Source organism: Agelaius tricolor, unplaced genomic scaffold, assembly GCF_023055355.1.
Source record: "Agelaius tricolor isolate 1412-34295 unplaced genomic scaffold, bAgeTri1.0.p SCAF_3, whole genome shotgun sequence".
In the NCBI taxonomy this organism is placed as follows: domain Eukaryota; kingdom Metazoa; phylum Chordata; class Aves; order Passeriformes; family Icteridae; genus Agelaius; species Agelaius tricolor.
Window position 1 is genome coordinate 25,215,823 of NW_027269263.1, and position 58,615 is coordinate 25,274,437.

Sequence of the window (58,615 nt, forward strand, 5' to 3'; positions counted from 1 at the left end):
GGGAAGCATAGACTGTGAGTTGTTACCATTTTGCCTTTAAAACCAGAAGTATTTTCAAATTCTGTGTGTTCATGGTTATTGCTAAACTTTTTTTTGACACCATCTCAACAGCTATCTCCATATCTTTTTCTCTCTGCATCTACCTGCAAAGGAAGCATGACACAGCAGCACCAGGCTTAGTGTGCAGCTGTGGCCTGGTGTTTGTTGATAACTGTTCTTATAACGTCTTCCACAGCATAAGGGAAGAGGTTGTAGAAATTAATACATCTTTTTCTTACCTACAATAAAAAAATATGTCTTCAACTTGAGCATGGGGCTGATTAAAGCAGGCTTGCTCCCTCTACCTGCTTTTATCCTGCTCTGGATAGAGCTGTAAAAGTATAATAGAATCTTCTTTCAGTCCTAGCAGTCATGAGCAACCCGTATTCCTAAGGTGCCTCTCTTGCAGCTCTGCCCCTTAGTTTTTGTTTGTGTGATTTGCTCCTGGGCAATAGCTGTTAACTCTTATTAAACCCGTACATTTTTAGAACAGTTGCACTGCATCTTAGTCCAATTTATCCATTCCTGGTACATAAGCTTCAGCTCCTGGTTTTTCATTTCTGTATTCCTGATGTGATCTTTGGAAAAAAATTCCTGTGGCAATAGCTAGGGAGGTGTGCCATTTCTGTGAAATGGGTGTGTTCCCTGGGTTTGGTTTGATTGGACAAAGTCAGCCAAACACATTGATCTCGTTTATTTACAAAGATGAGGATGTTGAGGGTGGTTTTTGCCTCTATCTGATTGCAACACTGGGCTCTAGATAGGCACAGCTCTTCAGGCCATCATCACATGGTAAATGTGAGGCTGCTGCACACTGCAGCCCTTCTTGGTCAAGGAGCAATTTCAGGAGAGAAAGCATGCCGAGGTACACGGTGCACGTCCGAGGAGAGTGGCTGGCAGTGCCATGCCTGAGCTCCACAAACACCATTGAGTGGCTGGGAAAGGAAGCTGTGAGACGGTACATGAAAAACAAACCCGACAACGGGGGATTTGCCTCAGTGGAAGAAGTCAAGTTTTACATTCGAAGGTGCAAGGGACTTGGCTTGCTGGATCTTGATGATACTGTGGGGGATGCTCTAGAAGACAATGAATTTGTTGAAGTTGGTAAGCAAAGCTTAAGCATTGCATTGTAGAATGTCTGTGTTGTCACCTGAGTCAGCAAACTGTGGCTTTATCTAGATTCATCTAAAATTGCACCTGAGAGATTGTCTACCTTTGTAAATTTTGTAAATAAATGAGCTTTTATGGAATAATGCCCAATAATTTAAGAATATTTAACTTTTAAGAACAGAACTACGTAAAAGTTAGAAAGTACAGGATTCTATATACATCTTCTCTATCTGCTGTCATATATAGTGTAAGCTGTTCTGCCTTAGCCTTTGGAATATCTTAAATAAATACATAGTTCCTTTTACTTTTCCAGAAACATGCAAGTATGCTCAGGCTGATAACTGGAAATCAGAATTCTTATTGCTGTGAATTGTAATAAATCACAAATTAACTTATGTCAATAATGCAATTTAATCCTGTATGTGTTTATTCTGCATATTTCTTCTAGTTATAGAAGGAGATATAATGTCTCCAGATTTCATACCATCTCAGCCAGAAGGAGTTCATTTGTATCCTTTTTGAGTGCTTTGTGAAGTTTTTACAATTCCAGATTTATAATTTTCTAGATTGCCTGCATTTTTTAGATTTCCTTCATTCTTAAAACACATTGCAAGCTGTAATTGAGTGGTCACTGCCTGTGAAATCCTGTCTGCCCTTTTTCCTTTACAAAACTTTCAGATACAGCAAATATCGAGAACCAGAACAGGTAAGAATCACCAGTGATTTTACAACTCAGTAACAAATCCTGCTACTCACCAGAAAATGCTGGGAGTTCAGCCAGCATTTCACAAAAGCAGGGGCTATTAGATTGACTGGGTCTAGGAAACTAAACTACAATGTGCTTATTATGTGTTTGTTATCTGGGTTCCTGTCTTATGAATAAGCATGAAGAAGCTTCCTGTCATTGCTGAGTTGTGACTGTATTTTTTATTTATAGTGATTATTAAGTAACTTTGTATCTATATCCCAAACTAAAAGGTGGTTCTTTGGTGTAGTATATTTCTTTAGATGGCAACAGCTTAACAACGGAGGACTTGGTCAATTTAGGAAAGGGACTCTACAAGATAAAGGTAAAAATTCTGGACAAATACAGCTAAAAATTACATGCTTATTTTTCTACAGCTGAATAATGATCAATAAGCTAATATTTAAACTACTCTTTTTTTAGCTCACACCTGAAGCTGAAACTAAAGTCAAAAAATCACGAGAAGTGATTGAAAGGATCGTAAAGGAACAGACAGGTAAATATTTTTGCTTTTAACTGCTAATTGTTTAGAAGACTTCATCAGGTTTCCTCCTTAACCAGCACTGTACATTTCTTGCAGTTGTTTATGGAATCACCACGGGATTTGGGAAGTTTGCCAGGACTGTCATCCCAAACAGCAATCTGAGGTATGTTGTGTGTGCAGCCTTCTCTGTCCCTTCTTTTCAGGAAAGGAAGAAGAGGGAGCAGTTTGACCCTGTAGTTGGGGTTAAATGAGAGAGCTGCTTCACAAATTCCTTCTGTTTTGTGCAAAATCAAACCTGATGAGACTTTTTTGAGGTTTAACGTATTTTCTTTTTTTCTGTAGGGAGCTTCAAGTGAACTTGGTTCGTTCACATTCTGCAGGTAATGAGAGATTGCTTGGTGTTTCCCTTTTCTCTGCTTGTTGGTAGCGGGTGAGTAACCGAGAGGGTTCTGTTACTGTTTCAGGTGTGGGGAAACCTTTGACCCCAGAGAGAACTCGCATGCTGTTGGCACTGAGAATCAATGTCCTAGCCAAAGGATACAGTGGAATATCCCTAGAAACCCTCGAGCAAGTTATTGAAGTGTTTAATGGTAAAAAGATGTTTAAAGAAAATCTTCCTTTCCTTTTTTTTTCTTTTAACTGTCTTGTTAAAGAGTGTGGGTCAAGATGCAGATGCTGGTCTTTCACCTTGGTAGTTGTGAGAGATCAGGACTAGAGCTGCAACAAGAGTAGTCCTGCTGGTACCATTGTCCATGATTGTAGGCTGTTACTGTGGCCACACTTGTGAGCTGGCTTCTCTGTTTTCCAGGGAGTTTATCAAGGGAAGGCTCTAAAATGAGTGATTTTTGTTTTCTTTCTAGCATCCTGCCTTCCTTATATCCCAGAAAAAGGGACAGTTGGAGCCAGCGGAGACTTGGCCCCTCTCTCTCATCTTGCTCTGGGATTAATTGGAGAGGGAAAGATGTGGTCCCCGAAGAGTGGCTGGGCTGATGCTAAATATGTAAGATTTGTGCAGCTGATAGGTTTTTTTTTTAGCTTGCTGAATCATTTTTCAAATTGCATGCAGCTTTGAGAGAAAGAGAGCTTTTGCTCAGATTAGTAACATGTACAAGTCTTTGGATTTTATCTCCCAGTTTGAATTGGGACTAGGTTGCCTTTAGCTACTCATCCTCTAATTTGAGAAAGGTGGATCCATGGAGAATACAAGAACTGACTCACATGTCACTGGAGCAGACATAAATAAGCAGCATGTTATTGACCCCTAAAGAAATATCATGCCACAGTACTGCTATACAAGATACTACAGTGACATCATTTATGAACTGGAGAAATGGAGAGGATAGTTGGATGTTACCAACTATGAAAGAACTATTGTTCTATCTTCAGTTCCATGAGCATCAATACTTTTCTAAAAAATCCAACATCACCTCTCAAATGCTGAGTGTACCTGGAGATTTACTGGAGACAAGATCTTTGCAGTAAAATTTCTACTGATTTTATAGTGGCTTTAAGCAAATACACAGGTATGGATATTTCATTTTTGATAAATTAGCTAGGGTTACCTTTATATCATTCTCCTTCACAAGATGGAGATGTTACAATGAAATTAGTTTTTAATCCATCGTTGTTCTGCCACCAACACACCAGCAGATTGATCTTGTGTTAAGTATCTCCAAGTCCAGCCCCTCTAAAGTCTTTCATGGTAGTTTGTTCTGCCTCACCTATAACTCCTACCCATGAATATTTGAATACCAGACTCATTGATGGATTGATAGGTGTACATCTCTATAGACTGGAGAAAGATTGAGGACTACACAGGGAGAGGAGTAAGGAGGAAGCAGACCAGTGTGTCCTGGACCTTCTAGACCAGAAGCTATAACTGTACACTTCTGAAGTGCATTACCTCTTCCATTGGACAGGGTGAGAGGATTAAATGATAAATAGGTTATGGTGTTTCTCCATTTCCTGCAAGAGCAATTGCCCTATAGAATAGACATGTGCAGAATAAACTGGATAGGACTCCTTCTGTCACTAGAGATTTTCTATAGAAAGGATTAGGGATCATTTAAAAAGGAATAATTTATGCCAAGCCAGAATGCTATGAGGCAGGGTGTAGGCAGAACTGCCTTTCCAAGAGGTTTCTAGCCTTCTTTCCTACTGCCCTCTCCCATCATCTAGAACATGGTAGATGTTAATGGGCTGTGACAGTGACATATATCTTGCTTCAGTGCTCCTGCTACCTTCTTGTATTGGCATTAGGAAGTGAGGTGCTAGTTTGGAAGCCCTTTATTTAGCCCAGCAGAAAAAAAATATGTGTGATGTAAAGCTCTTTTTCTCCCATCACTTAAGAAATTTGTTAATATTTCTGTTCATGGAAACATTTAAGTTTTAGTGACTTAATTTTGTGACTTTAGTGACTGAAAAGTATTTTTCATTAACTGCCTTGGCATTTAACTCCTTCACAGGTCCTGGAAGCTCATGGACTGAAACCAATTACCTTGAAACCAAAAGAGGTAATAAAGTATAATGATGCCAGCTGATGAAAAAGAGCACAGTCAATCACTATTTGCTTTATAGGTACAATAAAAGCATTACATTAATTAATAATAATTTTAAATCAAACTTCAGAAGGATAATGATGAAGTGTTATCAGGAGTGGGAGTCACTACTCCTAGTGTCACCTTACTTGACTTGAAATGTCAGACCCAAGCTTGGTGTTCAGATTGGCTCTGTGGTCAGTGGAGACAGAGAGGTCTCTTTCAAAAGCACTTTAAACCATCCTGAAACAGCTGTCTAAGAGGCACCTTCAAGGTACCTCTCTGCCCTTTGGCCATAACAGGAGGTCAGATGCCTGACTTGAAGCAGGTATCTGACTTACTTGGAACTACCGGTGCTCCAAGGGTGTCTGCAGAGACTTAATGGGGTCATGAGCATTAACACTTTATTGTAGCAAAGATGCTCAGTCAAGCTGTGCATTTTATGATTTCAGGATGGTCCAAAAAGCTAGGCAAAGATCCTTAACTCCTTCATGTGAGAAGGAGAATTGTCACAGACATGGGGAATTGTCACAGCATGTGGAATAGCTGCAATGAATTTGCTTAACATCTGCTCTCCCTTGGAAGGGTCTGGCCCTCATCAACGGGACACAAATGATCACCTCGCTGGGGTGTGAGGCGGTGGAAAGAGCCGGAGCTATAGCGAGGCAAGCTGACATCATTGCTGCCCTTACACTGGAAGTCCTGAAGGGTACAACAAGGGCCTTTGACACTGGTGAGTACTGGGCCCTTCCTGTCTGTTTGCTAAACAGTTCCTGACAAGGGAGGCACAGCCTGACAGTCTAACTTCTCTTACTAGATATCCATGCGGTGCGCCCGCACCGAGGGCAGGCTGAAGTGGCCTTTCGATTCAGGTCCCTTCTAGATTCTGACCATCATCCATCAGAAATAGCAGGTGAACAATCTGAACCTTCACCCTCTCAGGTTACCAGGACAGGCTGGGTCCTTCAACAGGACACAATGCTTTTATGTAAGCAATATTTGGGTTTTGCCCTCCTTCTGTCTTCTAGAGAGCCACAGATTCTGTGACCGAGTTCAGGACGCGTACACAATGCGCTGCTGCCCTCAGGTACAGACTGACTTTTAGATCCTTCTGTAACAATAGATAAATGATGGTGAAATTTCCACCTCAGAAATACAGTCAGTAGGGTGCTGTCTGACACTGACACTGTTAGAGGAAGTGGCTTTATTTTGCCTCAGTAGTGTTAATGGAGACATGCAATTTGTTGCTCTCGTGTGTGTACAGATCAGGCAGCATCTAACAAAGCCGTGTCCAGATCTGGAAGAGGCCAGAGGTCAGAAGCAGAGGGAAAGTGTTGATTTCCATGCTTGCAGATTTTGCAGGGATTTTCTTCTGCATTGGTGTTAGTAACATGAACTGGGTGTTTCCAGAAGCCAACAGAATGTAGTATCTCAGATATATTGGAATTCTTCGATCCTATGCATTTTAACAGGAGCAAAGCTATTAAATCAGTGTAATTAATGAAAGTTAATTAATTAATAAGAGGTTTTGTTTTCTGTGAGTGTTTGTAAGGCTACTTCTTCCCTCATAACTCTTCTGCCACTGAATAAATACCTTCCATTTAGGTAAACCAACCCAAATAAGTAAAGAATGTCATATTCAGATTACTCTTTTGGCAAAACTGCCATAATAATAGTAAATACCATGTTTGAAGTGTCTAAAGGATTGGCAGTGATGCTCCTGATGTTAAAAGCACATCCAAGACCGTCTTCCATGTGTGAAAGTCGAGTGGAATAGTGGGAAAGAGGGTCCCTGCAGCTCAGCCAGCATCCTGAAAGTGAACTGAGTACAGATACTAAGCTCAGGCACTAATGTCTTTTGTTCTAGGTCCATGGAATTGTAAATGATACAATTGCTTTTGTGAAGGACATAATAACGACGGAAATCAACAGCGCCACAGACAACCCTGTATCTTTTTGATTACGTTATTAGTATATAAAATTCTGCTTGGCCTTTTTTATTCTTTTGTTCTGTACAGTTACACTGGAGGCAAAAAAGTCATAACTGGCTTTGGTCAATAACTGCCATTGTTTGCAACAGCAACCTCTCTTCCTTTCCCCATGACTGCACTGAAGGATTTCTGTCAGCTCTGTAATGTAGGGCTGCTTTTCTGTCAGCACTATAATGATGCTGTACATAGCATCATATCAATTGCTGATAAGCATTACTGCTTCTAATCTTATAAACATCTTTTTACCTTTAATTAGAATCTAATCCAATTCTTCTAATTGGAAGTAGTCCAATTCTAATTTGGACTAATTAAGTGCCAAAATTGTAACTGTCATGGAGAGAATCTATCAAGGAACTGAAAATCTATGCTAGGATCTGAACAGCTCGGGTTTTTTGCACCCTCAATCAAAGACCTTCGTTTATGTAGCTTATTTGAAAAAATACATGTCAAAATTGTACCTACAGATTTGAAGAACTGAGATTGTGTCTTCATTTCCTGAAAAGTGGAAGTGTGGATGGAATATAATGTGCTTGCAAAAAAAAGCCTATTGGCACAAACACTCCTTCAGTTAAGATATTCTGATAACTGGCATATATCACTCATGTAAACTGTATTTCACCCACCTGGGCCTTAACTTCTCCTTAAAGATGGTGTTTGCTGAAAGAGAAGAGACCATTTCTGGAGGAAATTTTCATGGTGAATATCCTGCAAAGGTAATTCAGCATTTGAAGAAAGGAAAAAAACCTTTTTCTGGTTTGTTTTTTTCATCTGGTTTAATGAGATCTTCTTTTGTAGGCTCTGGACTATTTAGCAATTGGTGTGCATGAACTCGCTGCAATTAGTGAAAGAAGAATTGAGAGGCTCTGCAACCCCTCACTCAGTGAACTGCCTGCATTTTTAGTCACTGAAGGAGGCCTGAACTCAGGCTTCATGATTGCACACTGCACAGCAGCTGCCCTGGGTGAGTGCTTGAGCAATGCCATAGAGAGAGCAAGCTGGAAAGACTGATTTTTTTCAAGACAGATGCAATCTAACAGTAGATACAAAGGTATCTGGCTCCTGTTTTCTGTGTCCTCTCCATGTGCTCTGTGCTGTCTTGTAAAGTATGAGCATTGGTTGTAGCTGCAATTATTTCACTTCAGGCTTCCTTATTCTGCAGCAACCCTTGAGCAAACTCTGAGTGGACTTTGGTGGGAAGGCTTGTCCCAAAGGTGGCCTGATGCCCTCAGTTCTGGCTGTCTCCATTTGGCACATCAGTATTGGACCCCACAGTCCTCAGAAGACTGGAGTTTGCAGGGCTGGCTATTGGGGGAGCACACTTAAATTAAACATCACTTCAGTTTTTCCTCTAGTACTCATGGCTAAGGCAACAAGAAGCCTGCAGTTCAGAGGTTCAGGAAAACATGAGCCAACATTAAGATAAACATGCTGTGAGAATAGAGTAAATTTTAAAAGTTACAACAAACACAGGAACAGAGGATATCAGTTAAATGTGTACATAAACATTCTGGAGAAAAACAAATAAATTAACTAAATCAGTGGGCTAAAGGAACCCTGCCTAGAGGCTGGTTTGGGAAGTGGGTCTGGAAGAGGAGCCTGAATGCTCATCCCCTTGTTTAAGGGCTGAAAGCTTTACCTTTGGCTGGGAAGAATTTAGGCTTCAGTTGGTTGCATGGCTTCAGGTTTCACTGCACACTTCTGCAATCTGGGGTGACATATTCTGGGGTGTTTGTGATTTCTGCGGTGGGAAATGAAATTACAGCCCAGCCTCTGCTGACACTAGAAGTCCATGGATCAAAATTGCTCATCCTGATCAAAACAGCCAGCATTTTATCTGAATTTTTATCTGAAGTTTGAGTTAGTTTTATTTTTCTTAACTTCTTTTTTAATCACCAATATTTTTCAAATCACTCTGCCAGTTTCTGGGTTGTTTGTGTACCAGCTAATGTTTTTCACTCCCAGGGTTAATAGATAAATCCGAAAAAAAATTGCAGATATTTTGCAACACCACTGGATGTGTCTGTCTGTCCCTGCTCCAGCAGCTCTGTGCCTGCCAGACTGAGCTGTTTGCAGTGATCACATGCAGCCTCTCTGGGACCTGCCATCACCTGAATGTGCCAGCTGGGCTCTGGTCCTAGACTGTCACTCCAGCCTATTTTCAATTGATGTCACCACCTCTCTGTTGCTCCTGTGGCTTTTCTGAAGCTGCTAATTTGGCAAGAGCGTTACACAGCATCCCGCTGGGCTTCAGAAAGAAAAGGCCAAGTGCAGCCAGAGTGCTGTGAATGCAGACTTCATTTCTTCTCATTTAAAGAGCAGTTCTCAACCTCAAATTGTCATTGAGTGGTGCCTAAGGCCTCTTCTGCAACCATTTGCCTGTTGCTTTTGGATGCAGCATGAGAATTTATTCCAGATCTTGCACCTGGCTTTCAAAGCTGGAATGTGTCACCCTCAGGGATGTGGGCAGCCTTGTAGTGAGTGAGGGAGGGAGAAGGTTTATATTGCATTCCCCATCTTTCTAGAGGAAGTTCTGAAAGTGCCTCAGCTGCAATGAGCAGACCAGATGCTGATCTCTCGCTGTATTCTTGAAAGCAGGGGAGGGGTGATCTTTGTGACCAAACCAGAGGGAGCCAATGCTCTTTACAGACATTTGCCCTAGAGCAGCAGGCAGAACCAGGCTTGTGTTTCAGTTATGCTCTCTGCTCTTCTGCTTTAGTTTCCTCCAGGCCTTTAAGCCACAGCAACTCAAACTGGACATAAGGGAGTGAAGAGTGAGCTGTCATTCTGTATCTGGTTAATATTTGCATCTAAAGACTGCTTTTGGTTAGTGTTTTCAGAGGCAATGGTAGTTTTCAAGGTGGTTATTACAAATTACTCAGTCCAGGTAAAATACTGACGCATCCTCGAAAGAGGAGCAGTAGTTGGATCCAAGGTGGTGGACATGTCCCCCACGTTGTCCATTGCTTCTGCTGTCTCCTGCCTATTCTGTCCTTCATTCATTGTGCTGGGTTTTTGCAGTGTCTGAGAACAAAGCCTTGTGCCACCCCTCTTCTGTGGATTCTCTCTCAACCAGTGCTGCTACAGAGGATCACGTGTCCATGGGAGGATGGGCTGCAAGAAAAGCCTTGAGAGTTATTGAGCATGTGGAACAAGGTAAAATTAAAATTCTGATTTCCAGACAGACCTTGAATCATGAAAATGAGGGGCTAATACCAATAATGATCAGGTGTAAGGTAGGCAGATACAATGCAAACGTCTCCAGACAGAAGACTCTCTTCCAAAGTGTTGTCATTTTCCTGGTGTTTTCATGTGAGCTCTGGCAAGCTTTAGAGGGAGAGCTTTTTTTTTTTTAGCTCAGGCTTCTCTTTTCTCAGTGCAAAATAAGCTTTCTGATTTATTATGAACATTAATTTGAGTATTCCAGTTACCCTGGAAGAGATTCCTAGGGATTTAAGACTCTGGTGACCAGGAGTTCCTGGACACTTGAAAAGTCTGTACAACAGCACCCAAAATCTGCTTGCTGTGGCTGGCACTGCCCCCAGCATCATCTATGGAATGATCCAGGCTCTGGGGGTGTGTACCCACTGGTTTTTCACCTTGCCTGAACCATATGATATGAGTGAGCACAAAGGGGTAGCTTTAGACAGGAAACCTCACCTTGAGCTGTACCTGCCAAACATCCCTTTGGCTGCTCTGCCTTCCCAGTCCTGGCCATCGAGCTGCTCGCCGCCTGCCAGGGCATTGAATTCCTCCGCCCTCTGAGAACCACCACCCCATTGGAGAAGGTCTACGACCTTGTGCGCTCTGTGGTGAGGTAAGAGCAGGCAAACACGTTCCCCAGAGGCTGCCTGCATGGAGAGCAGCTGCTGGCAGTGGGGTTAATGTTTGCCCAATGTCTCCTCACAGGCCCTGGATGAAGGATCGCTTCATGGCCCCAGACATCGAAGCAGCTCACAGGCTGCTCGTGGAGCAGAAGGTGAGTGCTGGCTTTTGGCTTCTGTGCAGGATTGTCTAGAACCCTTTTTCTTTGTCCATGCCATCTGCTGTTTTTGCTGCCCAATCCTCTTCATGGTCAAGTAGTTTTGTAGCAAGTGACAGTGACTCTCTCCCAACTATTGCACACAGAGCATTAGCCTGGTAACATGGAAGGACAAAGTATTTTTGCCTTGAATCCTTTCACCTTGTCCCCTTGGAGCTGTATCCTTTCCTATCCCTTGTCAACTCTCTCCACATGCTCTTCCCTAAGCCTTGCTCTTTCTGCCTCTTTGGTTCTGCTCCTCCCATACAGCATATCCCACCCAATAACTTTTCTTCAAGGTTTCCTGAACTCATGCATTGCTGTCTTAGCTGACCTTTTCTTTGCCTCTGACGCTGCTGTTTCACATTCTTTTTCCACAGGTGTGGGAAGTGGCTAACCCTTACATTGAAAAGTACAGGAGGGAGCACATCCCTGAATCAAGACCCATTTCACCTACAGCTTTCTCCCTGAGAATGAGTGCAGACGATAGTCATGACCACAGGCATCAGAATGAGCTCTGAGTTGTGATCCTCTGGAAGAGAGCAGATCCTTTCCAGAACCTTACCTGAGCATGGCCATTCACTCAGACTCAATGTGGTTTCTCCAGGCAAACCAGAGGACCTGACTGTCGAGCTCAGAAGCACAAATAGATAGTCAAGAAAAGTCTCACTGCTTTCCTCATGTGTAAAAGACAACTTTGTCATGATAGTGTGGTTTTGACTGAATTTCATGAACTTCTGAATACAAATCATTCAGACTCCTGATGAAACCAGTATTTGTTTTGTCAACATTTTGTTTGTTTTCTCTCCATCTGTGCCAATGATACCAAACAGGCCAAGTTTTATATTCTTACCTTTTTTCTCCCCCCCTTGGGTAACTGCTGTGATCCCCTTCATTTTGCCACATGGAAGATTATCTTTACACTTATTCTCTTTTGCAGATCATATGTGAGGTATAGGCTCTTGTATAACAGGAGCATTTTTACAGCAGGTGCTTCACAAATCAGGAAAGCTGTGTGCATAGGAATGTGCTATGGAGATCACTGCTCCAGAACAAATATTTTATATTCTGGTGATGGGCTACATTTAATGCAGCTTTCCAAGAGCTATGGGCCCACACCTGCAATCAATAAACTGAAGCTTCACATAAGGTTGTAGCAATCTATTTTCCTGTCACTTGTGTGATGATGAAAATGTAAAGCAAAAGCTTAATTTGGAAGTAGGACAGGTGACAAAGGGGCCAGAAAAGGGAGAAGAGGAGGTGTAGGACTAGTGCATGTGAACCAGTGCTGAGGTAATACCACCAAGGCCTACACTCCCATGGTTCCCCAGGTCTCTGCCTGTCTGCCAGGGGTCCTGTCCCCACAGATGGGAGCACAAGTCAGTGTGCTCTGTGTCACAACACTGACCTCTGGCACAGGCTTTGTTTTGCACGGGAAGAATCAGGACATGGATTTCACCTCATGGTGCAGTGCTGACAGGGCAGTACTGATGTGGCTGAGGGGCATTCAGCACAAGTTGAAAGCCTCCCCAGGCTGTTGGCTATGCTGCAAGGGGCACCCAAAGCACCACTGTGGGGCTGCCTTTGAGCATCTGACAGCTGGCATGGTAAATGCACCCTGAGGAGAGGGCTCATGCCTGCTGGCAACCTAGCAGGTTGCCAAATGCCCAAGCCAATGCCTTGAGCATTCAGAGAAGAGATTCTGGGCCCTGTTTCCCGCTCACCTCTGCTTTTGGCTGTTGGGACCAAGGGACCCCCAGCACACACTGCAGCACAGTGGACTCAGGTTTTGCACTGTGCCTGTGCAAAGCTGAGAGGCACCACTCTGCCTGCACCCTGCGTTTAAGAAATGCCTGTGCTCCTTCCCTGATAGTCTTCCCAAATCCCTGTATAAACATTATTTATGAAGGTTGTCTTGGCCAGAATGGACTGTGCAATCACATACTTGGGATGTTCTTTCAAGCTTCATAAAAACAAAGTTCCACATCCACATCTGGTACAACATCTGCTTGCAGGAAAACACATCAGGTGGCAGGAATACTATTACATTGTTTTAAAATCTGATTTGGTTGGCTAGCCTGAATCAAATAAAGCATGAAGAAAGATACTACAGAGGATGGCTTGCAGATTTTGGGTGTTAACAGATGTGCCCAAGGCTCAGGGAGATCAGGAGGTCAAAATAATGCTCATACATGTTCGTGATGGCTTTCAAATACCTGCTAATCAGAATGAGACCATTGTCCTTCCTCAAGGGTCTGGTTCACTAAAGCACTCTGCTCTGTATCACAGGTTATGTCACTTGCTTATATCAATAACTATTTTTGATGTGAAGTTCTTCATGCTTGTCAAGTGCAATTTCATTCTTTACTTCAGAAAGTAAATCCTTTTTGCTTCTGCAGCCACCATCCATTTGAAAATTTGAAGAAAATACTTAGTCCATGGGTATTCAGAGACCCTCCTACCCCAGCCCCTCTGCTTAAATACTGCAAAAGTTTAAATTATCCAGAGCTGTATCATCCTTTTTTCTACATACTCCATTCCTAAATGATGTTACAAGCTGGGGAGGCGGGGGGAAGCAGCAGTTGAAAGATAAATGAAAGAGCACTTTTTAAAAGTTAGGCTCCTAAGTTTCAACACAGCTTTGGGTAAAAGTTATCATACTTAATTTACCAGAATCACATTCAAACTTCCACAAACAAATGTATCGTATGTTATTTCAGATTCAACCTAGAATAAATAAAATTAGTCTTTTCTGGAACATCTGTATGACACTGCATGTGATCTTCTGCCTACACAGCCAAGGGCCATCCCAAATGTGCATGCCTGAGCCCCTGGCCTCTGTCACAGGTTACTTAGCATCACATTCCCCAGTAAATCTTACCTGGATCCAAACTCTGTTTATTCATTGCCAGTCTGTTTGAGTTATTTTCAAATATTATAATATTATAGATTAATTGTATAGGAAAACATATTTTGAAACTGTCTTATTTAAGACGGATACAATTAGAAATTATTTAGTGTGCTGGAGAGAAGGACAATGGACATGGAGGTGCACCAATGGTAATGCTTGGTAAGGTTTATTTGAGTAAGAGTAAGGTGAGCAGGCAAACAATTTACCAGTAAATACAAATCTGATTTGTCTGTTGCTTTGAAATACTCCATCCTAATTTGATTTTAGTAGCTCACTAAACTACTGCCTTCACTCAGTAACTGCTCATTGTCTCACACCTCTCATTTTCATAGATGACTTTTCCTTTAACTATAACGTAGTTGATCAATGCTTCATGTCCACCAAACTGGTAAATCAAGTGCTCCCACCTAAAAAGACAAGATGTTTAAGAATATATAAACTTGCATAAGAGCAGGTCACATGCCCAGCATACCCAGCAATTTTATAAGATTTGCTTGAAAATGTGGAAACACTATTCCATATCTACATGTTGTCTCTTACTGCATGAATACAGTGAGTCTATCAGTAGAGAATTTATTTCACAAAATAAACACATATTATCTCTAGGTGATTTGTCGTTAGGCATGGATCACTTGTAATAACAGCCCCAAAGGTCTTAGGCTTTATTTTCCATTGGAGTAATTAAGGAAAATGAAAGTGGGTCTGAAATGCTACCTTAGTTATCTTCACTTTATCCAGTGAAGATAACTAAGGTTAAAGCACATTTCAAAGGAAGAAAGAAGAACAGAATAGAGAAGAACAAACCTTGATGAGTTTATGATAAGAAGATCCCCCTGCTTGCCGACCTCCAAGGAGCCATGTGTGTCTGATTTGCCCAGAGCATAAGCTGCATTAATGGTGGCAGCTGCCAGTGCTTCATTCATTGACATCTTCATGTTTACACAGGCCAGGTGCATCACCATAGGCTAGCAGGCAAGGAAGGGCACAATGGGAGTTACCAGGAACACAAAGCTGTTCATTCTTCAAATCCCTAAGCACTCGCCTTTTTCCTTGCACAACAGCAGGAGCTATTTTGTACAACATAAATTTTGCCAAATCCAAAATGAGAACTCTAAAATCAGTAGCTTTGAGAGCATTTTGAGTAGGCCTCTCAGTGCATATGAAGGACAGAACCCATTCTGGTTCAAGAATTTCTGGCAAAAACTACCAATACACACAAACAAACACAGACAGCTGTCTGCATGGGGCAGGCAGCTCTCCTTGTGCACACGAAGCCACAAAGTGTACAAGACCTACACACAAATTGTACTAGTAAGAAATTTCATAATTCTATGGTTTCAGTATTAGGATTATCTTACCATTGAAAAACAGTATGCATTAGGATTGAAGTCACTACCAAGAGCAACTATAACACCTTCTTCCAACATTTTTCTAGCTTGAGGTTGCTTCAGTCTAGAGGGAAAAATAAACTTATCAGTACAATTTGCTTACTTATCATACAAAGATTTACAAGGGCAAAAGTCATCTCTCAGTTTGGCTGCATTCATGCATCCATTTACACTGATCCTTATGGAGATAAAAGCCCAAACTCTCCTCTTGCATCCCTACCTGTCATCCTACGAAAAACATAAATGGGAAGTGTGAGCCACCACTTTTGCAGTAACTGCATGTGGCACCAGCCAGTGTCAACCATCAGGCTCCAGACCACTGAAGTTCTGGTATTTAGCCAGATCTCAGCCACTTAAGAATTTACAAGATGAAAATCTTCACTTCTAAAAAAAAATTTTTTTCTAGTTCTTATAGCTTCAAAGACAGGCTCCAAAATATGAGCAGTGGCACATGCAATGCAATAGTCCCTTCCTGTTTTTTGAGTCTGCGAGTTTAGTCTGCATACATTAGAGACCCTTTCACTTAGCAGCTATAATGCAAAAGATGTTTCCAATAACTTCAATATCTGGAAGAGCCATTTCAAAATTGTTCAGCCCTTGGATTAATCTGTGTAGGTGTTTGCAGGGGGAGGCACTTGGAAATACACTCTCTAGGAAGTTTTAGCCAAAAAGCCACTCTGAATATACTGTGAGACTTCTCAGCAGTCTCACAGAGTTTTGAGGATTTCCAGCATAAATAAGACAAAAGGAGGGAGGCTCATTCAGCTCTCTGTATATGTGATTGCCTTCGCTGACCCAGACTGATCCTTAAGGCACAGATACACACTTCTGCTTTTAGATTAAAAGCCCCTCAAACCACACACATGGATTTGCAGTTACAGAAGTTTCCCTCAATCTAGGCCTTACCTTAGCATGTAGGCTGTTGTTGGCAGAAGGACAGCAGCACACTTGGCTCTTGCCATTGCCACAATACCTTCATCACTAACTTCTTCCAGGTGGCTGATGGCCCGGGCTCCCAGCTCAGCTCCAAGCTAAGGAAATTTTCAAGCAAATTACTCACTATTCTCAATTAATTCAGTTTAAAAAGTTGTTTCTAAACAACTGGAAAAGACAATTCACTATTAATGTAAAATATACCAGAAGAGAATAGTAAAGATTTTCAAGATTGCTTGAAAAACAATCAGAATACAGAGACAAAATATTTGTTAATTTACCGCAGGAAAAGTTGATCACTTTATCCACCCATGGAGCAGAAGCACACCTTCAGTGGTGTTTTTACCAGCCTAACACATATACTATGTGAGAGCCAGGGATGAAAACATTATCAACTCCTGTTCATAAAGGATCCATCAGAAAATAGTTCACAAAACTGAATGCTGCCTTCAATGGGGAAGTCAAATAGGCTTTTATGATCAACCAAGTTTTTGGTTTGGTTTGGTTGGCTTTTTTTACATACAGCTTGGGCAGACCCCACAGGAAGGAAGCAATATTTAAATGATGGTGAAACATGGTGTCAAAGGGACTTTCTTTATCAAGATATTTGGGAACCTAGTCTTGACTAAACCACCTCTCTGAGCGTGCTCAGATAAACTGATATCTGCGTAATGAGACCGCTGAGTGTGCTCACTGCAATTTGGCTTGTTGCTTCTAACAGGACATTTAACAAAAAATATTTTTCAAGTTTCATAGAAACCATGTTTTTGTCATTCTTGGGTGCATGGATATCCACCTTCCCAATGTGTATCCCATGTGGAAGATAAGCAAAGTCAATGTTTGGTTAGCCAGTGCACGTTAGTCCCAGAGGTCAAGGCTTCCTCCCATGTCCTTCCCTCCAAAGCTGCACATGGACTGCTCTTCCTGGCATCTGTTTCTATCTGATGGTCTATTCATAAAGTCCTAGAAAAGACAACCTCAGTTTTGAAAACTCCAATTCCTTCACAGATTGGGCTCTCACAGGAGCCAAAATGAATGTTAAGCAAGACGTACCTCAGCAGATTTCATCGGATGCAGTTCATCACCATGGAAGTTAATCTGTAACCCCATATCTTTTCCAGCTTGAAGGATTCTCCTTGTAGACTCCAGATCAAAGACTCCCTTCTCACAGAACACATCTATATTGTTAACATGTATTTCACCACTTAGTTTGAGTTCTTTCAGTTTAGGAAGGTGGTTATTGATAATGTCATCTGTGGCTTCAGTAGCAGTTTTCCCTCTAACAAAAAGAAAGTGTTAAAGAGCCCTATGAGTAACATCCTTGAAGTCTGGCACACACTCTAGCCATACATGCAATTACTGAATTACTTAGGAAATTATGTAAACATGAATCCCTCAAAAAAATTCGAATCAAAAAATTAAGCACCATTGTAGTAATTCATGCATTCTCCAACATGAGTTACTTTCCATTCAAAGAATATTAGATTGTATTACTGAGTGTTTTCAATAAAATTGGCATCTTGGATGCTAACAAAGATTTGGGGTACTTTAAACCAAATTTTTCTGCTTTCCTATTCATATATTCTGACCTCTTTATACTGTATCCTAAAATATAACTATTTAAAATATGTAAGTGAGCATTTAAATATGTTAAATGGCATTAATACAATATTTTTATGCAAGTATCAAAGCTCAAAGGGGATATGCAGTGTAAGTTATTATTTTTAATTTACTTCTCCTCCTTTTCTATCATTCAGACTGATGGACAGATAACTGTTTCTAATCAGAGGGGCTTCCCAAGATTTGATTTGCAAAAGTCAGAACCATTTATAAATCCTCTGTTACATAAAAATAACCCAGGAGAGATCACTAAATGCCTCAGAAAGAGCAAATAATCCCAAAACATGCAGTTGAGTTAGCATTTTCCAATTTTAATGTCTAAGGACAAGGGATGTACAGCAGCTAATGAGAATCTGAATGTTCACTTCAGGCACTGTAAGGCATGCAGACACTGGCACTATGGGGTGCCACACGAGGCTGAGTCAGGAGCCAGCAATGGAATCAATTTAAGAAGCCAAATTCTGGCTGAATTTATAAAGAAGGCTATAAAGCAGAGCCCCTCTTCCATTCCCTTCTCACTGAAAAGGCATTGGGGTTGCTCAGCCTCTGACCGTGCCCAGGCTTCTCCCTTTTCTCTGCCTACTCAGCAGCCTTTGGAGGAATTTGGGCTGAAAGATTAGAGCCAGAGCCAAGACAAAACACAGGGAAACACTAAGAAATATAATGCCCCAAAATGCAAAACAAAACTGCTGTTTTTTTAATGCAGAAGATTTCTGCTCAGGAAAATACTTTGAAAATTTCTTGATAAAGTGGAAAATGGCCCAATAATAACTTACTAATAAAAAATAATGATTTTTAAAAATCAGACATTCCCAAATCATGAGTTTGATTCAAAATGATGACTGGAGGGACCAAGGAAGAACTGCAGATTTCCTCCTGGTCAAAATGACAACCCAAACCAGAGTCTAAGTTTGAGGGGTAGCATAAAATTCAAGCAAAATAGTCTAGACACAAACATTTGATTGAAAACAGAAGAGATTATTTAAAAAGACCCAAACTGAAAAATACAAATAACTCAGTATTTCCTTCAAGAAATTTCCTCAAACTCCCAACTACCTTTTCTCTTTACGTAAAATACAATATCCTTACTACTACTACATTTGGTTATGCTTGATGTGCATCAGTGGGGACAGAAATGTGCAGAGAATGAGAAAGCATAACTATCTTCCTAACATATGAGAGTTAGTATGTTTGTAAAAACACTGGAAATTATTTCATTGGTTTATAGAAATGCTCAAAGCATTTTCATGGGAAAGACTATTTATCAGGATTTTGACTGAGACCCTGCCAAGGCTTTTTAGAGGAAGGAGAAAGGAAGGGCTAAGAAATATATATATAGATATAGTTTGGGGTGAAAGGTCTATTTTATTTTACCATTAAGTCCTCTAAATTTTAGTAGAACTTCCCGAAAGAAGCAGTTGCTGCCTTCAGCCAATTTTAGTTACTTTATTCTTAACCATCTCCCAGTTACTGAAGATGATACAGGATTAATTTTCCATAGTTAGATTGACAAAAGATAATTTACCATCCTACTCCAAACACACAAGAATTAGATTGCAAAAAATAGTTTCTGGGTTATGTTTTCTTGAATGTTAGAAACGGTGGGGATTTTTTTTTTATGGAGTATGCTTTTTTTTCTTTTAACAAACATCTCTTGAATACTGCCACATAATAAGCCTGCCTCCATCTCACATGCCTTGTCTTGCAGCAGCTTACCACTTAGTATGTCAAAATATCCAGCTAAAACTCCTCATTAGTTCCTTCATACACTGAAATCTGATAACATGAAGATTATTTGAATCACAGCGAAATCAAAATCAGAAGTGAGAAAGGATTTTTATGACATGTCTACTTGAACCATCAGAATAATTGATTAAACACAGTTTAATTTCATCTCATAGCTATAAGATGCATGCAAGTCTTCATTGCATGGAAGCATAATTAAACTTTGTTTGTGGAGCTATATAAAGATTAAATATGGTATTTTCTGTTGTTATTTGGCCAAAATAAAATCTCATGGCAGAAACCAAGCTTGAAGGATAGCAGCAAATGCAAGCAGAAGAACTTTCTGTGTAATGTTCAGCGCGAGCATCAGCTGGAGATACGGATTCTGAGCTGAGCCTATGCTGGCATTTAGGAGTCACTAAATAATGCTGCCCTGAAATCCAGGAGAGCTTCCTACGAACACTGGCTGTTGTTTTTCAAGCATGTTGTATTTGAGGAGCGAGGCAGAAGAAGGCAGTGTTCAGTGCAAAGCAGCAGTACTTTAGAAGAGAAAGAGAAGCCCGTTACTTGGGCACGGCGTGAGCTCCGCAGTAGGTGGAGGAGATGCCGATGGCCACGGATTTCCGCGCGCGCTCGATGGCCCGCAGCATTTTGAGCTCAGTGTCCAGGTCCAGGCCGTAGCCGCTCTTGCACTCCACCAGCGTGGATCCCGCTCGGAGCATGCGGCCCAGGCGCTGCTGCAGCCCGGCCAGCAGCTCGTCCTCCGTGGCCTTCCGAGTGTGCTCCACCGTGAAGTGGATCCCGCCCCCAGCCTGGTGGATCTCCATGTAGGATGCACCTGCCAGCTTGGGTGAAAGAAAAGAAAACAAAAGCCACCCCAGATACAATTAGCAAGTGCACGAGTGTGTTTTCCATCCAAGAGATACTGCAAAGTGCCTTGAGGTCTCTTTGCAGTGAGAGAGACAAAGAGAGGAGAAAAAAATTCCCCCCCTGAATTCTTCTTCCCTCCCCCTTTTCTTCTCTCTCCCTTCCACTTAAGTGAAGGAATGTTGTAAGAAGCGGTGTCACAGACATATTTTATGAAAAGTCCTTTTGTTAGGATTTTTTCTCCTGAGAAGCTGAGAGGCCTCAGAAACGAAATGTGAACAATGATTATCTGCTGCTGTGGAATGCAACAGGTGCATCTTTGATTGGTCTCATGTAGTTGGTTTTAATAAATGGCCAATCACAGTCCAGCTGTCTCAGACTCTCTGGTCAGTCACAAGATTTTATTATCATTCCATTCCTTTCTATCCCTTGCTAGCCTTGTGATGAAATCCTTTCTCTATTCTTTTAGTATAGTTTTAATATATAATTTTCTTTTAATATAATATATATCATAAAATAATAAATCAGCCTTCTGAAACATGGAGACAAGATTCTTGTCTCTTCCCTCATCCTAGGACCCCTGTGAACACCACCACAAAGCGGCATAAAGAGAATTATTCTGAAGATTTGCTTTCCCCCGTGTCCAAGGGGAAAACCAATCTCTAGTTCAAAATTCATTTATGTGGAAAAGAAAAAGGAAGGGAAAAAATCAAGATTTAGACAGTAATAGAAGGTGGCACTCCTGTATTGCTTCAATTAATGCAAAAATATATCAAGGGTAGCTGCAAAGGATGCAGGCACACTCCTCTCTCAGCCTATCAGTATTCAAAAATCATCCCTCCTCCCTCAGGTAGGTTATCTGACAGAAATTATGTATTTTTCTATAAAAGAAGGATGAGAGTCACTAGGAAGTAGAAACAGTTATACATTAAAAAAAAAAAAGGAGGAAGAAAAATCCATCTGTATAATTTTATGCTGTTACCTTCATTGCAAACTCATGAACCCTATCACCAGCCCACACTGGATGTGTATGTGCATCCACCAGGCCTAAAGGAAACAAAGTAAATGTACACTTGAGTTACTTCACTGTGTAAAAGAAAATATTATGAACATGCAAGCAAATTAGATAGACAGCAGAAACTCCCCTAAAAAGTCTCTATTGGTTAGAGAAACAAAAATCCAACCAGCCAAATATCTAGGCTTTTCTTCAGAGGCTATTAATTTTCTTTTAATTTTTTTAGGTCTGACACCTTAGGCAAAAGGTCTCTAGGTAAGTGCATCAGTTGCTGAGTTTGTCATGTTATTTTGATAAAGTTTTCAAACTGTGGAAGAAAGGATAAATAGCAGACTTTGAAAGAATTCATTAGACTTTAAGCCTGTACTCTTTAAAAAAAGGCAGACTGCTTAGGCTGGGCTTAGCACACTAGACTTCGTCTAGCAACACTTATTACAGTGGGAGCCTTTTCTACAAGCTCTGAAACTGGCACTGCTGAATGGCAAGGGCACTGCAAGAGAAACAGATCTGACAGCTTATGTACTAACACCACTTGGAGAGTTTAACATGCAATAGACCTGCCCATCTTTTGGGGATTTTTTTATCAGGCAAAGCTGCAGAATTTGTGACTTAAATCCCTTTTGCCTTCACACAGCTGTGGGCAGGATGGACAGACTGAGTCCTGTGGCCAAATGGCTGATGGGCTAAGAGAGCACAGAAAAGAGCAGTGAATCTGAAGAGTCCTTCTGTGGGTCAGCTACATTCCTGTCGTGATTTACAAAACAGAGGAACAGATCCACAGACAAAACAAGAGGAGACAGAGCTCCACCATGAAGCCCAAGAGAACCCTTGAATATCTCCAGTGAGGGAGACTCCACAACCTCTCCGGGCAGCCTGTTCCAGTGCTCAGTCACTTGCACAGTAAAGTTTTTCCTCGTGTTCAGGTGGACCTTCCTGTGCCTCAGTTTCTGCCCACTGCCTCTTGTCCTATTGCTTGGCACCACTGAGCAGAACCTGGAAACCTCCTCTGGGCATCCCCCACTTCAGATACTTACAGATTTTGATGAGGTCCCTTTTCAGTTGTCTCTTCTTGAGGCTGAACAGACCAAACTCTCTCAGTCTCTCCTCATAAGAGAGATGCTTCAAACCCTTCATAATCTTTGTAGATTACCCACTCCAGCAGCTCCACGTCTCTGTCATACTGTGGAGCCCAGAAGTGGACACAGCACTCCAAATGTGTCTCACCAGCTCTGAGTAGAGTACCAGGATCATGTCTTTGACCTGCTGGCAGTGCTATTCTTTGTATCACAAAAACACACCTACCTGGCAACACGCACTTCCCAGAGCAGTCAATTATCCTTTCAAATGTTGCTTCTGAAAATTCATTGCGAATAACATCTGCCTGGCCCACGGCTTTGATACAGCCATCCCTGCAAAACACAGACAATGACCAAAGAACGTGTGAGCCTGTTCAAAAGTCAAGTGCTCGACGACAGAGCTCCTGGAACAAGAGGACTGAAGATGCACGTGTGGGGGTGGTTCGCCCATATTACAGATGCACAGCAAACACTGGGCTGATGCCATGCGTTTCAAGCTGTTTGCCATAACAGCTTGTCCTCTCCTTAGATGCCTCTGGATGACACCTTGGTACTGTTCCGCTCTAATTCCTGCTAGGTAACACTGCTTTCCTCCTGCGGATCAGAGAGCACACAGCATCTATCGGCAGGGCACTCAAATCCAGCTGCTATCGCCTGCACCTGGATCCCGCCCCGGGAAGCCGCAGCCCTTTGGGACTGCTGTCCCATGGAATTCGAGGACGGTCCCGGGGAGCCCGGGCTGCGCTCGGGGCACGCCTCCCGCCAGCCCCCCGCTGCCAGCCGTGTCCCGGGAGCACTCACAGCCCCACCACCACGCTGGCGGCCCGCAGCAGGGCCAGCCTGGTGGCGCCGTCCCGCCGCAGGTACGGCTCCCGCCGGCCGCACACCAGCACCAGCTGCTCCGCGTTCTCCAGCAGCAGCCGGTGCCGCTGCCGGCCCGCCATGCCCGCGGCCACCCGGGGCCGCTGCCGGGGCCGCCGGGCTCAAAGTCCCGGGGGGCGCGGCCGAGCGCCCCTCCCGCCCCCGGCCCGCCCCGCCTCGCCCGGCACCGGCCCCAGCTCCGGCCCGGTCTGGCCTGACTCGGCCGCAGCCCGCTCCAGGCGCGGGATGCTCTGCTGGATTCGGTCCGGATAGCGTAACGGCATCCGTGCATCGCGCCGGTTCCTGAGCAGCTCCCAAGCACCGAGTTTTCCAGCTGGGGCTTCCCGGGGCTCTCAGTCCTCGCAGCACCACCTGGAGATTTCCCTTTGCCAAGAAAATAGGAGCCTCTGATTTGGGAGCGTTTGTTTGCCCACCTGCCCCTCCCCGGCGTCCATTACCTCTCCAGTTAATCCATCATTTTGCCCGCGCCAAGCACCCTGCCCGCATCCCAGCGACACCCCCCGAGGGACCACAACACCTCCCACCGCGCCAGATGTTCAGGCAGACATTCATTTATCCAGGAAGATATCAATTCATCCGAGTACAATAACGAAATGTTTGTGCGATTCTGCTGCCCCCTGCAGAACGAGGGATGGGAGAATCAGGGAGCAAATATTTCCTCCTAGCACGGATTTTTTGGTATTCTTCTCTCTTCACATATTCACAACGTCTTAAGGAATCCAGTACTCCCCAGCTGGAAAACTGAGTGTCTTTCCAAACAAGTGGTCCCTCAAATACTTCTCCCGGGGTGGCAATCTTCTTTAGACACCTTCTTTTCTTTTAGAAAGAGAATAGATTTAAAATGCTGGTAACACATCTATGTGCATACACATATTCCTGTTCAGCAGAAACAGTTGGATATGTTGGCTCTTGGAATGAACCTTTCTGGTGAACTTGTTTGCAGATGAGGCAAGATTTGCATCTAAAGCACAGTAACTTGTATTTAATATGAAACCTGAAAAGTGAGTAAAACTACAGTAAAATTTGGTGTTATCTTGTGATTCTTCTCCACTGGCATAATGCTGCATCACGACAGAACCTTTGTCTTCCTCCTGAACTCCCACGTAGGCATGCAGAAGATTGTCAGGAGAGCTGGTAGAGGGTGCTTTACCACTCCCAGGAGCTCCTGCTGCTGACTGTGGCGCTCCCCAGCAGTATCTCAATATGTTTGAAAGCAGAAATCAAAGAGGAACCTGGCAACAGCATCATAACAAGCACAGAAGGACATCCCATTGTGGGAATGCCTAAGCAGTGGTGGTGGGCTGAGAGCTGTTGTGTCAGGAATGAAACACAGCATGCTGCAGTGGAGGGAGGGGGAAAGGGAAGATCAACACACCTGTGAGCTGTGCTGTTACACTTTAAAAGAAAAAATCAGTTCTGTGCTCTAGGCTTCTCGGAAATTCAAGGTCAGATCCTGATTTAAAACCTGAGAATCTGTTAAGATTTTATGTTTCGAAAGCTAGGAGTGTATTTTGTTCTAAGACTTACATTCTGTTTGCAAAAAACTTAAAAAGATGTGCTTGTGTACTTCTATATGCCCTGGTTCTCTTCTGGTGAATAATTTTCTCTGCAATACATCAGCATATGAAAAAGGTCAATCCACTGCAGTCAGGTTTCTGATATGCTGTGCCTCATCTATTTTTAATAATACTGCCCAGAAAGGTAAGTGCAGGAATGGTTTTTAGGTTGCATCCTCAGGAAATTCTAGAATTTGATTCAAACAGTACAGATTCTAAAATACTCAGCTGTATTTTGAAAATCTTGGCAGAATTCACTGGATGTAAATAGAGGACTCTAGAGTGCTAAAGGAATCCTGCCAAAATTTCTTAAATCTAGAGCTTTTCAATCACCTTAAAGTTCCAGTGAAAGGTTCTTTTTGAAAATAATTTTTAAATGTGGCATTTTCAATGGGAGAAAAAAAATCCCAGGAAAAGTAGAGATAAAAAAGTTGAGTATCAGGTTATTGATTTAAGGTATTTCATCTCTTCTTGCTGGTGCTTTACATGAGAATATGATATGCTTATTCCTCAAGGACTCATATTCAAATACACTGTCAGAGCTACATTAGAATGTCTGTTTTTGTAAACAATTTGTAATTAAAAACAAAAAGCCCAAAGTTAGATATAAGTCAAGTCTCAAATCAAATATTGGCTACATTGTCCTTAAATTTGTAGATTAGCTTTTTTCATCCACTAACCAGACCTTTCCAATAATACACATATGTCCTGAAAGGGGACACTATGCATGCCTTAACACAAGTTAAATTACTAATGAAATTTACTGATTGCTATTTCCCTGTTTACAAAAGCAGCAGAGGTCAGTAAACCCTCAGGATCAAACACAGAAAATGCATCATTTGGGTGAAAGTGACTTGCAAATGTGGAATAGAGCCAAACTAAATTGCAAATCTGTTATGTACCTTTGAGTTCCCCCATGTTGGATTGAGCTAACATCACATTTTCAAATACTTCTTCCATAGTTTTGCAGAAATGAAAGTGAATTCTGCTTTTTTTTTTTTTTCTGTGTAGAAGAACCTTGCATCTCTCAAACCATGGAAACATTGCAATTGCTCAGATGAGCTTCCTGAATCTTCTGTTCCCAGATCCGTCTTTGGCAAACTCCATAATGGCCCAGGGAGGTGGAGACCTTTTGGGGGGACACCACAATTTGCCTCAGGGGACACAGTTTGGTTCTCCCTGAGCACAGTGCAACCCTGCCAACCTTGGTTTCCTTTTCACACAACCTGCAGCTAAGGAAAAGGAGAGCTTGTGTGCACCTGAGTGGGGTGTGGGCACCTGGTACAACTCCAGCATCTGGGCTTATGGGCAAAGCTTGTCCTCCTTTGCAGTCTGTGAGCTGCACGACACAGAATTGGAGTGTGCAGCATTTTTCCTCTTAGCAGTGATAAGGATTTAGGGTCTTCTCAGGTAGGTTGTATACTCTTTTTTTGGGTACTCCTAGGAATGGGAAAGTTTCCAAGTAAAAAATAAACAGCAAACAACCTAATACCCAAATGAGAAACACAAAAATAAGCTCAAAACTACATGTGGTGTGTGTCATGCCTCACTATTTCTAGGCTCTTTTTGACCAGCTTTTCACCATATTTAATAAGTGGTTTTGCAGGGCATAGTCTTTTCCTGAGGGTCCTGCTACTTTATCTTTGATTTCTTTTATCCTATAAACAATCAGAACAATTTAATCACATGAAAGCAATTTTTTTCTTTTTAGTTACTTTATGTACCTTGTGTTTAACATGTAAAAATCACAATTATTTTTGTCTTTAATACACACCTAAGTGAATGTTTCCAGTTCTTTTGCATTTTGGACTCACTCCAGAGATGAAAAAAAAAATCTGCATTCATGGGCTTACAAAGGACCAGCTCAAATTACTCTGATATATTCAGAGCACCTTATCTTCACTTGCATTGCAATTCTTTCCACACCATTTAGGACAAGGATCTAAGTTAAGCACATGTTTAAGTTGTTGTCTGACTTTATCTGCATGGGTTCTTCCACTGAACTGAATGGAACACTTGATGGTAGCAAAGAGAAACACATGCCTTCATTTTTGGAGCGTAACTAAGATCAGTTATCAATTTATCCACCAAGGTATTATTTTATCAAAGTGTTTGATGCCTGGTGCTATGCAAAAGTAAAATGGTCTGAATTTGAAGTCTAAGGAACGTAACTGTCCAAAAAAAAGGCACAACTAAGCATCTCAAAAGAATATTAAGCTATATGAAAGGATCACACTTTTGTTGAGGATGAAAACTCAAGACTCTATAAAGCAACTAATTTGTCAGAAAGAGTGAGATAGATTACACAAGAAAAACATCTTTGTTTTCTTAGTTCTGAGTTCTTGCTTTTCCAAAATGTAAGCCCACTTGTCTTTCCTATTATTCATCTTACTGGAGATTTTTTTGTTTGTTTGTGGTTTTTTTTGTTTTGGTTTTGGTTTGTTTTTTTTTCCTAGACAGTGGTTTAATCTAGATATTCACCAGCTGTGTCTATCTACTTTGATTTATTTCCTAACAGCTCCCAGCAAAAACAGATGTGGCTGCTTTCCTGATGATGGGTACAGGCTGTCTATCCTGGAATATCAGCAGCCCATTTCTAAGTTAGGAAGTATCTGCCACATTAAGGCTGTTATGCACAAAATGCTCCCTTGCTTCTTTTGTGCTTTGGCTTGTTTATTTATTTTCTTAAAAAGGTTTCTACTCATTTTAAACTGCTACAGGACTTTCCTTGTGGGAAGATTCTTCCTAGCACAAAAACCAGCATTTCACCAACAACCACTGGTGTCCTACATTGATGAATTCTCACCCTGTAGGAAGGGAACCAGAGGAAGTGCTGTGAATTACAGTAGGTAGCTCTCTCTGCAAGGCCAAGACATTTTCTTTACCCTCAGGAAAGGAAGTGAGCCCTCTGGCTGTACAGCACAACTCCAGACATCCTTCTACAGATACACCTGTTTAACTGAGGAACAGTCACATCCATCTCTGCACACAGAAGGGGTTCAGCATAAGCTTGGTCTTCCCAAAGAAGACCATCCTTCTTTTACTCTGCAAATCTGAGGCCTGGTGAGTTGTCACAGTGATGGCCCTATCTGCTGATCCAGTGCTCAGATAACACAAGACAAACTCACCTCCAGTCCCAGTCCCCCATGAGGAAGAGCAGCTTTCAGATCAGTGCCAGCCCATTGCAGAGAAGGAAGTGACTTAGGTACCAAGGTGACAGTCACAGCTGTCCCTCCTCAGTACTGGCAGCACAGTGACAGGGAAGGGCACTATTCTGCACCATGCAGTCCTTAACAGGACATGCTGCATCACAAACAGGGCAGATGCTCCTCTGCCTCTCATTCCTGCCACCACTCAGAACACATCTAGTTGTTCTGAGGTTTCCTAGGCTCATTGCCAATTTTGAAGTACTCAATTATCCTTATGATAGTGCTGATTTTAGCTTAAAAAGCTTTTTTCTCCCTTCCCAATGGGACTGCAGGAACTTCAGCAGAGCTGTGAAGCCTCCACACTGCCAGAAAGGGTCTGGTTTAAGCAATGAAACACCTGCACAAGTACATCCAAAATGACTTTTCACTCTTTATGGAAACTTACATATGTAAATATTAAAGGAACACATGGATAGCTCCAGGGATGACTTCCAACATGAAACAGGGAGGAATTTCCCTGCAGGATCTATGCTGACAGGTTGGTGTCTTTCCCACAGTTCTCATAATTCTGTGTTCTACCCTAACACAGCCCCAGGCACCCAGCACTGCCCACTCCAGCTGTGTCTGACAGGATGTGTGATCCCAGGCAGCAGGGCTGGAGAGCTGCACTCCACAAGCACCTACTGCAGCCACAGCCTGTGCAGCTTTTAGACAGAACATCTCCTCTCCACAACATGCTGAGGAGGCCCACAGCACCTTTCCATTCTTCAGCAGAGACTCACAAAGCACATTCCCATTCTGCAGCCTCCTGTCTCAACTTCAGCAATGCCACTCAAGTCTGTGGAGCTCTGCAGCTGCCAGGAGGTTTTGTCTCTGTGGCTGCTAAGGTGACACACATTTGTCCTTCCTTAGTGACCATGCAGCCACACTTTAAGCTTCCTGACTCCAAGCAGGAGAATATTTCTGAGAGAAACTGGGGTCTAACAGATCTTCACATCTCGCTTGCAGTGAAATCTTTCCAGCTAATTCCAAATGTTTTATAAACAGTTTTAAAGACGAAATGTATTTAAATAGTCATGACATACATGCTGTAAAATACAGATACTGCCAACTCTTCCTGTATTTCAGATGGGAAGATAACTGGTATTTTTAAATACTTGCTTTTCATTTCAGTATTTTCTACTTTAAATCAAAACTATTGGAGAACCTGTTGTTCCTCCAGCATTAGTTTTTGGACACCAATAAAATAGTAAAGACCTTTTAAAGGGTTAATTTTCCCCATACTAAAGCACAATGGAAATAAACATCTTACTACAAAAGTATGAAAAACAGAAAAGGAAAAAAAAAAGGTTTATTTCCAGAAATACAAAACACCTATTCTCTCATTTCTCCATCTTCTTCCTCTTCTTCCACACCTCTGATGTACAAAACATTATTGCACCTGTAAATAGAACCAAGAGTTCCCTTAGCTATAAATATTATCATTTTCCCCACATAAAACATGCTTTAAACATTTTTCTGCTTGAAAGTAGCCTGGCAACAGCCAAATTCTACAGAACAAAATGCTGCTTTTGACCTTGTAGACCTTTTCCACATAGTTTACATTTAATTGTGCAACTTCATGAATGTAATAGCTGTTTGACAATGCTGCACAAAAAAAATTTTACTTTTCAGTGAACAGTTACAGTCAAATTTAACTTCCAAGCATGTGAAAAGTTTCCAGTTGCAGTGCACTAGTTTACAATGCCAAAGGACTCTCAGATGTACAACAATGTGGAAAACAAAAGTATTTAGTCACCACAAAGGGGATAGTAAATACGTCTTTTAATATGTTCAAAAATTCATTTTTCCTCCTCTCAGAAGGGACTTTGATATAAAAGACACATTCATAGCCCTTCCTTTAAGAGCTACACTGGGCATCTTAATTAGGCAAGAAACACAACATCCACCAGTATAAGCTTTATTGCAAGTGGTGAGGTGATTTAGAGCCTTCCTCCACCATGAATACCCCAATTACCTTATCAAAACTTCACCCAGGTGTCCGGACAGCGCACCGTCTATGTACTCCTCTGTGTTTGCAAGCTTGAAAGGAAAATGATAAAAAGTCAGAACGGCAGCAATAAAAGCAGCTCCGCAAACCCATCACGGTTCTGGCCCAGCCCCGGGCCCGGCTGCAGCGACCGGGGGTGCCCGATCGGCCCCGCTCCCGCTCGGTACCGCATCTCCACCGGGACACCGCCCGTGTCCCGGGCACGCAGCGGCTGCGGCGGGAAAGGTCCTGACTCGGGCATCATCCTCATCCCACTGCGAGCCCCGCCACGGCACCGACCCCTCCCGCCACACCGGGCTGTTCACAGTCCCATCCAGCCGGGCCCCGGGCGCTCCCAGGGACAGGCATCCACAGCGCCGGGGGCCGGCACGGCCCGGGCCCTCACCTGCATGTTCATGTAGCCGTCCACGGAGACGAGGTAGCCCTTGTACTCCATGCCCCACTTCAGCTTCACCATCACCGGCTTCCCCGTCAGCCCGTTCAGGAACGGCTTCGGGTTCAGGGGCAGGCTCTGGTGGGGAAGCACACGGTCAGCGCCGCCCGTCCGCCCCCCGCTCCGCCCCGCCCGGGGCCGCTAACGGAGCGCCTCCAGCCCCTCCCGGCTCCCGGGCCTCCCAGTTCCCACCCCGCCGCCCGGGGCCGGTAGCGGCCCGGCTCCCGCCCCTCCGGTTCCCGCTCACCATGGCGGGAGGAGCGCGGGCCCGCGCGGGAACCCCTCGTGCACGGCGCGGGACAGCGGGAAGCGCTGGGAACCGGCTCCGCTTCCCGTTCCGGGGGCGCCGCGCTCCCACCTCCGACCTCTCACCCGCGCCGCGCTCCCATTGGCTCGCCGGTGCCGCGGGCCTCTCTCATTGGCCGGTCAGTTTTCCCCCCACTCCAGTCGCAACCAATCGCTGTTGCCGCGAGGCGCGCCGTGGTCGCGCGGCCGTGGGCGGCGCGGGGGTGTGAGCCCGCGTCCCGTGCGCGTGCCCGGTGCGCGTGCCCGCGCGCTGTGCCCGTGCCCGGTGCGCGTACCCGTACCCGGTGCGTGTACCCGTGTCCGTGCCCGCCCCTGCTGTGTACGGGCCGGTCCCCACGAGGTGGCAGCGCTTGCCCGGCCGGGCTCTGACAGCCTCTCCCGGTGGTGCCGGCGAGCCCCGCGGGCGGCCGGGCGGCCAGAGTCTGGCGGCGTCCGTTTCCGTCCGTCCGTCTGCGAAAAACAATCCACAATCCAGCACTTTTCCGTGATTCCACACGCAAGGATAGAAAATATCAGAGTTTATAGGACTCATTAGGTGCGAATTCCCTGTCAGGTCTTTTTACTCTTTGGGTATAGAGACAGTCGTGAAACATCAGTGCTAATTTATGGCTTAACCTTTGACAGGCAAATATGTTGAACCACCGCCTGTACCCTTTAGCAGTTTGTCACATCCTCATTAATGTCTTCTACTGCTCCATGTATAAATTCCTCACATGCCACAATGTGTATTTCTGTTCCAGCATACAGCATATTCCCTTGGTCTTCAGTGTATTGGGTGCTGAATGTGGGAAACACACGTTCAGGAAACTTGACCTTTCAGTAACAGAACTGTGATGGGTTTTGTGCACTTCACCTTCCAAAAGTGACTCTAGTACCCTGGTATTGAAGGCAAAACCATTCTTGCCTCCTCAAATCTCCACGTTTAAAGCTGTTGATGCAACAAGCCACCTCCTGCAGGTCCAGACTGTCCTTACACACCTGGAATGTGTAGGAGTGGAACAGATGGAATTATAATTCCTGTTCACTAGCATACATCACAAGTGCAGTCACAGAACCACAGAGCTGTTAGGGTTGGAAGGGACCTCTGAAGATCATCCAGTCAACCCTCCTGCCAAGGCAGGGTCACCTGCAGCAGGTGACACAGGAACATGTCCAGGTGGGTTTGGAGTGTCTCCAGAAAGGGACACTCCACGACCTCCCTGGGCAGCCTGTTCCAGTGCTCTGCCACCTTCAAACATGAAGAAATTCTTCCTCATATTGAGGTGGAACTTCTTGTGAAGATATCTAAATGTGCATTCCCATGGCCATTAGAATTAAGTGTGATTTTCTTTTAGTGTGTAGTGGATGGATAACAGAAACAACAGCAAAATTACGCTAATTATCTTTCTGGTGGCAGGACTCACTATAGGCCAGCTGAAAGAGCAACTAACTTATAAGATTTTTTTTTGTAAGGAAGTCAGTGTTTTGACGAAGGAAAAATATTAACACAATGGGAAATGGTGTATATATATAATTTTTCATGCCATTTGCAATATAGAACAGCTGATTTCACATGATACCGTGTATAATGTGGCAGAATGCAATGAGCTTAGAGTGAGTATCTTGAATAAAATCATACTGTAAGAGCAGTTTTTGCCCTGTTCTGACAAGGATAAACATGTATGTCTGTGAATGGCAATATAACAGGTTTGGTATGCTATCTGTAAATAGCAGTAGTTATTTTTACATATGAAACCAATTTTGACCACAGTGTCTCCTACTCATGTTGGGAAAACTTTTTGTGTACCAAAAAATAGGAGCATTTATATTTCTCTTTTAATACACTCTGTTCTTCAGGTGACTAAATATTCCAACCCAGTTGTTACAAAAAACAAGCATTTCCCAGGGTCATGGATCCCAGTGTAGAAGTCAGAGAGTGAGAGTGCTTGACTTCTACTTTCACAGTTGTTCCATGAATTCACACGTCAGTAATCTCATCAGCTGGAGACTGGGTCTGCAGCAATTTTGTGCAGTGGCGGGGTAGGAAGGAGTACTGAAAGCACAGAATGTGTGACCACATCTGATGTAGTTAACTGAGTAAGTAAGTCAGGTAATCAGGAAATTAAATAGCTGATGTTTTTCTTTCACCCTTGTGAGGAATTTGCTGTTTACCTTGCTGCCTGAATCATTCTGACTCAGAGACAGTCTTCTTAGGGTGATCTTCAGACCTTCAGCACAGCAGTGAAGTTCACCTTTTGTCCTCTTTGTATTTCCCACGTAATAGGGGAAGTAATAGTTTGCATTCTTTTCTGCCTTTGGGTCAGGGTATTTAGGCTGTTGCTCAACAGGAAATGACCAGGAAAGAGTTGTTGTAATAGAGTAATCCAAACCTTAGCTCCTGGGTGGATGGATAGGATTTTCTCCTACAGCTCAGGGGTGGAAATTTAACACAAGTGCCTCCTCTGTGTTCCTAAGGAAACATATCAAGCAGCTGGACATTCAAGGGCAGCAGTGTTTCTGGTGGAGGGGCTGGTTAGATGGTGCTGTCTGTGTAGGTGCAATTGCTCACTGACATCACCAATGCACTGTGTTGCCATAAAACCAGGCTGAGAGGGTCCCTGTACCACCACACTGCTGAGAGAAACCTCAGCAGCCCAGAACTCCCTGATTCAGCCGAGTTTGCTGGAACAGGAACTCCCTGCAATAACCTGTTTCTGCCTGCCATAAACACTTTATTAAGGAAACTTTCAGAGCTGCCCCATGTTCCAGCTTCTAGGCTGTACATTTAGTGACCATCCTGTGCCTTTTCCCAATGATATGCCACTGTCAGTGGGGGTTTCCTCCACTGCATTCTTATTCCACATCAGGCAAACTACTTCTGATACCCCACAGTCATGTCCACCAGGGCAGTAAGAACATCAGCTTTGCCATCACCATGCCATGGGCACCAGCTGCAGTCAAAGAACTTAGAGAAGCCATGAAAGCATAGCCCTGAACTGCAAATGGGCAAAGCTGAGTTAACAAAATGGAAGCTCCATCAGAAGACAGCACCTTCAAAGGACAGGATTACATCAAAAAGGATCCAGTGTAGCAGCACAGAGTTAGCCCTGCTGTATGGCAGATGAACTTCTGCTTCTGCTGGGTTCAGAACTGACAAAGCCATGTAAGATCCTGTTGCTCTGTCCATACAACCTGTCCTAGGTAAAGACACACCACCCTCCTTCCTCCTCCCTGCCAGACTCCAGGCTGAGTCTGGTCCTTGAACCTGTTAGGTGATACCTCAGTCTAAGGGGTTGGCAGTGGTTAAGTAGGCTTAAGTAGCCAATTCCTGACAAGCTCTCTGTTCTAACTTCTTGGGATGCAGTGGTTTTGACTCTTGTGCACCTGGGAGGATTTTGAAGCTCTGTGCACCCTTGGGGAGTTTTCCTGTTGTAGCAATGTTGTTAAAACGTGAACAGGACCTCGGACTCAGACCAAGTATTGACATGAAGAACATCTATTTCTCCTTCAGGAATAGGCATAATGGAAGATTTTCCATTAGATATCACGCTGGAATGAAAAATCAGATCTTTCCCACAATTTGTCTGTAGAGAGTATCTTGTCTAAAAATCTTTTTCAATAAGTAATGCAAGATTTTCTCTATATGCAGAAAATCTGTGTCATTTATCAGCTCTTGGTGACTTGGGAACTGCTGTAGCAGTATTGTGTGGACTGTTGGCAGAACTAAACCTCATGTGAGGTACAGTCCTGACTTTATGGGCCTTTGCCAGAGTAAAACAGTTTTGCTTCAAGCAGTATTTTTTCAGAAATGTCTACCAGTGAAACACCTTTCCTCTCTGCTGATTGTCATTTGAATTAGACCATCTTTGATAAAATCTCCCTGTGAGGCCATAACCATCCTTCACCGCAGGTTGTGACCGGGAGCTGGGAGGTGGTGACATCAGACTTAAGAAGAACAGGGGGCTGTAATTTCTCTCTGAGATTCTCATCAAGTGAAGCAAAGCCACACTGTGCTACCAGGGTGGATATACAGGATCCAAGTACTAGGAGGCACAAAACTGGTGAGCCTGTTTCAGGATTCATCCAAGCAATAATGCCAATTTCCACATGCTGGCAGACTTTCTTCTCAGTGTAAGACTGTAGCCCAGAAAAGAGGCTCAGTCTTGCTGAACAGCACTTGGAAACAGCCAAAAAGAAGGACCCAGGGGAACCACTAAAACCAGGAGACTTTCCACTGGCTCTACATGCCTGGCAGTGTCTGCAACAGTAATGTGGGGGAACACAAACAAAATGCAAAAGTCTGTTTGGGATGGACTTGCCCAGTAAGCAGGAGACCATGCTGTGAAGGACTCCCAGGGCAGGAGGCAGAGGTGGGCCTGGGAAGATAGAAAGGCAGGGTTTCTTCTTGGGTAGAGGATTTATGTGCAGTTTCAGATCAGTACAATGTCTTTTTTCTCCAATGATATCAGTACAAAATGAGACTGAGGGTGGAGGTGGGGGGCAGGTATGTCCTAACAAAAGCCCAGATCTTTTGTCCACACCACCAAAGATCTGCCAGAGTGGCTCTTCTGTGAACCTGTCACAAGGCCAGGCTGTGCCAACAAGAAGGGGCATGGGATGGGTATTGTACAGAAATTATGGGCACATTAAAGCCTCCTTTTATCCATATTGAATACCTTTATTTTTCTGTGCAAATAGTGTTCATGCAAATTATGCAGCTACACTAAAGAGAGGCCCTTTAAGAATGTGTCTCTGAAAACACAGTCTCCTTTGCCAAGAAATAATGGGACTTCCTTAATTATCAGCTGTTATCTTCTGGGTTTAGCAAACTTTTGTTGCTTTATGTGCGGTTGCTTCTTTTATGCTTTGACGTTAATGAATTGGAATTGAAATTATGTACTGAGGAAAACAAAGTGATTTGTACAAATAATAAAATGGTGTACTTGTGTGTGTCAAAAAGAAGGAGATCAAGTATTGTGCAGAAGGAGTTTGGAAACCAAGCTTTCACACAAACATCTTAATAGATATTAACAACTGGCTCCAAGTCACAGAAGTGTGTTTAAGCGTTGGTGTTTTGAGAAATCTGTCAGATCAGAGCTCAGAGTCTGGCTGGTGTTGGAGGCTGTCTGTGTAAGGTGGCATGTGTAAGGTGGCTCTGCCACGACAGAGGACCTCATCTGCTGCCATTTTTAACAGCAGATCTTGTGGGCAGGGAGGACAAAAAGGAGTTATTAGGCAACAGGCACATAGGTCAACAGAGTGTTGCTGGTATTGTACAGATTGCCTCATTTCAGAGAGAGAGAAGGAAACTAGCTTGACAGGAGAAAGTCAGAGACATAAATGATGCTGGGTTAAAAGAAGCAGCTAAATCTAGGATTCCTGAATTTGTTAGAAAACTCTGTCTGAGCCCAAGCAATATTCTGGAGAGATGAGGCAGAGAAATAGGAGCCCAGGTCCCAGAGAAACCATCCTGAGTCATCAAGGGTGACTGGCAGCTGCAGGTATGAGTATATCCAGATCTCCTTCTATTACACAGTGGGGCTTTAATGTGCTGTGGTTCTATTCATTTGGTCAGATACATCCACTCTTCTGATAGCCAGAGGGAAGAGTGATTTGGAGTTGGAGCCTCTGCAAAGTCTACTAGGTTATTTGCACCCCTCCCAAGAAAGCCAGTGCTGGTCCTTAGGCAGCTGGGTCAGAGAGGAAGGATCTGCAGACAGACAAAATCCCCAAGCCTCCTTCCTGTGCTCTGGAAATGTGCTGGAGGTGATGTCTGCAGTTTGTGTTTGACTTGAACCTGAGCCCAAGGCCCACATCTCATCTTGGAGGCAGCACTCACTGCCCTGCATCTGAGACCAGTGGCTTCCAGTGGCTCCTGCCTCTCTGCTAAACTGGTGTTCCTTTGTTAGGGCCTCTCTGGGTGAGGGACTGCCAAGGGTCCACTGTAAAGGCAAATGTGTGTGTACAACCTTCCCCAGAGGGGAAGGAGCAGAGTGGAGGAGAAGCTTTCGTACAGCCAGTTTGGGGTCAGCTACCAGAACCCTGGAGCATCTCATTGCCTGTCTGAAACAAGCAGAAGTCTGAGCTTGTCTGGGTGGACAGGCTTTTCTCAAACCCTGCAACCCCAGTGGCTTAGCCTGCCCAAGGTAGGAAGGACTGTAGGAACCAGGAATTAACTTAATTAGGACCAAATGACCAAGGCAGACAGCACAAAAGACTGCAGTATGCTCATAACTCAAAATCCCATGGTTCAACACACATCATCTGTTACAACTCCAGGAGAGAGAGCGTGGCTGTAGCTGTTTACACTGGTTATATGCCAACCATCCCCAAATTACCACTGCCCTGACTTTCATACTTGTTGGGGCAGTGCCCAGCTGTATGTGCTGGGTGCAGTGTGGAATCACAGAAATGCCTTTTTTGAGAGTTGTCTAAGAGCTCAGTAAGTTGGAGTTTGGGCCAGTGAAGTTTCCACTGCATTATGTCAACGCCAGCTCACAGAGACCAGCTCTATCTGGTTCATTTTTAGTCAGGAGTCCATTGATGTGCTGGTGTTCCCTTGACACAACTGCTTCCTGTAAAGCTGCAAGTTGTCATTTAGTTTGGCATTCCTGCTTTTGTTTTGCTGAGTACTCTGTGAGATCAATTATACAACTGTTAGGTTTTCTCCAAAGTCCACAGAGGATGAGAGCTGGCTTCCCTTTGCCCAGCAGGTGTTTCTGAGGAAGCAGCTGATGTGGCCTGGGCTTCCCTGCTTGGCCCAAGAGCCTGGAGAGATACTGTGAGCAATTTCAGTGCTTCTGACAGTCACTGACAATTCCTGATGCTCCTTGTGCGCCCCAGATAACCTGGCCCTACTGCCACACTGATCCCTTTGGGTTCTTTTCTGCACTTGGCCTCAAGGGAGTGGCCTCAGCAGCATAGCCCAGTCTCTTAGAGGCATTCACATTCATTTGGTGGCCTCCTTCTCCAGAGCAGTGTCTTCCCTGTGGCAATTTGCAGGTAATGGGAAGGCCCAGGTGGAGAAGCAGTGTGTTCTTGCAGTAGGACCCAGAGGTGTCCAGCAGGGATCCACTCTTGTGCCCAGGAGTGCAGTGAGCAGCACACTTGCACTGATAGGTGCTGACCAGGCCAGCAAAGGGAAGATCCTGCCCTGATTGCATTGTTTACTGCAATGCAGGATAGAGACACTTAGCTGCTTTGGGTAATAAAAACAATTGGAAAAAGCCTGCTTCTCTGCCAGCAGACATGTTGTGGTGTCTGAGCTGGCTCTCTCCAGCCACTGTGTGCAAGTTGGGATGGTTTGGAGGATTAGGGTATGTTCAAGGGTTAGACCATGGCTGCATCTCACAAGCACAGCAAAAGGTGCACCCTTAACAAAGACCATTTGCTGCAGCACTTGTCTTTGCTCTAAAACTTTTTTTCCAGAAGAAACATTTTTTCTTTTTTCCTTTTTTTTTTTTTTTTTTTTTTTTTTTAAGTAGAAGGAAAGGAACCTGTGTTTTTCCCAAGCATCATTCTTGGAAATGACCTTCTGAAATTTTCTCGAAACATATCAGCTTGAAGCAGATATTTCCTGCTTCCAGGGAAGCTTTTCTAGAGATCTGCCTCCTGTAAATGTTTATACAAACAATTAAAGACTGCCAGAGTTACAAGCAGCAAAGACAGAGGAACTTAGGATGGAAAACATTGAAACCTTAATAATAGCTTTGCCAACTGCACTTAATAAACAGATGCATCTGATATGGATTTTGTATAATAAACACTAGCTTTGACATTAAACTTTTGTACCCATTTTATTTTGCTGCACAGCAAGCAAAAATGTAGCATAGCCTTACACAATGTTGAGTATTTTCTGGCAAATGATGCATTTTTAAAACAATTCTTAAGGTTTTTTGATCAGTTGTGGGTTGCAATGGACTGATATTGGTGTTCCTTTCCTGTGACACTTCACGTAAGGCAAGTGAGTACTTGTTTTGACAGGCTGTAAAAGATAGGTAATTATAAGGGGGAAAGGGCTATTTCATTCCTCTGACACTTTATGGATTTACATACTTCTGTGCATTGGACATAAAACACATCAGCTCATCTGTGGTTTTGTGGGGTTTTACTTTAAATGCTCAGGAAGAAGCTCTTATCATGTTTTATCTCAGGGAAAGGAGATCTAGAGGATTAAATGATACAATTAAAGATTTATTGGAAAACAGGCACAAAGTCCAATGCTAAGTAGTCTTGTTTAAGCTTGATTCACAATAGTGCCATGTCGAGACACCAAGAATTTTAATGGAGCTATGACTTTACGTTAAGTGTTTGATAAGATAATTCCCAGTAGAGCGAAGTGGATGGCAATTCCCATTGTCCCCTGGACTGGTCTGTCTGAGGTGAAGTGTGATTGTGGCCATGGGTGACACTGCTCCTGTCCCAGCATCCGCACACCAGCTCCCACTGGAACACCCTGGCAGACACTTTACCCATCCATAAGAGTGTCTGGAAACATGAATGCCATGATACTTTATCACCATTTAATAACTATCTGAATTTAGGCCTGGGAAGGGGCTTTCCCACAGGCTGTGTAAGCAAAGATCTTTATTATAAAGTTCTACTTTTTTTGTAGTGTTTAGAGGGCAACATTTACCAGATTTAAGGACCTGTGTTTTATGAGGTAGCTTTGAGGCTATATGTAAAGAAACCCCATTCCTCTAATGCACTATTCATACAATACAGTTTTTTATGGGTCACATAAGAATTTCAGGGAGTTTATTCTGAAAATTTGCATGAAATTGGATTTTTTTTCCATGAGTAGTCAACATCAGTAAGCTAAGTATAGATTGGAAATACTGCAGACCAGTGTTTCTGGTGCTGAGCAAACATATGAATATATAATTGCCTATACAAATGAAAAAGACAACTTTTTTGATGAGCCAAGTTGACTCCAACCTCAGATAATGGACTAAAAGGTGCAAGCTCAGCACATTGCTTGGAGCTGTAATGTCTTTAGCAAATGAGGGAAGCTGAATACCCTTTGCCTACATAACCTTTGCCTTCACTGGTTTTGCCTTATTCATGTTTGGAAGTACACATCATCCTCTAATGTGTTTAAATAGCAGCAGGATGGAAGTAATGACTGTGCTTTCAAGGGCAGAATGCTCCTGAGTTCCATGGGAACTGGATGCTGAGTTATACCAAACAGTCATAGAGCACACATGACTCAGACCCGAGCTGCACATCTGAAATGTTGCTGTAATGAAAAGCATCACTTAATTTTTTTTTTTTATAGCACAAGCAAACCTATTTTATATATTTTTAATATGTTTTGCTTTTCATATTTTGTGTGCTTAATGTTCCTATGTGTGTGTGTATATATATGTATGTGACACCACAGAATGTGTGCAGACAGTACCATGCATATTAATATGTATTTATGTGCTGGACATTATATGTACATATAGTCTATATTATTTACTAACAACCACTTTATTTGAGACATCAGAAAAATGTGGGATTTCACTGTGTCTGAGAGCACTGATTACATTCACAATGGTGAACAGATTAACCATTTAGTTGCAGGTATCAAGGTTGTCACTCAAACTGGCAGCACCTCAGAATAGCTAAAGCTTATCAAAAATTGTCTGGATTGGAAATGACAGCCATACATGCATGAATGCGTCTGTATGGCTGGAAGATTGTTGAAGTGTGAAGTGAAGAAGTTCACTTCGGTTTATTTTTTATCATAATTACTGTATTTCATGGAGAAACATTGACTTGCCTCATGATAAATACAAGGGGAAACAGAAAGAAACTTCTTTCTCTTATCGTATTTCACCACATTTGAACAAAGCGTATTTATTTCATTCCTTGTGCATTTATGTAGCCATTTACTGTACTCTGTATAAGTGAAGCAGAATAATTTTTTGCGAGACTAATTAAAAGTTGCATGGTAGAAAATGTTTTTGTGATCACACCAGCGTAACGAAATTGAGCTGTCTTTACTGACGTGTGCTCCATTTACTGGGTTTTTAAAAACATATTTCCCACACTTCCAGCAGATCATTATTTTTTAAAAGCAAAAACATAGTAAAGCTTTTCCTCGTAAGTGAATTCATATCCTTACTGAACATATTTAGAAAAATAAAGTGGCAATTTATCTCATCCTTTTTTCTATATTGTGTGGCTTTATTCTGCTTCCCAGCTCTATAGTGTCTTACAAAACTTCCATGTCAAATCAAGAACAACTAAATGACCTCTAAGTCAAGAGGATTGATGTGTAAAGTTTATTTGTCTCCAGCCTGGTGGTGTTGCAGTCTCATTCAGTCCCAGCATGAAGTACCAGGCAATTTTACCATGTTCTACATTTTGGATCCCATGTGGAATAAGCCTGTAGTAAGTGGAAAAGGCAAGTAATTTAGTTATATGATTTCATCATATACTGTTAACAGAGTTGAGGATTGCACTGAGCAAGTCTGGAGGTTTTACCATGACAAGTGGACAAAATGAAGGTATTATTCTTTAAAAAATGCATATATATTTTTTAAATCCCCCAAGTTGGTTCAAACCACTGTTAACTCTTCCCAAACACTGCCATAGGTGGGGAGGGGACGGGACCTAGATCTGTGGCTGATGCTTTTGAGGAGAAAATGGTCTACTGAAGAAAGGGAAGGATCCGATTTTAACTGGCATATCACTCCAAAGTGCCCATTTGGCTTCCTCACAGATTTGGGAAGTTTTCTTCTTCAGGTGCTATGTGCCAGATTAAACTGGAAGCATTAATACTCTATACACTCAAAGACAACTGCTGTGTCTGAACAAGGCAGTGGATAAAGTGTTGAGTGTAGAACAGAATTTCATGTCATGCTCAAAAAGACTAAAACAGGAGACACCTTGGATGCACTTTATCATTCTGGGGTCAGGGATCAATCTTACCCCTACTACTGGTCCAGCAAGTGGCCTTTAGCAAGTTGTGAAACTGCTGTTTGCAGAGCAGGGGTGTTTAGTGTCATTCTGGCCCTTGAGGTTATGATGGCACCCAGAAGACTTGTGCACGATGGATCTCTGTGCTGTGGGGAGACCGACAGTCATGAAAGGGTGCCCTGCAGAGATATCAAAGCATGGGTAGGGAAAAGGAAGCATTGTTTAAAAGCTGGAGGATGAAGGTAAGAAAGATAACCCCTACTGCTCTACCTGCCATTAAGTGAAAAAGCCATTGCCAGGTTATATTATTTTTTGTTGCAAATCTGTGACTGCCTGAAGCAGAAACCCATCCATACATTATTTTCCTTTCCCGGTGGCTCACCACATGAGCAAAGACGAAATGCCTCCCTTTCCAACTGTGTGGAAATGGCTCTGAGATATGGATAGATATGGGATTGTCAACTCCAATTAGTTGGAGCAATGACCTACTGTACTTCTCTTCTATAGGTATGACAAAAGCCGTTCCGCCCATGAATTAGACATCGGTGAGAGGCTGAATTTAAGCTCACTATTGTATGGGAATGTCCACTCCGCTTTGCCACACTAAAGACATTCAGGCAGGCAGAACACCCTCCGCTGACTCATTAGGGCATACATTAGAGGCGAGCTCGCTGGCTCGCCATGAACCCACGGTGCTCTCTTGAATGGTAGCCCTTGGTGGACGCTTGCAGGGCAGGCCGGTTCCCACAGCACCCCGCTGATCCCCTGTGAACAGATTCGCAGCTCCCCGCTGGCTGCAGGAATGGATTGCTTGCCCCATCCTCACCCGCCACTGACAGCCCTCATAATAATAACCTGCCCGGGAGGCGAGGCACGGGGACGGGTTTGTGACAACTCATTAGCCTGAGACACGGCCGGGTCCTGCCAGGGACCGTCACCACCGCTGCAGAGGGAGCAGGACAATGCTGGGCAGCACCGGCCGGGCCCTCTCGAGGCCATCCTCTCCCAAAAAACATTGCTTTCGTCCTCAGAAAGGAGTGCCTGCAGGAGGTGACACCTTGGAGATCCCCGAGGAGGGAGAAACCAGAAAAATTGGAATGCCAGAAGTGCTGAGGAGAAAAATGAGGCCAGCAGGGGGTCGTATGATACCGCAGTGAAGCTACAGCTGCTCGGAGGGATGGGAGGCAGCCCTGGGCTCCGGCATGCACACATCAGCTGATTTCCAGGCAGCAGTTCAGCTCTGAGGTCCTGGGTCTGATTTCTCAAGTGCTCTCTCTTCCTCCGTTGGCTTCCTCATGACATCTTGATCAAGGCATCATCCTGGGAAAAGAAATCAAGAAAAGAACTGGGAATACTATTAATTGTTGCTTTTCACTGTTGTCTGCAGTTTGTCTTTTAAAATCCAGGTGCACTGTGACTGAATTGGCCTGTGACTTTTGTTCCTGTCAGGAACTACACGTGAAATCCTGTCCACTCCCCATGTCACTGGAGCGGTGGGCAGGGAACCTCTGGGTCTGGCAGAAATGCTCTGGATGTGACTCGTCTGTGTGTGGAAATCAGCAACTGGAACTTCCTCAGGCTAGTTTGGCAGGAGGGGTGTGGAGGGCTGTCCATGATGAGCTGTTCTTTTCTGGCAGTCATGGAATTGCATTATCTCCAGCTTGGAGAGTGGTGCTTACAAAGAAGAGATCTTCGATCAAAGCCCCCAACAACAGCAATGTTAAGTAGATTGGTCACTACACGCAAGAGATGCCCCTGCTTCTAATGAGACAGGAGCAAGACTTGGGGAATCTTATTTCACCTTTGCTGCATATATCTTGTGTGATATCTGAGAGTTTTCTATGCAAACTGAAGCCCTGAATTGTATGTCCTCTAAGTGATGTTTTCACATTTAATAATTTGACTCAAAAAGAGCAAAACCACTTATTTGTAAGGTCTTTGACTGGCTGCATACTGGTAGACAATGAAAATTTAATGAGGTTTTTTGCAAATTTTAATGCAGAAACATGAAATGGTTTCATTAAGAGAAGCAATTTTCAGCACTACTGCAGAGAAATGCCACCTATCAAGGCTGGAAACAGTCACTCTAAAGCAAATGCCAGCAAGACCTAGTGTGACAGCAAAGAAAGAAAAAACAACTCAGACCATACATAAGTAAATAAATAAAAAGAATCGTCACAGCATGCTGTTCCCATAGCTCAGCTGCTTTAGAAATAAGAAAGAAGACTTTCTGAACCACAGCTCTCTAAGTACTCGAGTGCTGTGGTCAGGAAAAGCTCACTGCCATTGCTGAAGTATTGAGAAGTATGTAAAATCACAAAGAAGCAACTTCTGTTTCAGAAGGGAGGAAAAGGCCATGGTCTAAAACTGTGTTATCATATTGTTTCTATCTTCTAAGGCACTTGTCTTGCAGGCAGGACTTCAGCTATGGAGACAGAATATTTCCAGGCACACTGGCAATGTTCCAGACCCACTAATAGCCCCCCTTAGTCATGAGAAGCAGCAACACATAGTAAATCATGCTGAGGACCAACAAAAGGTTTCTAACAGCTTTGTTAATGAGCTGGAGGTAAGAGCATGTCATTGACATTAGCAGAAAATGTTAAATTTGGATCTGATGCAGGCAGAAAAATTGCTCCAAGACAAATGTGAAGATTAAAATGATCTGGGCAGAATTGATAGCAAATCAGTCCATTTCAGGAACTACAGCTGTTGAAAAGAAGGTCAGATATATTGCTCTAGGTTTCAGATGCAGTCTAAACTATGTGGTCTGTCTAGAGATCCAAAGGAACTTACCTCTTGTGAAAATAGAGGCCCAGCAGATGTATGTGACAGTGACATCATCTGCTGGCAAGTGACAGCTGGTACTGTCCCAGTGGCCTCAAACAGAGCTATTGATGGGAAAAGGTGCAAAGAGAGAGAAAGAAACTAAATTAATCCAAATTAAAAGACTGTCTGACATGGTCTAAGGCTGCAGTAAGATACTGCTAAGTGAACAAGGCACATGTTTGTTCCCAAACTGTCTTGAGAATTTTGTGCAAAAATCCCTAGATGCAGAATTTCATGGGAGACTAAACAGCAGAGGAATGAAATGGGTATGGATGTAGATGTGTGCTTTGTCAAAGACAATGAGAATCAGAGTCTGCTGTTGGGGTAAACCACAGAAGTGTCTTGTCCTTCTCACGAGGAAAGTTCTGTTGCTGAGGGACAAACTCTGACTTTATGAAGAAGGAGTTATGAGTGGTGGTGTAGATAGGAGTGCAGCTGGGGTTTGGATACAGCAAAACATCCCTGGGAGGGAGGCAGCCACATATGGCTCTTCCTCTGGGAGACTCACCAGTGACACCAGGGCCCAGGTTCATATTCCTGAATTGCTTTAAGCACACAGTACATAGCAGGGAACAAGGTTCATTATCTATTTTTAAGGAACCCTGGCCTACCAAACTAATATTAAAGAAGCTTTCCTCAACTACAAAAAATTTGCTTCTGCAAAAAAAAAAAAAAAAAAAAAAAAAAAAAAAAGAAAGAAAAAAAAAAAGCATGACTGTGAAAATGCACATTCAGTTTATTTTCTCCCAAGTTCATTTTCAGCCCTGAATTTGAATTGAACTCAGCAAGACTAAGAAAAAAGGAAGATAAATCTGGACTGGGCCAAAAGAGACATAGTCCAAAGGAGAAAGGTTTCAGTGTTGCATCTCAGAGCCACTAACAGAGCTGTGCTGGTCATAGCCCCCAGTGATACATGTCTTAAATTCTCAAATAAAATATCTGCACCAGGATTCTCCTAAGTCTGGTCCAGACCACAGGTTTGCAAATGAGTTGAAGTCTGATGTTTGAAGATAAAAGTGACTGGTGAAATGCAGGAGTCTGGAAGGAGGTGAGTGAGGAGGAATTCAGAGAGGAGTGGAGGAACCTTTAGAGGACACTGATGCTTAAGGGCCACCACCTCTGCAAATAGAACAAACAGCTGCTTCTCTGATATTCCTTGGGGCAAAGGAAGGAGCTGATGTTGCTTTTCCTAGTGTGTGAACAGTTCAAGTTTCTATGTGCGTGTTCATTTGGAAATATTTAAGACAAAGAAAAAATAGTTTCAGAAGATGAGTTTTTCCACTTTATGATATGGAGGCTGTATATAAAGTATTTCATAATGTCTGGAACACCTTCACAGCAAGCCATTTTGATATGTTCCACTGGAACTACTTTTCAATGGGAAAACAATACATAAAGAAGAATAGAGGATGTTTTTCAAAGTCTCCAGAAGATGTTTTTGGCTTTAGTACACTTCCTTCCAAGCCACTGAATATACTTTCCAAAAGTCAAAGCACTTCTTTTGCTGAAGCAGGCTAAATGAGTCCAGAAAGCAGCCAGTCCTGAGTTCACAGTGCCATTTCTCTTGTAATATTTTAGATACCTCACATATTTCTTCATCAAGCTCTCTGAAGGCAAGGACTGTTAAATCACATCTGTAAACTGAAGCATGGAGAATTCTTTACATGTGTAAAATTCCTTCTCATTATATAGAGAGAAACAGTTTACAGACTGCTCTAAGTACAAGGCAAATAATTCACCAGAACAACACGAGCCTCTTAGCCTTGATGATCTTGTTAGGCTACAAATGTCTGAATGGCTTGCCTGGTTTACTTGAAAGTGACTAAATTAAATGCTGTCTTTTGTTCATTAGCTGGGAGATTTTTTTCCTAAGCACTTTACTCCAATTCTGAAACATCTGCACATAAATGAGAAAAAGAAAAGAGGGCAAAATAGCACATAAAGGGGATTTAATTCTCTCTTAAACAGAAATGCAAATTAAGGAATTCTAGCTAGCCTGGGAGATGCCTGCTCAGGGATGCTGGATATTGGGTGGGAACAATATGAACATACATTTCTCAGAGCATTCATGTTACGCAGAGCTCCAAAACTGGAGTTCATCCATGGTCATATTCATAAGGCATGATAAATTATTGTTTAATACTTACATTGAGAAATGTTGAGAGATCAGACCAGAATCTGTATTTCAGTGGTCTAGACTGAATTTACACACATGAGGACGTTTGTCTGGAAAAATTGCTGTGCTGCCTAGAGCTTGAATTCCCCTCATGGAGCTGTACTTCAGATAGATGAAACATGCTGAGTTGCATACATCCATCAGTGCATGGGTTTCAGTGCCATCTGACATATTTTCAAACATATCAAGCTCCATGTATTCTTTGTGCACTCCTGCTGAGCCTGGAAATCCCCAGATAAATGCCTGCACCACAACACTGAGGGGAAGGCTTTCATATTTTATTTCCTTCAGTGCTCACTGTGTCAGCACTGTACCCTGGCTGGAGGCAGTGGTTGCCTGGTCGGTGGTCTCTGCAGTTCAGCAATAGAAGATCTGGATGCAGGGAACAACCTACAAAAGGTTCATAGGGTGAACCTTACCAGGTTCTTTACCTGGACACTTTCTTCATTTTCCACCTGGAAGTTTTGCACAGGTGGCTTTTGCCAGCTCCTCATAATGGCTGTGGATGTCCCGATGTCCCTCTCAGCAGGGAGGCTGGATCATGGTGTGCCTTCACAGGCTGCTCCTCAGCACTGCCTGCTGCAGTGCAGGTGTGCAGATGTGCAGATGTGCAGCGCCATCCCATGGGATGTGCCTCCTGGTGTCACAGCCAGGCCTGTGCTCACAGGGGCTGCAGGCAGGCTCCCCTCCTGCTGCTGCTGAGTGCCCCTGCTTCCCAGGCACACCGTCCCACCTGCGAGTGCTGACACCCACCGCAGGACCCCAGGCACACCAAGTTCTTGCATGCTCAGAGACAGATGTTGAAAGGGGTGTTTTTAGAGTTGTAGCCATTTTTGTCTGAAGCATCTGCTCTACTGCATGCTTTCCTGCTGTCTCTTATTCCCTCAAATAAGGGAGAAGGCAAGGGTTTGGGAGCCAAGTCTAATCCTGTTTACATGATGCTTTTAACTTGTGTATTACTAGTTCAAAGCATGTGTCCCAATTTAGAAGCAAGACTAATACAACCTCAGGCTTAGCACTCATCAGATCTCACTAATTAAGCATGTTCAGGCCTGGTCAGTACCAGATGGAAAGTTGTCAAAAAATTATATGCCTTATCTAGGAGTGGTGTCAGAGGCTGCAGGTGATGCATTTCTCTCAGTAATCAGCTACTGTCCCAGCCACACTTAGCTTGGCAGTCTGGAACATCCGGAGCAAAGTCTGATTTCATTGCAGGCATAGCACTTCACACCCATTTTTCCATGAGGAGAGAGAAAACCAGCCTGATTTTGAAGACCAGCACAGAACTACTTGGCATTTAAGTCCTGAAAGTCCTATTCAGAGAACAGAGAAGCACTTTGATGCTGCAGAACACATGTGCTGGCCATTGGCATGGTGCTGTCTCCTAGTGCCATTCCCTGCGTATGTGTACTGAAAATTAGGGTGGTTTGCTCTGGAGTCCTGCAGGTGCTCATTTATCATCAATAAAATACAGATTTTTTTTTTTTTAATGGAGCTAGGACATTGATTGAGTATCAAACTCCAAAGAGGAGAACAAATCTCTTCTTTCCTGCATTCTTTGTCCTGCTTATCCATCTGATTCCCACACTCATCTGGCCATGCTGCTGTTACACACTTTTCAGATATGAGTGAAACTCGCCCTCAGTTTAAATGTCTTGCATGGGACTCCCGAATGACCTTTGTAAGACTTCAGTATCAACCAGATTTATCAGTATACCTGAGAGCTGAGTTTAGCCCTAAAGAAGGCTTTGCAGAAGCCTAGGGATGGTCATTGTGACACAAGTGTTGTAATAAACCACTTTACATAGAAGACACAATTCTGCCAGTGGCAAATGCTCTACAACTTGAGAGTTACTAGATATACATGCAAAGCTTCACTGCAGACTTTCTGCTACAAACTCTTTAATTCCATAGCTTTATTACAAAAACAAAGCTTAGCCCATGAGGTGACAGAAGTGCCCACAAGGTTCATCATATTTGCCACAAAAGTCATATGTGCTCCAAAGGAAGCTGGGATCAATACTTTGAAGCCATGGTGTCTTTCCGATTTCATATGGATTGTCAAGAAGAAATAGAAGGTAAAGGGACAATTTACAGATTTAAACATAAGACAGGTTCCTACCTACAACTTAGTATGATTTTTTAGCTCTTTGTTTAGAAACATCCTCACATTCATCATGCATTTTGAAATGTAAACCAGCTTGGCCTTTCAGTAGCCAGTAAACAGCAAAAAATACGAAGTGAAAATCCAGGGTTTTTGCCAACAGTGTCTAATTCTGTTTCTAATGCTGTCAGGTTTAGAAATATCACTGCTTCCCTTGCAGCCCTTCTCTGTGGGATGCCACCAGCACAGTGGGATTCCCCAGCTCCGTGGAATGCCCCTGGCACCCTTTTGACCCACAGGAGGTGCACACATGGAAAGGTCCCTGCGGCCCAGTCCCTGCCCAATCCCCTCACCCCTCAGGTGGACTCCCCTGGCCTCTGGAGCAGCCACACATGCTGTCTCCTTTTGTAGAGCCGTCAGTCAGGATAACGTCCTTGACCAGGCAAATCACAGCCACTTTTCAGCTGGAAACAATGCTGGAGCCACAACAGGGCATTGTGCTCAAAGAGGATTACACAGGCAGGGCTGTCTGCCTGGCATGATATTATTATATCAATAGGACTTTTCTTTCTCCCGGAAAACGTAAGCTCTGTTATCTTTTAACAAAGAAACCCAATGCCAACCTGCTGCCAGTCGGCACATTTAGCACAACACTGCTGCTTTTCTTGGAAAGCACTAACAGCTATGGCTTTTTGTGACAAAAGAGTCAGGGGCTCCAGTGGGGACAGAGGGGAGAACTTCATCAGTGGTCTAGATTCCTCTTTTCAAATCTGGCAGTGAGCAAACCATAAAACGGAGGTCACACAATTAAAGCTCTGCCCTGATACAAAATCCTGCTCCAATGTGTGTCCCCTGTGTGTCAGTGGAAAGCCCCCAGCAAGAGGGTGCATGCAGTGGAGACAGCGATGGATGGTGGGGTTCGTGTCCCTGTGGTATCAGTGGGGTCTGCATCTGGAGCTGAGGGTGAGGCAGGAGGAGGAAGAGTAGGCCAGTGGAGGTAGCAGTGGAAAGGTGGCACTTGCCAAGAAAACCCTTTTTCTGTGTTTTTCACTGCTCCTGAATGATGTAGAGACCTCATTGCTGGTCTAGGAGAAGTCAGTGACAGCTGAAACATTCCCTCAGGTCAGCTGATTTCTCTCAGTCCTTGGGTTTGTTACATTCAACGATTTCTGGATGCTTTTTTCCCCTTAAGCAATTTTGTACCACCATTGCCTTACACTCTCTGTTATCTCTGGCTCCAGCTGGGCTATTTATTTCTCATGACATAATTCCAGTCAAGTTTCAGAGCACTTGATTCCTGTAAAGCAGCATTAAAAGGCTGTCACTGCTGTGCCCACTGATTGTGGATAAAAACAAACATTATTCCATCTGCCTACATCAATCTGTCATGTTCACCCATCTGTGGTTTTGCCTGACAGTTAAATTAATTTATCATTAGAATAAATCCCTTTCAAAAAAAGGGAAAGGAAAAGTGAGGCCATGTGTTGGGTTGAGTTTAGTTTAGTTTAATTTGAGATGTCTGCTTGAATATACCAAAGGAAATTTGTGAATAACATTCCCAGTCCATGCTGGGAAATATGCCTGTCTTCACCTATACTGAATGTGTCTGCTTGCAAGGAAGGGCTGGAAGACAGGCCTGATACATACCCAGCTATCTCAGGAATATTGGCCAAGGTATGGTTTGGTCATATTTGTCTCTGTGCATGTCAAAAGGAACCCTATGAAATCAGTGCAGGGCTTTGGCATAAATCTAGCATTAAAAGGTGACCCAGTAGAAGACACTGGTTTACTGGTGCCTGTCAGCATCTGTAAATACATATGTTTGTGACATAGAATCCATGCTCTTTAGTGGAGGTTTTTCCCATCCTTCTCTATTAATCATCTGTGGCTTGTATTTCCAGAGAATAATCTTCTTTCCAGTTTGAAATTATCTAATCCTAAATTGTTCCATCCTTGCTGGCCTGACAGTCATTCCATCTCCTTCATCAGCTTCAGTCTTCACTGCTCTGCTTCTTGTACGAGATGAAACATTTCCTAATTTAATGCTCAGTCTCTTTCTTCCCAGAAGTATCTACTCTGCCTGGGCCAGGATTTGTAGAGTTGCTTGTGCACCTTGCCCTGCAGGTAGGAAGGGGCTTGGAGCCCTCACACAGGCCAGAAGCCCTGGTTGCCTTGAGATGGAGCGTGTGTGCAATGCAAGCGAGCATCAGTACTTCAGTGGGTCCCCATTCCACTGCAGTGCCTGCAGCATCCCTAGGCATGCACCACCTTCCACACAGGAAAAGGTGGCCCAGAAGTGGGTCAGAGGTGCTGGATGTATGCTGGAATAAATCCCTGAGCCTCTGAACATGAATGAGCCAGTCAGCTGTAGTTCATTACCACCTTAGTCATTACTTTGCAAATATTTGGGCTTCTGCCAGAATTCATCAACATATTTCTGGATTCCAGGAGTGTCAGGAATTCATACCAGCTGTTCATTAGTCACTGCTAACCACTCAACTTACTCATTCTAGGGAATGTTGGTGTTTGCTTGGAGAATTAGAAACCATCCTGGCTCATCCACAAGGCACCCCACTCACAAAGGTTCATTAGTGTAGCATATTAGTCAACTTTTTGTAGGACACCCATAGGTGGAAAAGTATTTGCCCAGACAGTCAGCTAATGTTTAAAAAAAATACCCCAAATGCTTCAGCCTCATTTCCCAAAACTTGCTGCTCCCTACTGCGTGACTGCCCTGAGTGGCTCTGGCCAGGGGATCTGCAGGGGGCTGGTGCTAGGCTTCTGTCTGTCACTTAATTGCTGCTCAAAGCTTTTTTGAGTGTCTGCTTGTCATTTCAGGGGTACCTCAGGCCTAAAGTCCACATTGCACAAGGCCCTGGAGCAGAGCCCAGAATCATCTCCTGCCTCATTGCACTGCTGCATCCAGCTCTGTCTCATGAGGTGACCTGACAGCCTAACTCAGGTTCACTTGTCCCTCCTGAAGAGGAAGTTCATACACTGAGGTCGTTCTGAGCGGGATCCAGCTGCTTCTCCATGAGGACAGGCTCCCAAGGCAAGTGGTCACAGCACAAGTCTGACAGAGTTCAAGAAGCTTTTGGAAGCTCTCAGGCATGTGGTGTGGCTCTTGGGGATGGTACTGCTCAGGGGTTGGAGTAGGTGGTCCTTGTGGGTCCCTTCCAGCTGGGCATATTCTGTGATTCTGTGGCTTCCATTGTATGGAGCAGCCTCAAAGCTTACCATCACCCAGTGATGGGGCCAGTGCTCTTTGAAAGGAGAAGGGAGAAGATGTGAAGCAATATGATCAAAACGAGGTCCTCAGTTCACCCCAGAAATACATCTAAGTTCCCAGTGTGGGACTCATCACGCAAGCTTTGCACAGACATATTTCTCAAAGACTTGCACAGTCCTGCAAGGCTTCTTTTGGAATTGGAGAGGTTGAAGCAGCTGCTCCTTTCATTATTTGGTCTGAAACAAGTAAATGGCAATCTCTCAATGACTCTGCCCTGTGCAATTCAGCCAAAGCTGCTGCCTGTCTTGAGTGACTGAAGAGTGGAAATGTCAGCCCCCAGGGACACAGCCTCTCCCATCAGCTGGGCCTAGATGGGTTCCCCCATCAAAGACAGCCCTTTGCTGGCTTTGTTTAGTGCCAGCATCTTCTTTCATCTTTTCATCTGTTTGCTCCCTCAGGATGGACGTGCACAGCCCTGGCTTACAAATGAGCACTGCCCAGGGGAATAAACATTTGAAAACGGGCATGTGGCCCAACTCAGCCTTTCTACCTTTGCTCTGGACATCCTGGTGCCAATGGAAGAGCATCTTCTGCCCTGGGCCTCCTGAGGATAGGCAAGGAGAGTGACATCCAGGAGATCTCTTTATGTTAGGAGTATCTGCTCCAACAGGCAGCACTACGTGGTTATGGTATTTGGGGCTGGATGATTGTAGTTGTTGCTCATTTACACGAGATGGGTTTGGCTCTAAACCAAGTGTTCCCAGTATGTAGAAGTCTTTCTCATAAGCTCACTTATGTCCATCTTTGCTAAAAGATCTCAAGTGGAAAATTACTGAGGAGAAACTAAAAGGTAAAAATGCAAAGTCCAGTGTACCAAATATTTGTGCAGATGAAAGGAAATTGCCTCTATTACAGGGAGATAAAGAAGGTACAAACACAGAATTTAACTAAATGGTTGATTTTCTCCAGTTAGTCCAAAGGAAAGCTCTAATTTCCCTAGAAAGGACAAAAGAAAGAAAAAAGCACAGCCCAAGGGAAGGGAGGAAAAAAAAGACATTAAAAAGCATAAGACAGTATTTCCCATTATGAAAGGGGCTTTTTGGAGACATAATGCTCAGACCTACATTATTACAAGATTTTTTGTGATTTATGACAAATCTTATAGCTGACAGAAAATACTTGACATAATTCAGTTAATATTACAAAAGGTCTTTGGAACAAGCTAGCACAAGCTTTAAACTTTCAACTTTGGATAAATTAAAATTCTTACATGAAGAGCCCATAAAGACAGCACGTGTCCCAGCAACACCATGAAAGTTATGGTTGTTATGTGGACATACACAAAAGAGTTCCTGGGTTTGGGAGATTGTCCTTTAGTCTACTGTTTCAGAATAACCTGGAAAATCAACTGAGGGAAAGAAACCTGAAATTTGTATGCATTCTTACTTTCAAAAATATAAGCAATCGTGGCTGCTCACTGAACACTAAATTCACCGTCAGACAGTTCAGTGTCAGTCCCACTGGACATTGCTTTTCTCAAAATACAGAGTTTCTGTGTGTAGGCAGCCACAAAAAAACCCACACAATTACTCACCAAAAAAAAGCATTGTCCCAAGATAGAAAATATAGATAGATCACTGTCCCTTTGAAACTGCAATCTGAGTCACTGCTGGCTTTTCTCCAAGCTCTCTTTAGAACCTCTGCTTTTGGGTCAGTCCCTGTCTTCCTTGGCAGGCTGGGACAGTTTGATTACTTTCATTATGTCTCTATTCCTGTTCAATAAATGTATTAAAAAATGTGTTCCATATCTCCTTGCCTTTCAAAGAATAGTGAAGTTTGCTCAGATTTAGTGGTATGTTGCTGCAGTAATGAGGAACATACTGTATGTTGAATAAAGCAGGAGACCAAAATGAGCATTACTTTCTGTGGAATATTTTAGAACAGAATTTTTAATGGAATGACTTTTAAAAAGTGGTTTCATAATAGTATAAAAATTCTTTTATTTAAGCCCTGATAGAAAAAACCCAAGACACTTACATTTTTGTTTTTTTCTTTTCTCTGGCCTTTCTACACTAGAAAGGAGAAATAAAGACCACAGGATAAGGGAGAAACTTCAGTTTAGATCAGCAAACATGAATGCAATATTGCTTTATACATTGGAGGATGGGTAGAGAAAGAAAAATGACCCCTGTAGTTAATTTTAAACCATATCACATCCCAGAACTTGTTTTGTATCTGTCCAGTCTGGAAAGAGAATTCATGTCTTGAAATGTGCTTAGAAATCAGAAATTATTTTCTTAGTTAAGTAAGAGACATTTCAAACACATCAACAGGTTTTTATGGAATGAGATATCCCTTTTTATCTGACTTCACTAGACACTTGTGCTTACATGGCAGACCTCTGCTAGATACATGTATTGAGCTGGTGGCTTCATGTTTTTTTCCATTCCCCCTTTCAGCTCCTACTTCTGTCCTTTGTTCTTCAGGGACTTTCTGAATGGCAGTTTGTTTTTCTTGGCTGCCTCTCAAGAACGTCAGTCGACATTGGATCAATGGATCTCATCTTCTTTGATTTCAGACCAATTTTAAACCCATTAAAAATCGGAGCCATTTGTCCTGTAGTGTTCCCACTCCTGCCTGGCCTCCAGAAGCTGAGATATCTTATTTAGGCAAGGGCAGTAAGGTGCCAAAACACCTCCCAGTTTGTGGAATGAGCTTTGTGCTGGCTGTCCCCTCTGTTGCAGGGCACAGTGCTGCAGTGCTCTGGTTACACAAGGCTGCTACAGCCCATGGCCTGACCCTGGCGTGAAAAAGGCACCTGGGGGCACCTCATGTCCCTGCCAGCGTTGTTAGAAACCCTCTCCCCAAAGCAGCACTTTTCTGTGGTGCATTGGGATGGATGGGATTCAGACTGCACATTTCAGATTTCACCCTGTAACCTCCTGCAGACATTTCTAAGCCAGGGATCTATAAGGGGGATTAGGATGTCACTGGCCTACAGAAGCAGTAGAAGTTCATTCCCACCACCTAGAGCTGCAGTGGTCTCTTCAGGACATAAGGAAAATTTTGTTACCTCCTCAAATCCCCTTGCACTTGGAAAATTCTCCCCATGCCAAAGATGAAGTGAAGCCCTGGTCTTCAGCCTGGCTCTCAGTCTGTTTCCTTGCTGAAATTCTGGGAGCTTACATCCATGGCCCTGCCCAAGTCTCACAGTCACTCCAGCTGTTAGAAAAGTCTAAATTTATCCTGTATGAAATGTGAGTAAGTGGCTTTGTACCAGCTCATATCTCTCCAGATGTTTCAGTATCTCATCTGTCAGGAATGTATTTAAAATTTTGTCCAATGCTAAAATCACAAAGCTGTAAAAATATTTCCATCCTTAATAACTCCTGAATCTTTCTGAAATTTCCTCTTAAGCATTGCTTATCTCTCTTCATCCTTTTCCAGTGATTTCTTCTTTCAAAGCAAGGAGAACATTATCTCAGTCATAATTCAATCATTCAATGTCCCATCTCTGAGAATGACCAAGGTCTGGTGAAGAGCCAAGTAAGCTCAGAATGGAAAACTATGAAATTAAATGATTTGACCATAATTAGAGATATTCCCCAGAGCTTAGTGTCTGCTAGGTGTCTTAAAATGTTTTTGGTCCTGTCTATTGCTACAGACTCTTCATTCATATGCAGCTATGTATGTGTTTATTTGCTTCTCTTAAAAATCTTAGCTCTGCAGGGCAGCACATTCTGTTTTATGATCTGTAAAGATATAGAAACTGGACATGGGAAAAGAAATCTCTCATATGTCTCACTCTTACAGTACTGTGATATCCTTGTATTATCTATTATTATGTTTTTAATGGAGTTGGAAATCCCCTAAACTTCTTTAATTTGTTCTTTCATGCTATATTTTATTTCATTTTTCCTGGCATTCAATTATGATTTTCTTTTTTGTGCACAGCTTCACACTATACTGCCTTGAACAACCATACCATGACTCATTTACTATCAGTATTTCTCTCCAGTCCTTGTTCAGCCAGATCAGGCTCCATTGTCTGTGCTTCTAGCAGAGGTCTGTCCTCCCTCTTTGTTTCCTCCTGCTCCTGTATGAATCCCATCAGCATGTCAGCATCTTTCCAATAGTGGGGTTCCCAAGTTGGTGAACAGACCTCTAGGCCCTTTCTAAGGAGTTTTCTGTCACAGAAAAGGTCATAGGGCAAAAGGAACATTAATTCATTGCCTGGGTCATTGGAGGGCAGTCAGCCTAATCCCCCCTGCGTCATAAAACTCAAGCTAAAGGACTAGGGTTGACCATGGTTTAGCAGTGCCTAAATAAGTAGGAATGCAATTTCCACTGGGACTGGGGCCACTAGCAGACAGAAGTTTTGCAAATCAAAGTATCCTGTCATCTTCCTTTTAGGCATCCTGCCACCTTCTTGTCCATATTTTCCTGAGTGAGCTGTCTGTGCGCACTGTAAGGAGATGGGGAAAGCTGGGTGCCCAGGAATGGGACTACAGAGGTCAGGCCATTGGAGATCCAGGACACGAGTAGGTAATTCATCATGCTGGATGGACCTCTATGACAAATCAGCATCTACCATATCTGTCCAAGGGGTTTTCTTTGGACTGTAATGTCCCTATCATGCATATGGCTTACAGGACCCTAATGGCCTGAACTGAAGGAACGTCACCTGTGTGATCCTGTATGTGCCCCTTGGGTGGTGGAGTGCTGCTGATGCTCACCTAGAGCAGAGCTCCTGTTTAGTGCTCATTGAAGGAAATCTCATTCTCATGTGCCAGAACCATTCTGCAAATCCAACCAGTAAGCAAGATTGGAGGTAAGTGGAGATTATCAGGGAAATTGTTTACAAACTGCACTACTGTTCCTACAAAGCCAAGACTACTCCCGTGTTTGTCTGTCAGAGATTTTATGGCCATGATAGTGGAAACGTGCTACTGCACTGCTGGACTTTGTTGTTTTCAGATGCTAACACAATGGTCACTTTGTCACTGCAGCCACTGTGCTTGCCCTGTGAAGGAGGGGCTTCAAGGCTCTCAATGGACACTTTCTAAGAAGTCTAGACTTATTTTATAAAGGCAGGAAACACAAAGAGTGATTGTCTCATATTTTTTCATTCTGCAGATGACTTGGCTTTTTGGACTCCTGCTTTATAGCACAAAAGGGTGCTATAATGACCCAGATGAGTGGAGTCTGACATGCTTAAGCATTTTCCTTTATTGTCTAGCATTCTTTAGAGATAATTTCTTACACACAATCTTATACTAATTTTGTAAAAAAACAGATATTAGCATAAGGGGAATGAGAGAAGTGGGTGGGTATGAATGACAGATCAGGGAAGGGAAGACAGATATGAGGTGTAGGCTACAAGGGTAGGATTGGTTTTTTTAACAGAGGGAATTAAAGGTCATGATGGCAGCAAATAAAGGATGGATCTAAGCTGCAACATAGAAAAGCAGAGCAAGTTTAAGACTCAAGAAGAACTTAGAGTAAGGAAGGAAACAACAAGAAGATCAAGAAAGAAACAATAGAAGTGAAATCTCATTTAATTTTATTTTCCAGCCCAAACAGATCATTTTTCTCCTTAAAGTATAAAGTATGTGTTTCAGCTGATAAGTTCATGACAAGGAGGAAAAAACATCCCTGTCAAAGCTTTCATTGACTGAGAGGTGTAGTTTGGAGTAGCAGAAAATATTTTTGGGTTAAGGACACAGGTTTAGCTATAACAAGAAATAATGATCTGGAAATGCTAGGATAAACCTTTTCATAATGTTCACAGCAATTTTTAGGACTCATTTGTGTTAGCAGCAAAAGTTTAAATTCAAGCAGCAATGGTATCAACACTGACTGCTGCTGGTGTCATCCCAGTTGAAATACCAGTGCATCCAGGATGCATCAGTTCAAGCCTTGTCACTACCTGTGGACATTTAGACCCCCTGTTTCCTGCCACACTGCTTTGGGTTGTGGTGGGTGTTTTGGGATGTGCTGCTTTTCATTGCTTCTGCTGACTCTGTATCTCTTTGCATACACACTCACTTGGCACGTGGATATGTATCAGTGTAAAGGTGGGCCATTCCTCCTAAGTGGTGCCCAGAGCAGCAGGGGATAAAGCCAACCTCTCTTGCACAGTCTCTGTGCAGCAGCAGCAGCCTGCAAAACTTGCTAAAGAAACCTCAATGAGCAAGAAAAAACACTGAGAATAATTCAGCTTGCAAGAGCTCTTTGGTTAGGATGTTTTCCCAAGGAGGAGGTTTAACCCTGCTCAGGACTCAAACCAATACTTTGCTGTTCCTTGGTGAAGCCTTCTTTCACTCCTTTAGCTCCTTTGGGAGCTTGGCATTTCAGCATGCTGAACATGGCAAATAGGAAAATTTTCAGGCACCACAGTCAATAATAACATTGAAGAAAAGTTGCTCAAAAAATCAATGATGTTCAGAGTTTAATTTCAGGGCTAAGAACAATATGATTAGTGTTGGTTTGCTGAGAGGTCATCCAAAAAGAGAACAATCACATTTCTGATCAGATGATGAACTGAAAAAATAG

General features: G+C 43.2%; 3 protein-coding genes across 4 annotated transcripts; 1 reads left to right on the top strand and 2 right to left on the bottom strand.

The window, feature by feature from the left end:
* Window positions 1-754: 754 nt before the first annotated feature.
* HAL (histidine ammonia-lyase) lies at window positions 755-12,359 on the top strand. Its single transcript, XM_071424305.1, has 20 exons — window positions 755-1,143; window positions 1,598-1,658; window positions 1,828-1,855; window positions 2,145-2,219; window positions 2,318-2,390; window positions 2,475-2,541; window positions 2,721-2,758; window positions 2,843-2,968; window positions 3,239-3,378; window positions 4,844-4,891; window positions 5,501-5,648; window positions 5,733-5,828; window positions 5,944-6,002; window positions 6,783-6,863; window positions 7,554-7,619; window positions 7,702-7,867; window positions 9,925-10,059; window positions 10,612-10,720; window positions 10,813-10,882; window positions 11,305-12,359. The coding sequence occupies exons 1-20, from the start codon at window positions 897-899 to the stop codon at window positions 11,443-11,445; spliced, it is 1,974 nt and encodes a 657-aa protein (XP_071280406.1). The 5' UTR covers window positions 755-896; the 3' UTR covers window positions 11,446-12,359.
* A 1,624-nt stretch (window positions 12,360-13,983) lies between these two features.
* Window positions 13,984-24,234, bottom strand: AMDHD1 (amidohydrolase domain containing 1). 2 transcript variants are annotated; one of them, XM_071423243.1, is made up of 9 exons: window positions 23,859-24,234; window positions 22,686-22,792; window positions 21,351-21,415; window positions 20,069-20,346; window positions 17,210-17,435; window positions 16,130-16,254; window positions 15,194-15,287; window positions 14,640-14,800; window positions 13,984-14,242 (listed from the first exon to the last, which is right to left on the bottom strand). In XM_071423243.1, exons 1-9 carry the CDS (start codon window positions 23,891-23,893, stop codon window positions 14,128-14,130), a joined length of 1,206 nt encoding a protein of 401 aa, XP_071279344.1. In that variant the 5' UTR covers window positions 23,894-24,234; the 3' UTR covers window positions 13,984-14,127. The 2 variants fall into 2 exon arrangements, with proteins under 2 accessions (XP_071279344.1, XP_071279345.1); XM_071423244.1 differs by lacking the exon at window positions 23,859-24,234 and adding an exon at window positions 23,261-23,766.
* Window positions 24,235-29,366: 5,132 nt separating this feature from the next.
* SNRPF (small nuclear ribonucleoprotein polypeptide F) lies at window positions 29,367-30,930 on the bottom strand. Its single transcript, XM_071423246.1, has 4 exons — window positions 30,777-30,930; window positions 30,482-30,607; window positions 30,064-30,128; window positions 29,367-29,487 (listed from the first exon to the last, which is right to left on the bottom strand). The coding sequence occupies exons 1-4, from the start codon at window positions 30,777-30,779 to the stop codon at window positions 29,421-29,423; spliced, it is 261 nt and encodes an 86-aa protein (XP_071279347.1). The 5' UTR covers window positions 30,780-30,930; the 3' UTR covers window positions 29,367-29,420.
* Between the last annotated feature and the right edge of the window lie 27,685 nt (window positions 30,931-58,615).

Bases quoted from the DNA above. Each gene is read 5' to 3' on its own strand.
- HAL (XM_071424305.1), top strand. From the start codon at position 897: ATGCCGAGGTACACGGTGCACGTCCGAGGAGAGTGGCTGGCAGTGCCA. The intron at 1,659-1,827 runs GTATCCTTTTTG...CAAAACTTTCAG, and splicing joins CAGCCAGAAGGAGTTCATTT to ATACAGCAAATATCGAGAAC. The intron at 6,864-7,553 runs GTATCTTTTTGA...TTCTCCTTAAAG, and splicing joins ACAGCGCCACAGACAACCCT to ATGGTGTTTGCTGAAAGAGA.
- AMDHD1 (XM_071423244.1), bottom strand. From the start codon at position 23,403: ATGGCGGGCCGGCAGCGGCACCGGCTGCTGCTGGAGAACGCGGAGCAG. The intron at 20,347-21,350 runs GTAACAGCATAA...CTTTCACCCAAG, and splicing joins TTCATGAGTTTGCAATGAAG to CTGGCAGGTGCATCCTACAT. The intron at 16,255-17,209 runs GTACGTCTTGCT...AAATTTCCTTAG, and splicing joins ATCCGATGAAATCTGCTGAG to CTTGGAGCTGAGCTGGGAGC.
- SNRPF (XM_071423246.1), bottom strand. The intron at 30,129-30,481 runs GTGAGGGCCCGG...TTTCCTTTCAAG, and splicing joins ACGGCTACATGAACATGCAG to CTTGCAAACACAGAGGAGTA. The intron at 29,488-30,063 runs GTAATTGGGGTA...TTCTATTTACAG, and splicing joins CTGGGTGAAGTTTTGATAAG to GTGCAATAATGTTTTGTACA.